General features: G+C 37.6%; 3 protein-coding genes across 3 annotated transcripts in view; all 3 read right to left on the bottom strand.

The window, feature by feature from the left end:
- Positions 1-3,077: 3,077 nt before the first annotated feature.
- psmd4b (proteasome 26S subunit ubiquitin receptor, non-ATPase 4b) lies at positions 3,078-11,573 on the bottom strand. The gene is made up of 10 exons (XM_073846787.1): positions 11,507-11,573; positions 10,835-10,975; positions 10,614-10,728; positions 8,283-8,369; positions 8,090-8,158; positions 7,754-7,969; positions 7,562-7,670; positions 7,194-7,307; positions 7,028-7,092; positions 3,078-3,752 (listed from the first exon to the last, which is right to left on the bottom strand). Exons 1-10 carry the CDS (start codon positions 11,530-11,532, stop codon positions 3,579-3,581), a joined length of 1,116 nt encoding a protein of 371 aa, XP_073702888.1. The 5' UTR covers positions 11,533-11,573; the 3' UTR covers positions 3,078-3,578.
- A 1,873-nt stretch (positions 11,574-13,446) lies between these two features.
- Positions 13,447-51,195, bottom strand: pip5k1ab (phosphatidylinositol-4-phosphate 5-kinase, type I, alpha, b). Its single transcript, XM_073846845.1, has 16 exons — positions 51,075-51,195; positions 37,554-37,588; positions 35,224-35,304; positions 32,073-32,203; positions 31,667-31,784; positions 29,297-29,449; positions 28,868-29,167; positions 23,896-24,119; positions 22,863-22,946; positions 22,728-22,776; positions 22,537-22,618; positions 21,335-21,496; positions 20,909-21,044; positions 20,712-20,774; positions 17,908-17,995; positions 13,447-17,812 (listed from the first exon to the last, which is right to left on the bottom strand). Exons 1-16 carry the CDS (start codon positions 51,118-51,120, stop codon positions 17,810-17,812), a joined length of 1,755 nt encoding a protein of 584 aa, XP_073702946.1. The 5' UTR covers positions 51,121-51,195; the 3' UTR covers positions 13,447-17,809.
- A 3,025-nt stretch (positions 51,196-54,220) lies between these two features.
- Positions 54,221-72,089, bottom strand: part of ecm1b (extracellular matrix protein 1b) — a 20,204-nt gene continuing 2,335 nt past the window's right edge. The window contains exons 6-11 of the mRNA XM_073847277.1: positions 71,738-72,006; positions 69,395-69,603; positions 66,237-66,498; positions 56,209-56,426; positions 55,472-55,559; positions 54,221-55,375 (exon numbers count right to left, since the gene is read on the bottom strand). Of these exons, the coding sequence (XP_073703378.1) occupies positions 55,208-55,375; positions 55,472-55,559; positions 56,209-56,426; positions 66,237-66,498; positions 69,395-69,603; positions 71,738-72,006 (1,214 nt within the window). The 3' untranslated portion in view covers positions 54,221-55,207. The remainder of the gene's footprint in view (positions 55,376-55,471; positions 55,560-56,208; positions 56,427-66,236; positions 66,499-69,394; positions 69,604-71,737; positions 72,007-72,089) is intronic.

Here is a 72,089-nt window from a genome sequence, read left to right on the forward strand (position 1 = left end):
AGTACAGAATTCTGCATTAACGCACTAACTGCTGTATTATAAATACAAATGGTGCATAAAAATGTATAACATGACTAGTTAGCTACAGATAAAATGAAGAACCAACTCTTGTTTTTACACAAAATGGGAAAAAAGGCAGAACAAGATCACTCTCCATTTAACTATGTTTTAGTCAAATCGATTAATCGCGATTAATCACATTCAAAATTAAAGTTTGTTTACATAATGTGTGTACTGTGTATATTTATTTGTAACTTTTAATTTAGGATCCAGTTAATCACGATTAATTGATTTGACAGCACTACATAATATGCTATCTGAGAATCGTGATTTAATTATTTCATTTCATAAAAAAATGAAAATATAGAAGGTCTGTCGCACAGCTTTAGTGATGTTTAAGCCTCATTACCTCCTGGAACAGATATACAGTGGTGGCCAAAATTATTAGAACACTAGTATTTTCACCAGGTTAAAATGGTTATTTCAGTTATTTCTACCTTTTGCTGTAGTATGTCAGTAGGAAATCAGTTTACTTTCCAAACATTAATTTTGCCATTAACTGTGATAATCCAGTGAGATTTTTGTTTGCACAAGGAGGCGTATTTTCAATTAGCGCAATTTAAAGGGTAATGGAAACACAGCTACTGATCAGATAAAATGCAGAACCAAATCTTGTTTTTACACAAAATGGGAATAAAGCCAGACCAAGATCACTCTCCATTTAACCATGTTTTAATCTAGACTACTAGCGCTCACAAATTGATTATTCGCATAAAATAACATCAAAAAAACATCAAAAAAGTTTGTTTACACATATGTATGTGAACTGTGTATATTTATATGTAACTTTTATTTAGGAACCGATTAATCACGATTAATTGATTTGACAGCACTACATAATATGTAATCTGAGAATTGTGATTTAATTACTTCATTTCATTATAAAAAAAGAAAGAAAGAAAGGTCAGTCGCACAGCTTTAGTGATATTTAAGCCTCATAACATCCTGGAACAGATATACAGAGGTGGCCAAAATTATTAGAACAGTATTTTCACCAGGTTAAAATGGTTATTTCAGTTATTTCTACCTTTTGCTGTAGTGTGTCAGTTGGAAATCAGTTTACATTTCCAAACATTTATTTTGCCATTAACTGTGATAATCCAGTGAGATTTTTGTTTGCACAAGGAGGCGTATTTTCAATTAGCGCAATTTAAAGGGTAATGGAAACGCAGCTACTGATCAGTTAGCTACAGATAAAATGCAGAACCAAATCTTGTTTTCACACGAAATGGAAATAAAGCCAGACCAAGATCACTCTCTATTTAACCATGTTTTAATCTAGACTACTAGTGCTGTAAAATCGATTAATTGCTTTAAAAAACAAAAACAAAAAAAAGTTGAAGAAACAGAACAAACTGAGAGAGAATAAATCCAGAAGAACTGTGGTAACATCTCCAAGATGCTTCATTCCAGTAGGGAGAAGTACCAAAATGAAAACTCTCGGCCGAAGCCGAACAAAATTAAACACTGGGCCGAGGGCAAATTACCGAACACGGGTTTCCGTGTTTTTTAAATTTATTTTGCCAATTTTTTTCACCATTGCATAAATTATATATCCAAAATGTGCTTTTTGCCATTTTGTCTTGCTTTTCAAAAAAGAAAAATCAATTACAAAACAACAATTTAAAAATATTTACTTAACGCTGAACTTTTTTAACATTCTAGCAGACATTATAGCCTATCAACAAAGCACAATTTAACTTAAAATTATAAGTTAGTAAAATAATATTCTTTGGCCATTTTTAAGACCCCCTTCTTGTTTTTTAATGTACAAATAAATGCAGCTTTGCTGAGCCTAAGAGAATGTTATAATAAATGTATTAATAGAGCTGTGGTAATGATTATCATTATTTTTGTCTAACTTTTTTATTTTATTTTACAGAACAACAGTAAAATTACAATGCTAACATTTATAAATGTTGACTCTTATTTTGGCGGTAACCCACAAGAAGACCTGAGTACAACTTTTTGCTGACAGCAGCAGATTTATGAATGATTCTCATTAAGCTGTTTCAGCACAGATTTACTAAGCTAACAAGCTTGTGCAGCGCTGTCAGAATAAATGCAATTTGTGCGTGTATTAGACAACATAATGTTCTGTAGTTTATTTACTAATGGTTTAAGGCCATTTCGCGATTAAGTCATCAAACAGTAAAAACCACCCCTTGTTCTCATAGAAGACATGCAATGTGGCTCTAAACAGTCTTGTACTATCAGTGCTTGTAATGATTTGTGTGTCTTTCTCGGACAGTTTTAAATGCTTGCATACTGCCAACATGTTTGCTGCATTAGCGTGCGCCTCTATTTGATCGCGTCACGTCATTGTTCGGTATAATTTATTTGGCCTTTTCGCTTATTCGGCCGCACACTGAAACCTTTTTTTATGCTATTTTCGGCTGAATAATTTGGGTTGCCAAACATTCGGTGCATCCCTACATTTTAGACAGACTGGATGATGATGAGATCAGATCTCTGTGTGGAGCACTGGCTGTTGTGCAAACAAAAATCTCTCTGGATTATTACAATTAATGGCAAAATTAATGTTTGGCAATGTAAACTGATATTTCCTACTACAGCAAAAGATAGGAATAACTGACTTAAAACCATTTGTACTATCATACAACCATTTGAAAAATAAAAATGTTTTGGACTCAAGTACCATTAGATGTCAAAAATATTTTTTGTTAAATTACCTAGAAAGTTAAACTAGTGACAAATGTAAATATATTTGCCATTTTCTCTTCATCTAACTCTTGGGACTGAAATTTGCTGATTTTGTTTTTTTAATTTTTTTTTCATCTGAAAGTAAACGTTTATGTAAGCAAAAATAATTTATTTTGTTTAAAAACTTTTCATAGTAGTAGTTACTAATAAATATGCAGGTCTAAAACGTTTTTTGTGCACTGATGAGTTATAGTCAAAGGAATTTAATAGTTTAATTATTAATTTTCTCAATTTTTTCATCAAATAGGGCGTAAATGCAATAAAAACATGGTAATAACATGCTACACTTCAGATTCCCTTAACCATAACAAAGCCCTTTATTACAAAAGGAACTGAAAATAGTGATACAAAATCGACAAAGAAACCTTTACAAGTTCTCCAAAAACCACAAGGAAAATTATAGTTGGGTGGCATGAGATAACTAGCAAATAAACACTAAAGTGAGCACTACTATTTGAAGTAGCGTTGTCTAAAATTGTTTCAGCCTCACCAAATATGTTACAGATCAGATGTTACTTAGATGGTACTTAAAAGCAACCAATGAAGATGCTCATTCACCGTTACATGTAAGAAGTATTTTTTGGATATTCTTTTCTATCAGTAAAGTTTGTTGTTAGTCTGTTCTGTTGTTCCTTTCTCTAACATTTGTTAAAAAATCTCCATGAATCATTTTTCTTTTTTTTGTTTTGTTTAAATCATATATGAATTTTGTGTTCTATCCATAATCCAGTTGGAAACCTTTCATCTGTTTTATTAGCCTTCGTTCTCTGTCAGTCCAGACGGGTCTTATTCCTCTACTTCTTCTCATCTTCTTTCTTGCCCTCAGGTGGTTTTGTTCTGTTCTGGGATGCCAGAGAGCCCATAGCATTACGGATGGCTTCATTGTTGGGATCAACACCTGGAAGATTCTCCAGGACACTCTGCAAAAACTCTGGATCCTGCATCACATCATAATCCTCTTCATCCTCCTACAAAACAAAAACAGAGTTTAAATAGGCACTTTTATGCTCTTATCCTGATCATTTACTCACCCCAATGTCATCCAAAATGTTCATGTCTTTCTTTTTGAGCAAAACATTGGTCACTTTCCAAAAAAAAAATGTAAACGTAAATACTTTTTCTTAGTGTACTTCGGTTCAAAAATGGGTAAGGTTCCTCCAACTTCAAAATCGTCAGATGTTTTACCTTTTTTGTAAATGGTGTTTGACTTTCTTTGCATGTTTACCTTGCTTTAGTACTTCTACCTACATCAAACATGTGTGGTTATGTATTGCGTGAGGTCCAGCTAGTGCAAGACGAGCATTTGTGGTATATATATATATATATATATTTATTAAGGCCGGGACTCGATTAAAAATTTTAATCTAATTAATTAGAGGCTTTGTAATTAATTAATCGAAATGAATCGCATTTTAATCGCATGTAAATATTTGACCTGAGAACAGTGAGAATTAAGATTTTTACATGGATTTTTAGTATACCATTGAATAATGACTGAATACATAAGCTTAAGCAACAAAATATTGTTTTTTTTTTGTTCAACCAAGTCCAACAGACCAGTGCAATATTGCCATTAAGTGTAGCAAGAGGCACGTTCTTTAACGAGTCTTTCATTCCGAGAACTCTGCTCTTGTGTTTGCTTAATTATGCATTTAAACGTTAATGACCAAACCTATCATTATAAATGTTGCTGCACATGGAATATAACGCGGATAACATTTAAAAAATAGTTTTTATCAGGTTACACACTGATTATTTATCACTCAAACCCCTTTCTCTACCTGTCCGTTGGTCGCGCATATCCTCCATGTTTGTAGTTATTTAACACTTTTTATGCGTGTTTGTAGTTCTAATCGAATCCTCGTTCACGGCGCAGTGTGTTGCGGGCAATATTAGCAGTTAAGAGTGTGCATTGATCGTTAAGTAGTAGACCATCCGGGAATCTTTTGAATACTTTTTAAACATACTACGATTTGGGACATACAATACTATTTAGGACGGACGCAGCTTCTTTGGTATAAGTTCTTTGGCTTGTCTGAACGCTAGTTTGTGCTCCAGTATAATCGGTCCGCCGAATCTCATCCAGTGAGAAACGTTCCGCGGTGCAAAACTTAAGTGCGATTAAAATGCGTTAAAAAATTTTAACGCGTTATTTTTGTGTAATTAATTAATCTAAATTAACGCGTTAAAGTCCCGGCCCTAATATATATATATATATATATATATATATATATATATATACCACAAATGCTCGTCTTGCACTAGCTGTATGTATATATATATATATGACCATTTCGCTAGATAAGACTCTTGGCTTGGATCAGGTTGAGCCCTTGGAAGCTGCACTGAAACTGCAGTTTGGACCTTCAACAAGTTGATCCCCATTGAAGTCCACCATGTTTTCCTCAAAAACCTTAATTTCTTTTCGACTGAAGAAAGAAAGACATGAACATCTTGGATGACATCGGGGTAAGTAAATTATCAGGAAATTTTTATTCTGGAAGTAACTAATCTACTAATAAATGTAATTACGGTAATGAAATGGAAGGAATTTAGCAGCTCAGTATAGATTATCTGCTTCCTCAGATTCATTTTTAGCAGTTATCTTAAGCTTCATGAACACTTCACAGTAGGTCTGTCTTTAATGGTTTATAAGTTATTGTTAAAATTCATTTAGAGAAAAGGAATTCGATTTTTATCCAGTAAAACTTGTGCATTTATAGTATGGCAAGAGCAAAGTGGCTCTCAAAGCATTTAATTTAGACAGAAACAAATACTAAAACCTAACTTCCTTGCAATCACTGATATTTCCTTCAATACATGCAGATCTGCTTACACTTACTGTTCTAGCGTTTCTGTTTTGGCTGGCTGTATCATGTTTTGCAATGGCTTCTGAATAATACAGTTGAGGTCAAAAGTTTACACACCCCTTTCAGAATCCGCAACATGTAAATTATTTTACCAAAATAAGAGGAATCATACAGAATGCACGTTATTGTTTATTTAGTACTGACCTGAATAATATATTTCACATAAAAGACATACATATACATATAATTTACATATAGTCCACAAGAGAAAATAAAAGTTGAAATTGTACAAATAAACTGGTTCAAAAGTTTACATACACTTGATTTTCTTTTACATGAATGATCCACACCTGTTTCTTTGTTTGGTGATAGTTGTAGTGATAGTGATAGTGTCCCATGTTCGTCCTAAACACTTAAACTGCCTGCTATTCTTCAGAAAAATCCTTCAGGTCCCACAAATTCTTTGGTTTTTCAGCATTTTTGTGTATTTCAACACTTTCCAACAATGACTGTATGATTTTGAGATCCACCTTTTCACACTGAGGGACTTATATGCAACTATTACGGAAGGTTCAAACACTCACTGATGCTTCAGAAGGAAACACGATGCATTAAGAGCTGGGGGTTGAAAACTTTTAAACAGAATGGAGATGTGTACATTTTTGTTATTTTGCCTAAATATCATATTTTTTCATTTAGTTCTGCCCTTCAGAGGGCACATGTTTACCAGAAGACAAAATAAGTAACACTTACCCCGATATTCAAATTTAAAAGGTTTTTACTTTCTGGCTCTTAATGCATTGTTTTTCCTTTCTGAAGCATCAGTGAGTGCTTGAACCTTCAGTAATAGTTGCATATGAGTCCCTCAGTTGTCCTTAGTGTGAAAAGATGGATCTCAAAATCATACAGTCATAGTTGAAAAGGGTTCAAATACACAAAAATGCTGAAAAACCAAAGAATTTGTGGGACCTGAAGGATTTTTCTGAAGAACAGCAGGCAGTTTAACTGTTCAGGACAAACTCATGAACAACTATCACTAAACAAACAAGCAAACAACAAAAAAAAAAAAAAACAGCTGTGGATCATTCAGGTAACAACACAGTATTAAGAACCGATCGAGGGAGATGTAAACTTAAAAAGGGTCATTTTTATAAATTCAAAATTATTTTCTCTTGTGGACTATATGTAAACATCTTTTATGTGAAATTATCTTTTTCAGGTCAGTACTAAACAAACAATAACATGCATTTTGTACGATCCCTTATATTTTTGTAAAATAATTAACATTTTGCAGATTCTGAAAGAGGAATGTAAACTTTTGCAACTGCTTTTGATGATTCCCACAAATCACAAAAGACTGTGTCTTAAATTGTGGTGATCTCTCTAAAAAGCCAAGCAGACATTGTTTGAGGAAGAGAGGTGGACAAACACACCTTAGGAGCTTCACTGTCTGCTGCTGCACCTGCGTCCACATCCATGGCCTCTGAACCGCCAAACTCTGTGCACAGACAAACATTTGTTTGTATGGATAAGTCACAAGGGAAGAAAAATAATTAAGGAAATGAAGAATAAGAATTAATGAAGTGTAAAGAGACGGACCTCCTCCTTGCATGGACATCTGTAGGGCGTATGCGATCTGTTCATCCTCCGTCATGCGGCTGAAATCAGGCAGAGCAGGAGCCGTCGACATCTTCAGGAGAGCATTTTCAGACTCTTAACAAAAACACAAAAGACATCAGGTCACATTAAACATATACTTCCCATGAAATGTTTTTTGAGCAAATCAACATATTATAATGATTTCTATAGGACCATGTGACACTGAAGACTAAAGTCATGGCTGCTGAAAATTCAGCTTTGCATCACAAGAATAATTTACATTTTAAAATATATTAAATAGTTATTTTAAATGTTAATAGGGCGTCCAGAAACCCCATCTTGTCTTCAATCATCATCTAAACTCTCACCATCTGCAGTGGGTGATGAGACTCCAGCCTCTGCGGCTGAAGCCACTGCTGCCCGGCGAGCTTCCTCCTCCTGCCTCTGTCTCTGCTCCTCCATCGACACACGCAGAGCCTATAGAGACGAATCGAAAAAACAGAGACATAATGTGGAACATACCTAAGAAGTTTATCCCACTAAACCTTTGCGCTACTCACCAGAGCGAGTTCAGGATCTGCGCTGGGATCCACACCGAACTCAAAGTCGCTGGCACCCAGGCCCATAATGGTGCCACCCTCACCAGCCATGATCGGAGAGGACAGAAGAGCATCTGCCAGGCTTGGGCCAGGAGGCACCGTTACCAGGTGAGAGCCTACACCCTCTTTTCCATTTAGGGTGTTCACAAACACGGTCAGCTTATCCGTGTTGACTTCCTACAATGCAAAAGGGAAAAAACTAAATGGTGCAGATAACAAAATGACATGAAAGATGAGAAGTACAATTGGAAAGGAGTGTGATAAATTATATTCTCCAGAACATGTATGCACGTTTACCTCTTCTCCAAAGTTAATGATGTCAACACTGACTTTTTCCTTCTTCAAACGTTTTGCCATTTTCACCAACTGAGTAATACAATTTGGAGGCACAAATGAGCAGGTGAATAACATACTGTATTAACCTTTCGTAAATGTAGACCGATATGGTGCAACTTTTACACCACGATACATTAAGACAAAAATAATTTACATCTTTCTCCTGGTCCTCCACAGGGCTTCCCACAAAGGCAATGATCCTCATCTTATGGTTCTTTCCCTGTCTGTGTTTCAGTGCCAGCTGTGAAACAAAAGGAGTAGGAAAAACAGAAGCATAACTAAATATTATACAATTATATACATTTTGTAATTAAAAAAAAAGTGGTAAACTAATATTCAAATATGTTGTGATTTTTAAAAAGTAAGAAATTAATACTTTTATTTAGCAAGGACATGTTCAATTAATCAAAAGTGGTGAAGACGGATGAAAAAAATTGTGTGTGTGTGTGTGTGTGTGTATACAGTCAAACCAAAGATTTTTCAGACACCAGATGTAATTTTTTTATATTTTTTACTAGTAGGTGCAGGACTCTACATCTTATTCTTTTTAATCCTTTGAAATAAAACAGTAAAATACTGTATGTACAGTGAGGGAAAAGTTATTTGATCCCCTGTTGATTTTGTATGTTTGCCCACTGACAAAGAAATGATCAGTCTACAATTTTATTTTTTTATTTAAACAGTAAGAGACAGAGTAAGAACAACAACAACAAAAATACAGAAAAACACATTTCAAAAAAAAGTTACAAATTGATTTGCATTTTAATGAGTGAAATAAGTATTTGACCCCTTCGCAAAACACGACTTAGTACTTGGTGCCAAAACCCTTGTTGGCAATTACAGAGGTCAGATGTTTCTTGTAGTTGGCCACCAGGTTTGCACACAACTCAGGAGGGATTTTGTCCCACTCTTTGCAGATCCTCTCCAAGTCATTAAGGTTTCGAGGTTGATGTTTGACAACTCAAACCTTTAGTCACAGATTTTCTATGGGATTAAGGTCTGGAGACTGGCTAGGCCACACTAGGACTTTAATGTGCTTCTTCTTGAGCCACTTCTTTGTTGCCTTGGCCGTGTGTTTTGGGTCACTGTCAAGCTTTGCCATCCACAATCTATTTTCAATGCCCTGACTGAGGGAAGGAGGTTGTCACCCAAGAGTTGACCGTACATGGCCCTGTCCATCATCCCTTTGATGCGCTGCAGTTGTCCTGTCCCCTTAGAAGAAAAACACCCCCTAAGTATAATGTTCCCACCTCCATGTTTGACGGTGGGGATGGTGTTCTTGGGGTCATAGGCAGCATTCCTCCTCCAAACACGGCCAGTTGAGCTGATGCCAAAGAGCTTAATTTTGGTCTCATCTGACCACAACACTTTCACCCAGTTCTCTTCCAAATAATTCAGATGTTCATTGGCAAACTTAAGACGGGCCTGTGCATGTGCTTTCTTGAGCAGGGGGAACTTGCAGGTGCTGCAGGATTTCAGTCCTTCACGGCGTAGTGTGTTACCAGTTGTTTTCTTGGTGACTATGGCCCCAGCTGCCTTGAGATCAGTGACAAGATCCTCCCGTGTAGTTCTGGGCTGATTCCTCACCGTTCTCATGATCATTGAAACTCCACGAGGTGAGATCTTGCATGGAGCCCCAGACCGAGGGAGATTGACAGTTATTTTGTTTTTCTTCCATTTGCGAATAATCGCACCATCTGTTGTCACCTTCTCACCAAGCTGCTTGGCGATGGTCTTGTTGCCCAGTCCAGCCTTGTGTAGGTCTACAATCTTGTCCCTGACATCCTTGGAAAGCTCTTTTGTCTTGGCCATGGTGGAGAGTTTGGAATCAGATTTTTTGCTTCTGTGGACAGGTGTCTTTTATACAGTTAACAATCTGAGATTAGGAGCACTCCCTTTAAGAGAGTGCTCCTAATCTTAGCTCCTTACCTGTATAAAAGACAACTGGGAGCCAGAAATCTTGTTAATTGATAGGGGATCAAATACATATTTCACTCATTAAAATGCAAATTATTTTATTACATTTTTTAAAATGCATTTTTCTGCATTTTTTGTTGTTATTCTGTCTCTCACTGTTAAAATAAACCTACCATTAAAATTATAGACTGATCATTTCTTTGTCAGTGGGCAAACGTACAAAATCAGCAGCTGATCAAATAATTTTTCCCCCTCACTGTAAATATACTGTAATATTTTTCAGTTCCAAATTTCTGTAATCTTTCTGAGGTTTGACTTTATTACCATTTCACATTCAAAAAGTTCTTAACAAAACATGTCCAGATGATATAAGTCTGTTATAGTTATAGTAGCAAAAATCAAAACATAAGGCTTACATCTCAGAGGACGTAAAATTATTTACGTAAACATTAAATTATGTGTACTTTACAGAAAATATATAGATGATAAAATGTATAAATTCTAAAATAAGTAAAAAAAAAAAAATAATAATAATAATGATAAATAAATTATGATCCATCCCACTCACATGTGCTACTCTGATTCCAGTACAGAAGCTGATGACTCCTCTGGGCTGAACAGCATGAAGTTTGGACAGAATCCTGCCTGTGTCAGGGGTCAGTGTGGTCAGGACTTCACAGTTACTAAAACACACACAAACACAATTAATCTCCCATATCGATTTTGTTGGACAAGATATCCCAAAGTTTACCCTTTAATAAAACAAATAAAATAAAACCTTCATCTTACTTAGCCATAGTGATTAGCCCCACATTGTTTTCTGGGTTACTTCGAGTTTTTGAATGACAGATGATGTTGACAGCGTCTTGCTGGGCCTGAAGTCTGGTAGGCAAGAAGTCTCCATTGCGCATATATTCACTGTTGTCCACACTAGAAAAAATAAACACACACTGTGATGTCCATTCAACATTCCTGCCAAATAAGACCCTGCATATACGAAGCCTAATTCTGCACGTAAGGGTTCTATTTAATATTTAAATATAACATGTAGTCCAAAGCAAGCGTTTCAGTACACAAACTGCAGGTAACGTTACAAAGAAGGATTTAAATTCTTAACATTTATTTATACGAAAACCTAACGTCAGATTATTACAGACGAATCAAAACAACCAACCCATTTATGATTTAAACAGAAACTGATTTCATAAAATGAACTTGATAATCTCTACCATAAGCTTTCTAACTTGTTCTCTCATAACATGTAAACACAAAGGCGCTGTTTATCAGCCTGAATGTTCCATCATGACTAAGGAAAAATGCACCACTGTCCTTTTGCTCAACGCAAACGTTCTCTCACCTCCAATACTCAACATTTCCAACACAATTGCGTAATAATTAAAAACAAATCACGTTTGTCAAACTATATCTGATGGTTGAAAAATATAAAGTATTTTTTCTTACCAGACCATAGTACTTTCAAGCACCATCTTGAAAATTTTCTGTCGCTCTGCGTGACGTAAGCACGTAAGTGAACGATCATTGGATAAAGTAGCGCGGAGCTATAGGAATTGTGGGAAATGTCGTTTATGTATAGTTCAAAACGAACCATTTCCATGTGTGACCCTGGACCACAAAACCAGTCATAATTAATTTATCGAAATTAAGATTTATATATAATGGGAAAATATGAACGCTGAATAAATAAGCTTTCCATTGACGTATGGTTTGTTAAGAATCAACTATTTGAAAATTTAGAATCTGAGGGTGCAAAAAAAAAAAAAAAATCTGAGAAAATCGCCTTTAAAGTTGTCTAAATGAAGTTCTTAGTTACTTATCAATATATCTTCTTGGAACTTGATCTTTACTTAATATCCTAATGATTTTTGGCATAAAAGAACAATCGATAATTTTGAGGCATACAATGTATTGTTGGCTATTGCTACAAATAAACCCATGCTACTTAAGACTGGTTTTGTGTCACATTTGATTCTAATAAACTAATTTTTGCACTTATACAGTGCCCTCCAGTAATATTAGCACCCTTAGTAAATTTGAGCAAAGGCGACTGTGAAAATAAATCTGCATTGTTTATCCTTTAGATCTTTAATTCGAAAAATTCACAAAATTCTAACCTTTCATTGAAGTAAAACGATGGAAAAATGGGTGGGAATCTCATTATGAAATAAATGTTTTTCTCCAGTTCATGTTGTAAAATTGTCCAGCCATGACTTTCTGTTCCACAGGATTATAAATATGAGAAACACAAAAGCCAAATTCCCTTAATCATCCATCACAAGAAGTAAAACCAAAGAATGTAGTTCTGATGTGCAGAACAAGTTTGTTGAGCTCCACAAAATAGAAAGTGGCTGTAAGAAAAGAGCTAAAGCATTGAAAATCCCCATTCCCACCATCAGGGCAATAATTAAGAAGTTCCAATCAACTAAAGATGTTACAAATCTGCCTAGAAGAGGATGTGTGTCTATATCATCCTAATGCACGATAAGGAGGAGAGTTTGAGTGGCCAAAGACTCTCCAAGGAACACAGCTGGAGAACTGCAGAGAATTGTTGAGTCTTGGGGTCAGAAAGCCTAAAATAAAATAATCAAACAGCCCCCTATGGTCAGATGAAACTAAAAATGAGCTTTTTGGCAGCTAACTCTTCAGATGGTTTGGTGAAGACAGGGATAAAAAAAAAAAAAAAAGTACCCCATGCCCACGGTTAAAAATACTGCAAGGGACCTATTTTTCTGCCGAAGGTCCTGGACATCTTGTTTAGGTACATGGCTTCATGGATTCTATCAAATACCAGCAGATAAAAAATCAAAACCTGACTGCCTCTGTTAGAAATCTTATAATGGGCCATGGTTGCATCTTCTAGCAGGATGATGATCGAAAACAAACATCAAAATCAACACAAAATTGTGTTACTGAGCACAGAATGAAGCTTCTACCATGGCCATCCCAGTTCCCTGACCTGAACCCTGTATAGAAACTGAAGAGAAGCAGCACCAACAGGAAGCTGGGAAGAGAGAGATTCTGTTTGAAGGAATGGCCTCTGATCTCTTGTCAGGTGTTCTCCAAACTCATTAGACATTGTTGGAGAAAACTCAGAACTGTTATCTTGGGAAAAGGATGTTGCAATAATTGGGTGCCAATAATAGTGGCCAACGAGAACTAGAGAAAAACATTTCATAATGAGATTTCACCCCTAGGTTCTATTGTTTTACTTCAATGACAGGTTAGAATTTTGTGACTTTTTTGAATAAAAGATCAAAAGGATAAATTATGCAGATTTATTTTCACATCCACCTTTGCTCATATTTACCAAGGGTACCAATATTAGTGGAGGGCACTGTATATGTGTTTGGTATAAAAAAAAAAAAAACACATATAGCAAAAAATAATGGTTTGGAAAATATTTTATTCTTTTCAAATCAAAGACAATGTGAAAAAACAGCATCACCACATCACTGAAAGATGGTAGGAGAAACAGGCTGCAAACACCGCACAAGAAAAAGGCATTTCCGTGACTTGCTTATATACACAATTATATACACGTTTTATACAGGCCCGGTAAAAATATAGTCCTCAAAGCACTTACGGTTGTCAGTCATTGTTCCTGACACCGCCAGACATTCACAAGTAGAAAAGCTGAGGAAGAGCTTTCACAGATTTATAATGAATAGGAATATTTACTATGGACATACCCTAAACACATAAAATACAAAAATGGTTTATATTGTCAACAACTTCCCTCCGACCCAAAACAAAATACATACTTAGATCACAGAAACTGCTTTCTGCCAGATTACATAATACATACAATCATCTACGGTACATTAAGAATTCAAGAGCCATACAGGTCCACAACGTAAAAAAGAAGAGAAGAAAAACAAGAAGACATTTCTTAATAAATACAATCACTGAAATATATTGGCAGAAACGTTCATATTGCAGTTTGTTGGTTGTCTGTTTAGTGTCTAAATTGCCAGCATGTAATCCGGTGTGCACTGTGCACGACTGATGTGTCTGTTGTGCAAATATCTGTTTTCACTGTATTAATACAAACACTGAACAAAGCGTATGAAAAATAGCTGTCTCTGCTTGACTTTGCATTTACAATTTTACTTTCATTTTCATTGCATTTCATTTCATCTGTATTATTTCCAGACCAAAAGATTCACTTTTGGGATATTAAAATCATGTTAAGATGTCTTAGTGTGGTTTGGAGGAGCGTAACATCATTCTAACCCATATTCAACTACTAATAATCAGTACTGAGTGTTGGTCAGACAAAGGCAGTGATTGTTGTGTCATGAGACCATGAACACAGATTTATAAATAATAAACCCCCACACAGAGGCAGAAATAAGAGTGAGGCCTAAATTGTGAAGACTAAAAATAATATGAACCGAATTTATACCGTGTGCTTAGATTTCTGATCTTCCAGAAAACTACCCCGCAAGCCAACTGTGAAATTAAGCCACTGCGAGCTGATCAAAGATCAGTTTTGAGTTATGAATTTTAGGATGTCAAATCTAAAAAGATCTATAAAAAGAAGCATTACAAAGAGCAGATAAAAACACCACACTGGAAAGTGAAATGAATACGAACATTGTGTGCAAGGTTTTAAACAAGTAACTTACAGACCCAATATCTTGAAACAGAGAGGGGATAAAAATTGACTATAAAATGTAGAAATGTTAATCAGGGCATTGCTAATCTTACTATACTGTAGATTTTCGGAGTTAAATGTTTTTATAGGTAACTTCCTACCATCGCGAATCACCACACATTATTAAAGTTTAGAAATAGTGTCAAAAACCTGAAGTGTGACAAAAAAGAAAATATGCCAGTAAAAAGCACATTGCATATCTTTGTGAACTTTCAGAGGACAAACTGTGAGTTTAGATCTAGTTTTTAGAGATAGCTTGTTGCTAGATTAAAATGGTTTTGTGCAGCATTAAGGTGCATTATCAAAATGTACTGTAACATGATTTAATGTGTAACATTTGACAAAGACTTGAAAAAGTCACTGAAATGATTCAAACCATATAAGCCAGGCAAAAATAAAACAACTTCAACACTTATTGACCCAAACCCTATCAGTTTTACCAAATCGGCTTTGAACAAACATGAAAAAATATTGAAAACTTGAATATGCATATATACTGCATCCGCTGTGAAGCTTTATAGAAAATTACTTCAGGACAGTCTTGTGAAAGACTGTCAGTGTACTTCCTGTGCATATTCAGGTCTGCAAAAGCAAATCCTTGGCAAAAGATCACTTCGGTCCCAAACCGACATGATTTTAGAAGCTGCGGTATTTGGGACACAATACTGTTCAAGACTACAGTCAGCCCTTCTTCAGAATACTTCAAAACTGCAATGTGAGTCTCAGATCTGTCCGTGACTATTGTTTGAGTTACAGAGAAACGCCTCTCGAATGACAGAACGATTAAAAACCATTTCCTCTGTTAAACGTTATGATCCAAATGGAAGCAATGATAGAAAGGCAGATTGAGAGCTTTTTCCTTCGGTTTTCTTTCCAGCTCCTCTATAAACTAGTGTTTACATGTGCCCTGGTAAAGTCCATTAGTATCTATTTCTTTCTCTTTTTCTTCATTTGGATTATTTAATCTCAAGGTGAGTCTAAAAATATAAAAAAAAATTACATCTTGTCAATTGGAACTCAACTATGAATGATCTTAAAGGAGTAGTTCACTTTCAGAAGAAAAATTTACAGATAATGTACTCACCCCCTTGTCATCAAAGATGTTCATGTCTTTCTTTCTTCAGTCGTAAAGAAATTGTTTTTTTTAAGGGAAACATTTCAGGATTTCTCTCCATATAGTGGACTTCTATGGTGCCCCCGAGTTTGAATTTCCAAAATACTGCCTCAAATAGCTCAAAACACAGCCATTTGATCACAGCCGAGGAAGAATCTCATCTATGGAAACGATCAGTTATTTTCTAAAAACATTTACAATCTATATACTTTGTAACTGCAAAACTGCACTTTTGGAAGTTCAAACTCAGGGCATAGAAGTCCATTATATGGAGAGAAATCCTGAAATGTTTTCCTCAAAAAACAATTTCCTTACGACTGAAGAAAGAAAGACATGAACATCTTGGATGACAAGGGGGTGGGTACATTATCTGTAAATTTTTGTTCTGAAAGTGAACTACTCCTTTAATATTCCCCATCTATCGTTTCAGTCTCGTCTACACACTATATAATTGTGTATGATGTTAGAAAATGCTTAGGTTTGTATAAAAGAGCCAGTATAAAGAAAAACAAAACATGTATTGTGTAAGAAAATCAGGTAACAGGTAGATCTGAAATGATTTTTCATGAGCATTTCCATGTTGGTCTAAGCGTTTGGAGGGCATGTAACTTCTGTATCCAGCAGAAATGAGTGTTTTTATACCAACGCGTCGCTTTAATAGCTGCATTAAGGCAGATGATTGGAAGACGTCATGGCACATCGATCAATCAGCCAGTCTACTTATTAATGTTAGTTAAAAGACAATAGCTGCTGTGCTAGAAGAGCACATTAGTAGCGTTTTATAACATACACAAACACAGAATGAATATTTACAGAACTATATACAAAAACATAGCACACAAATATTAGGGGGCCCTTGGCATGGCAGCAATATGTGCATTAGAAAGAGAGAATATGGCATGCAAGCAGGTCCGTCCATTTCTCAACCTTGACAGTTGATTGGTCCAGTATGGAGGAGTATAGTTACAACGGGCAAGGAAGGGAAAAACTAAATGCAGAAGAGAGATGCATAGAGATTCAAAGGCAAACCAAGCATCTGAGTTAAGTTATTAAAAAAAATCTAAATCTACTTTTAGAGAAGGCAATCGTAAAACAACTAAGCCTGAATGTGGGATACTTCGAAGATGCAAAGCTATTTTATCTGTAACATTCAAATGCATTACTTTTTAACAAAGTGGGAATCATTTTTGGTCTTTTCCCCATATTTTTGTCGCTCTTAGGGCACATGCTGTCTCTACGCAGAAAGAGCTGGAAAAACCCACCAATGAGATGCTCTCATCAGATTTACTCAAAGTCGTAACAAAATTAACCTTCATATATGTATATACAGAAGCCACTGAGAAATAGAACTTGCTTATCTCTGACACACACTCGGTCAAAGCATAATGCCTTCTGAGATAAGTATACTGGAGCGCTAGCAGCCATCAGTCCGAGTCACACCAGTTCAGAGAGAATCAAAAGGTTTCAAGACCTACTGTATATAAATAAAGATCTATGCTAATAAAGATTTATGCAACATAGCCTCCAACACTATAAAGTGGTGCCAACTGTGTAACGTGTTTTTTTCTCCCAGCTCTAGCTAGGTTTAGAAAACTAAATATAGTTTGTGCATCCTGCTTGCTCTGTTTTAAGCGTTTAAGAGAGAACAAAGGCAGTAAAGAGAGTGACTGAGATACTAACATCACTTTTCCAATAGTTTTGTGGTTAAAATTGGTTTTAGCAGCATTTCCTGTGCAAGAGAAAGAGAAAAAGCCAATAAAACTGTACGCTTAATGGCTTTCCTTCATTCTCTGTCTCTTGCTCACTTTTAAAACTTGTTTCATTGTGCTGAGGACCTGGAGTTTTTTTCTGAAACTCCCATTGAGAGAAAAACGCCATCATACCAGCGCTCAGAAGCGCACCTCATCTCTTTTGAGGTTCTGTGTCCATCTCTTTATTAAATGCTCTACTCCTGTCGTCAGTCATCGCTCTGCTCTTACTGGAAAAAAACAGAAAGCATTTGGGCGTTAATAAAAGGAAATTTTGGGATCAGAATGAAAATGTTTTAGATACATATGCACATTTAGAACTTACAAAACAAATGTCAGTTTCTGGGATGATGTCTTTGAGTGAAATGGCATCTTCGTTGCTTAACTGCTCATCTAAGCATTCGGCTCCAGTGCTGAAGAAGAGAGCGAAAGATCAAGGTCACTGCTTAGTCCTATTTTAAGTTATCCTAATAGGAGTAGTTTAAGCATATTTCATAATTGTACTCTGAAGCACAGTATAAAAAACTTGAGATATTTGAAAAAGAACTGATCAAAATTAGAGAACACTTACAGATACCTACAAGTTTACTGGTGTTAATCTGACACATTTTCTTAATTAAATGACAACCCCTATTTAACTGGCAGCATTCCTCCGATTTTCACTGAGATTGCCAGATGGTGGGCCACTCTAAGGTGACTAAAACTGCCACAGAAGGATGTCCAGTTGAAGGCCAAAGTTTCAGCCACTACAAGAGAAGTTGGTCTTTCCAAATCTGTGATTTCTTAAATAGTGCAGCTTTGCAATAAAACAAATTATTAAGTCCCCCAAAAAGGCTGGTCGTCCATCTAAGACATGAATTAGAAGAAAGAATAATACAGAGACTCTCAATGGGGAATCGGTTCAGCACTGCAGCTGGAATTGCTTGCCGGTTCAGCGCTGAACAGTGTAAGAATCTGTCTCGGCATGTTTAAGAGAAGTCGGACTGAAAGTGTACTCTGCAGGGACCAAACCTCTCATCAGCAGAGAGAAACTGGTCCAAAGTTCACTTAAGTGATAAGAGCAAGTTTAAATTATTTGGGTTCAATTTGAAACATTTTGCTCAGTGTCAAACTGGGGAAAGACTGAAGCCCAAGTGCGTAAAGAAGTCAGTGAAAGGTGGAGAAGGAAGTTTCATGGTTTCGGGGAGGTTTTCTGCAGCAGGAGTTGTCCCTCTTATACAGATACATGGCAGGTGAATGTAAACGTTTATCAAAATCTCCTTCAGCAACATGCAGTTCCTTCCCTACAAGCATCTCCCAATCAGTCTACAATTTTCATGCAAGACAATGCTCCCATCACACTGCGAAATGGGTAAGCAGTTCTCTGAATCTAAGAACACTGAAATAGCCAGGCCAGAGTCCTGATCTAAACCTGACTGAAAATCTCTGGAAAATCCTTGGTGGCTAAAAAACCTTATGTAAGCACAATTACTGAATTATGGAAGAGAGTGGAAGAAGAGTGAACCAAGATCACACTAGCAGTGTGAGAAGCTAGTCCTGTGGCCACAGATGCCCTGAAGTCATTCAAAGCAAGGGGCTGTACACTTTCTACTAATTTCTGAGAGCTGTAACCCTCCAAAATGTTAGTTGTAATCTTCTTTCGTCCTACAGTGGATTCTGTTCTCTAATTTTGATCAGTGTTTTGCACAAATTAAAGGTTTTGCTGAAATACCTAGGTTATTATGTCAAACATGTTTGTATACATACAGCTGATATTCTTTAAAATTTTGAGTGATGAAGATCAACAATATTTCAGAAAAAATCTAGTATTCATAGACAGTTCTCTAAAGCCCCGTTTCCACTGCAGGAACTTTCCCCAGGAACTAGGGACTTTGGGGCAGTACTCGGATCTAAAAGTTCCAGGTAGAAATTTGCCCCTGGTCGTGAGGTAGCACTTTTTTCAAAGGTCTGAAACGTTCGGGGGTGGGACTTGGGCGCTGAACAGCTGACTGGTCGAGTTCACCCAGCTATGTATTTCAACCACCATTTATTTGAATAATTTTCTAAATATTACTGTTATTGTGTCATGAAATGTAGTTTTATAAGTATTTCAGGTGAGAATGTAGTGTATTACTCAAATTTGCAGTTTATTTACAAAGACAGGGCATATTTAAAAAATGTGCTTCGCTGATTTTGGAGATGTGAGCTCCAGGCGATCACCAGGCGCTCAGTATCTCACTGAGGGCCTTTCGCCTAGGTTAGTCCTTCTGACATTTGCCGCTGACTCTGATGTCTCTGTAGTGTTTCATTAATTTTGGGTAAATCTAAAGGGGAATCTTTGGTGTCATGAATCTATTATTTGTTCCAAGTCATATAGTTTTGGCTGGCTTCCATAACTTTATACATACACATTTATATATCTTTATAATTTTATTAAAATGAAAATGAAAACAGGAAATCCTGTTCGATTTTTGATATTTTGTTTTATTGTAATATGCTCACTGAACTACATTTCTGTAGCTTATACGTTTAAATGACAATGATAAGAGGCAGTGGTGTTTGAAATAATTTTGTTTTATTGTAATGAGTGTACACATTGCATGAACCACATTTTTGTGGCTATTAATATGTTTAAATAAAGTTTGGGGTTGGTAAGATTTTCATGTTTTTGAAAGCAGTCTCCTATGTTCACAAAGCTCCATTTATTTGATCAAAAACAAAGTAAAACCTTAAAATTGCTAAATATTATTGCGAATTAAAAAAAAAATGTTTTCTATTTTAATATATTTTATAATGTAATTTATTCCTGTGATGACAAAGCAACATTTTCAGCACTACTCCAGTCTTCAGTGTCACATGATTCAGAAATCATTCTAATATGCTAAATTTGCTTTTAAAAAATTATTCTTATAATTATCAATGTTGAAAACACTTGTGCTGCTAATTATTTTGTGGAAACTGCATTTTTTTCAGGAATCATATACAGAAAGTTTAAAATAAATGCATTTTTTAACAAAGTGAAAGTTTTTACTGTCAGTTCAGATCATTTTAATGCATCCTTGGTGAATAAAAGTATTAATATTAAAAATAAACTCCCTCGAACAGTTTAATCATTAGGTGGTGAGATGAGAAGTGTGTGCTTAGTTTTACCTGTGAGGGGCGCTGTTGTCAGGCTCAATGAAGGCAGATTTGTGCACCTCCACCCCTACTGACCTGTTAATGAGCCACCATAATTATACACGAGAAGGTGAAGCCGTGCCATAGAAACAGTTCAACTTAATGAAATATAACTGGCAAAAAAAGAGAAACAAAATTAAGCAAAAAATAAATGATAAGAGAGGAGGTACCTTTGACGTGGTGAAGATAACGTCATTCCTGTGCTCCCAGGTGAGGAGTTGGACAGATGTGTTGCTGCAAACTCACTGGAGCTTCCAGCCAAAGGATCAGTTTGTGGGAGCAGGTCTGGTCTGCCCGAGTGCACACCTGAGAACAACAATCACACATTGAGTTATGATTTGATTTATGCTCTAAAGAAAGTATGCTATTAAAGCCCATTCACATCACATCTGATTCACATACGCAAAAAATATTGAAAACAATGAATCTCTATCAACTCACCCAGTCAATTCACAATGTTTTTTTAACAGTGACATCTGTTGTTTAAAATTTTATATAAGGTTAGGATGATTCATTGCGGTATCCTGACTGTTGTTTAAAGAATGACGAAAATTCAAAACAGTGATGATGTAACTAGTTTTGGTTGCGTGACTCACCACTCTCTCCTTCTGTATCAACCTGGTTAAGGTGAGTACGGTACACCAGTCTGGCGTCAGCGACTGTCTGTCCACCGGGTGCAGAAGCAGTGCTTCCCATTGGAAGCCGTCTCACAACACTCGAACAGCCACTTCGACTCTTTTTTGAGGGGGAAGATTTTACTGGAAATGGAGAGAGGGATAGGATGATGACATCACAAAAATATGACAAAAAAAATTGTCATTTACTCACCCTCATGTCATTCCAAATACAAATAAATGTATCTTTAAAGTAACCTGAGAGATCTCTGTCCTTCCACTAAAACTTTTAAAGGATTAGTTCACTTCCAGAACAAAAATTTACAGATAATGTACTCACCCCCTTGTCATCCAAGATGCTCAAGCTTTTCTTTCTTCAGTCGTAAAGAAATTGTTTTTTGAGGAAAACATTTTAGGATTTCTCTTTATATAATGGATATGTATGGTGCCCCCAAGTTTGAACTTCCAAAATGCAGTTTCAATGCGGCTTCAAAGGGCTCCAAGGGTCTTATCTAGTGAAACGATTGGTTATTTTTAAAACAAATCGACAATTTACATACTTTTTAACCTCAAATGCTCATCTTGTCTCGTGTCTGTGATGTGCATGCGTAGTCTGTGTGATCCGGGTCAATACAGTAAGGGTATGTCAAAAACTCCCATCTCGTTCTCTTCCCCAATTTCAAAATCGTCAAAATCCTGAAATGTTTCCCTCAAAAAACTATTTCTTTACGACTGAAGAAAGAAAGACATGAACATCTTGGATGACAAGGGGGTGAGTACATTATCTGTATATTGTTGTATTGAAAGTGAACTAATCCTTTAAGCTTTAAAATGTAAAAAAAAAAAAAAAAACATAAAAACAAGTCTTCTCAAGTAACAATCGTTATATACATGATGTACAATTTATGTACAATTTGGGGCTCTTGAAGTGCTCTTTGAATGTGTATCGATTCATGTTTATATCAATGTATATAGCTTGAAAGTTTCTTATGGAATTCTCTTATGGAAGTCTCTTTTTCAATATAGAAATCTCAGAAATATTTTGGGTTTCAAAAATATCTTAATTTGTGTTTGGAAGATGAATGAATGTCTTTGGATCAACATGAGGGTGTGTAAGTGCTAGTGAATTTCCATTTTAGGGTGAACTATTCCTTGCTGGAAAAGCTGATGATTTTTTAACTTACGCATTTTTTTAAATACTGTGTTGCACATGAAACGCTGGAATCGCTCAGCGTAGAATCCAGGCCGATGTACAGAGACCGTGTCCTACAACATAAATAGGATTAATGCTTTTTTATCTTACATGATAGCAAATAAGTATGTGCAAAATAACTAATGTTTGCTTTAAAATAACTTGCAGGAACTAATTACTTACCCCATCGTGAACCAAGGCCTTCCAGGAATGCTCTATTTTTTTTATAAATCTGAAGGCAGAACAAAGGAGAGATATTAATGATGGTCACATAAAACATTTAACATGTACACTCAACTGTTGTCTGTGAGTAGTCACCTGTATGACTGTAATATGTCAATGATCCCAACATAAATCAATATTCTCTCTCCTTTACTGTTGCGTGCAGGGATTCCTCCCCATCTACGGACAAAACAAGACATTGGATGGGTTAAACATGACTACCATACACTGCAGCCAATCAAGTCTAATGAAGAAACCATATAAGGGAATCTAGTGTAAGAGAAAGATAAAACAGAGTTGAAGCGGACAGAATAGACCAATTACAGCTTTGTAAACATTCAGGATGCATGTGCATCAAGGTTGCAGAACACCTGAGAGAGGTTTACAGCTAGAGAATTACAAGGATATAGTACAAAATAGTTAGATTTAAAAAAAGATTATAGATTATATTGATTAGATGTCCTTTTCAAAATGTTCTCTGTTTATTACAAGAGCTTGTCAATCAGCGATAAGCACTATTGTACAACGAAATTAACATTAGATAGTGGGGATGATGTTTTTTATGGGCAGACCTATCTGGTGGCATAAAACTCACTATTTTTTAGTTAAATCGAATTATAAAGTCAGAATTAGAATATATAAACTTGCATTTTGCGAGAAAAAAGTAAAATACAATAAATGTTATGTAAAAATGTTAAAAGTAATCGGTTTAAATAATATTTAATGCTGTAACTGTAGGGCTAATACAATATGAACAGCATGCGAAAACTTATGCAAATTTATGCTTTAAAAGCAGTTTTTATCCATAGTATGTCCGATTACACATCTGCGTTTAGCAAATGGCGTCTTTGACGAAAGTATTCTACAAAAATTTGCATTCCAATTTTCACATCAAAAAACAAAACAAAAAATTCTCATATTCCATGGATTTTACCCACTTGTTACCAGTGTTTTTCTGCAACCACCAGCTGCAAGTGACGTAACTGTGTCATCTACTCTAAAATGGTCTATAGGAAGACACAGAAATGCATCGAAATCTGGTGTACATGTACAAAAAACTGCATGGTTCCATTAAAATCAAAAAAAAAAAAAAAAAAAAAGTGAGTGCAATAATAAGATGTTGACTAACTGGTCCTCTGTTTCCAGGGTTCCTTTGCCTTTGGCCTCTCCCTGTATGGACTCCATAGCAGTGCTGTAGAGAGCTTTCTGAATCTGCGGCCTCCTGTGGTCTGGTGTCACAGCTCCCTCTGACCCCCCGGTCTCTGCTGCTCCTGTTCGCTCACGAGATGCCAGATCTGAGTTATGGATCCCCACCAACAGACTGTAGTCCATAATCTTAAAGCTTTGAAGCAGCTGTCAAATACAGAGATATATACAGATATCAATATGGGCAGAAAAATATTGCATTTGACAATATTCAATGCGTGTACTTACATATTTACTCTAAAATGGGTTAAGGGGTGATTGATGGATTGATTATTATGTTTGTTTGCCGAAGGAACCATCTTTTATTCCAGCCAAATTAGATTCAAAATGTTTAATGAAAAAAAAAAAAGTAGTACAAAATCAAGTTAAACATTAATAACTATTTAGCATTTACAATATTGCAAAGATTTGTCTTTCAAAAAAATATATTTTTTAAACAGGATCCTGAAAAAAATGCACCTTAATTTCCACAAAAATAATAAAAAATGTTAGCATATTAGAAGAATTATTTCTGAAGAAGCATCCAACAATGAAGGCTAGAATAAATGCTGCTAAAATGCATCTTGCATCACAGGAATAAATTATTTATTTATTATTATAAATTATTTATATTTTATACTACAGGGCCATTGAATGCTTGAATCTGATTGGCTGGCGAACGTTCTAGAGGTGTGCATTATTTTCAGGGAAACGCACGGCGAACGTAGTTCCAGGCAGCTTTTGACTGCATGACATGTCTATATCACTTCACCAAACGATTTCAGTTATTTCAAAGGTCCTTTCAGCCCAAAACAGCAAAATAACCAAAACCCACAATGACACTGGCCAAACTAATAAATGCGGTAAACAACAGGATAAAAACGACAGATTATGTCCATGATTTTTCCACAATATTACGTTTTATTATGTACGGAAAGCACAAACTCTATTTCTCGCTCTCTCTCCCTCACAGACGCACACATACAGTTAGCACTCACGTTAGCATACACGCTTATGTTGTTAGCGCTGCTCTGACGATTAACAACTTAAAAACGACATGACAGTTCTCACAAGCGAGGTAACAACGGCGTGGTCTTGAAGAAAATGAACTTAAAGTTGAACTGTTAGTAGAGACGATGCTGCTAGTCACCTTTGAGAGACACACAGACTTGAAAGAGGTAATTCATGCACTTATTCTCTCTCCCTCACTTAGAGCTGCACAATTAATCGTTAAAAGATCGCGATCTCGATTCGACCCCCCTCACGATCTTAATCCAGCATTTATACGATTCAGCCAATTATATTTTATTTATATATTACAAAACTTTTGCTAGCCTAATTACTGCACAGACTGCTGTGAGCTGATGCAGTGACAGGTTCGCCGTTCTCTCCAACATTACATAACCATTTAAACTTCATCTTCTGCGCACATTCTGTCAGATGCAATTCATGGCGCCTCTGTCTCAATATACTGTACAATTCACATAAAATGATAACTCAGCGGCAGAGTTCCACTCACGTAGCGGCGTAATGTCCACTGGGGACACGCTTTTCAAAATCCCGTTGGTGTCCACCCTGGTTTTGTTAAAGTAATTTCTTGTATTGTAGAATGCACGCTCAGCGCTGCCGAGAGTTTCGCGGGATTGTTAAAACGAAAGTAAAACCCGGACGCGCTTTCAGAAGCAATTTTAATACCCTGCGTTTAGAGAGCGACTCCCTAATGCGCTCAAATTAAGCTACATAAAATATCTAGGCTGTTATTAGTATGTGGGCTATAAGTTGTATAGTTGTGTAGATAGCTCTGTATCATGCTTGGAAAATTCGGTCTCTATTAGCACTTTGAATATTGAAAGAGTAGTACTTTGATCGTGCCAGATTTATGGACCGGCAGAGCAATGGAACAATATATGAGCATGACGATCCATTAACCCCTTAACTGTTACTCCCATTTTTGAACAGAGACGTGAAAATGAAGAATTGAATCTTAAATCTTTATAATTCATAGACAAGAAAATTTAGTAATATGAATTTGATGTACATTTTCCATGTTAATTCAATGTCTGATTTTAAAATGGCGTTCCAAAGGATGCATTTTGAAATTTTAAGTTTTCATCTGATATATCATTTCTTATTATTTCTAATGTGTAATAGGGAAAAAAGGCAACAAGAAAGTCTGTCTGAGTAAAAGGTCAGAACTCCTGTTATGAAGTAGATTTTTGAGGTGCACTCTTGTCATAAATGAATCTATGAAACTCTTGTCATAAATTATTTTCCTACATAATTTGTAACACACAAAAATGTCAAATATCTATTTAGGAGCCTTAGACCTTTCCAACGATATATAGTTTGTCATGATTAGATTAGGATTTATTTGTAAAATGGTGAAGTAAACTTGGGCATTCCACAGAGTGGACGTTGACAGCTATGAAAAAATGGTTGACACAAAAATAGGCTAGTGTTTCTAGCTAAGAATCTTTAAATCGCTTTACTCTGACATAATACCTTTGTATGTTTATTTTTTAATTAGGGCCGGGACTCGATTAAAAAAATTAATCTAATTAATTAGAGGCTTTGTAATTAATTAATCGAAATTAATCGCATTTTAATCGCATATAAATATTTGACCTGAGAACAGTGAGAAGTAAGTTTTTACATATGGATTTTTAGTATACCAATGAATAATGACTGAATACATAAGCTTAAGCAACAAAATATTGTTTATTTTTGTTCAACCAAGTCCAACAGACCAGTGCAATATTGCCATTAAGTGTAGCAATAGGATACAGTGTTTCCCCTAGGTTTCCATACTTTTTTTCCCCGGTACTTTACCCTACTTTGTGTAATAACGAAAACATTTATTTCAGTGAAAAAATAAGTCCAAAACTCTCTATTTTAACATTTTGAACAATAGGGCTTTACAATCTTTTGCTATTTTTTTTTTTTTTTTAAAGAAATTCTTGTGTATTTTAATTTTTCTCATAATCAAATGAAAGCATAAACATTTATTTATTTTTAATCAAATGAAAATCTTTAATTTTTGGCAAACAAACAGAGGTTTGCTGTTAAAATCAATAAATAATAATAATTTAACATTTAAATAATAATTGTAGTATTTTTTTCTACAATTAAGTGGTTAATCTTGTTGTTATATTTATTTTTTATCATATATATTGTTTTTTGTCAATTATTTAAATAGGAATATTGTTCATGAACTTCGTACTTTTATTTTGACAGGTTGCCGTGAAGTTTCTGTGTGTAAAGTATGATATGATGCTAGTTTTCTCAAATGAAACGGTAAAAGTGACACTGACAGCAGCTTTGGAGACAAAAAGTAGCGGGAGCATCACGCGTGCGTCAGGATGCGTGTAGTAAAAAAAAAATCGCGTCTCCACCATTCATACATACAGATACAAACGGAACATGCAGGATTCGTATTAAAACGGTCTTTTTGCATTTCAGTCTTTACAGACACTAGTCCATATCGCGATTTGAATTAAGTGACAGACCAACTTTTGATTTATCAATCCAAAAATCGACGAATTTACGTGGCATTCCGCGCTATAGTAAATTCGGTTTTTATGAATGGAGTCCGCGATCCAGTCCGTGTTTTCTTGGAGGAGACATTGTAAACGCGCCCCCCTAAGATAATGGTAGGGGAAACACTGGGATATTTAGAAATATACTAACCTACATCTCAGAAATTCAGGTACCCTATAGGTAGGTAGACCTTCTGTAAAAGCATTGAGGTGATACTTGAGGCTCGATGTGCTGCGGTGGTGCTCCAGTATAATCGGTCCGCCGAAACTCATCCAGTGAGAAACATTCCGCGGTGCAAAATTAAGTGCGATTAAAATGCGTTAAAAAAATTTAACGCGTTATTTTTGTGTAATTAATTAATCTAAATTAACGCGTTAAAGTCCCGGCCCTATTTTTAATGTTTAATTTTTTTGTTTACATTATTACATTATTTTTCATTACATTTCTTTAAATTTAAAGCAAAGTTTATTTTGTCTTATTTCACTGCTATTTTACTGTTGTTTGTAAACTAATGTTCAGGGGTAAATCTTTAAAATAAAAAAAGTTCTCCAGAATCGTGAGAGAATCGTGATCTTTTTCTGAGCAAAAAAATCGTGATTCTCATTTTATTCAGAATCGTGCAGCTCTACCCTCACTCTTTCTGTCCGTCTGCTTGCCTGTCAGTTTGTCTAAAATGACGTTGTATTATGAGCTGTGTAAGAAATTAATCGACGAATGTCTTCAAATATATAATTTAATCGATGTCTTCAAGTGTGGTAACTGTAGTATAAGCGGAATAATTGACTTCGGGCCGTAGAAATCTTAGAAAATAATGCAAACCTCGGGTGTGCATTATTTTCGTAGAATTCTACAGCCCGAAGTCAATTATTCCTTACTTAAATTGTACTTATATTTTGTTTAAAAAACATTTGAATGCTTGTATATACTGTTAATACTCATTATACATGGCCCTTACTAACATCATTACCATAATATTGGATTCTACATTTCAAGGGACAGTTCACCCCAAAATTAAAATTTGGTCATTAATTACTCACCATCATGTCATTCCAAACCTGTAAGACTTTCGTTCATCTTCAGAACCCAAATTAAGATATTTTTTCAAATCTGAGAGCTTTCTGACCCTCCACAGACAGCATGGGTACTACTACGGTCAAAGCACGATCATGGACCATTTTAACAATGTCCTTACTACATTTCTGTGCCTTGACCGTGGTAGTATCCTTGCTGTCTATGGTCTTACCATCTTAATTTGTGTCCCCAAACATGAAAGAAGATCTTACTGGTTTGGAACGAGTAATCAATGTCAGAATTTTCATTTCTTTTCATCTCTTTAAATTCACATGTAAAAATGGCCAAACACAAGCATGCATGCTCACCAGGCAGTCCCGCTGGATGGTTTTGCTGAGGGCGTTATAGTTGTCTGGTTCTAGCTGGATCCCGTCGGGCATATCCTGGATGAAATCCAGATCTTTGTAAGTGGGAACGCCCTTCTCTCTCTCTTTAGGGGAGGCACGCCGCTTGTAAGTGGAGCCCTTCAGGTCATATTTGAGGTGCATAGGCACACTGCGGGGCAACAGGTTATTCATTACACAGATGCGGATGTTCTTTCCACCCGACTGCACGCAATATAAGCCGTAAAACTTTGGGAGCAGCGTTCTTTTGTTCTGATTCAGATTCTAAGGAGAGAAGAAGAGGATAGAAAAAAAAATAACAATTTAGATCTAGATGAATGCTAAAAATTTATTTAAATGTATTATATTTCTCAAAGGTATCTGAAGTATATCACACAAATGAGTAACACTCACCATAAAGTACCCGGGCAGTAGCTTCTGCAGGAACTCTGCCTCTTTGTGCTGCACTGTTTTAATAATGAACTCATCATCACTTGTCACATAAAATATCGATCCACTCGCTCCAGGGTTGGACAATTCGATCAAAGGATCATTACACAGAGAGTACTGCAGACAGAAAGCAACCACAAAAGCACATCAGGGATGTCTCTTATGAGATTGAACAAATAAAATTATATGTTAAATGGGTCAATCACTTTTTGCACCTTTCTCCAGTCTTCAGTGTCACATGATCCAAGCATTTCTTATTATTATCACAGTTGAAAATGGCTGTGCTGCTATTTTTTTGCAGAACAGCCCTTTTTGGTAACATTATAAATGTCTTTACTACCACTTTTGATGAATTTAATGTGTTTTTGTTGAATAAAAGTATTATTTATTTATTTATAAGTATTATTTCTTAAAAAATATATATCCTACTGACCCACTTTTGAACACACATAGATATAGACAGATATATATAGAGAGAGATTTTATTCATCATCATTTTCTGAGTTCAATAATAAGTATTTAAAGGATTACTCCACTTCCAAAATAAAAAAAAAATCCTGATAATTTACTCACTCCCCCATGTCATCCAAGATGTTCATGTCTGTTTTTCTTCAGTCGAAAAGAAATTATGTTTTTTGAGGAATACATTCCAGGATTTCTCTCCATATAGCGGACTTCAATGGTGCTTACCATATTGAAGGTTAAAAATGCAGTTTCAGCACAGCTTTAAAGGGATCTACACGATCATAGCCGAGGAATAAGGGTCAGAATAAGGGTCAAAATAAGGGTAAAATTTCTACTTTTTAACCTCAAATGCTCGACTTGTCTAGCTCTGCGATGCGCATGCATTCTCTGTGCACTAAAGTTTGTGTATGTCAAAAAACTCCCATCTCATTTTCTCATCCAACTTCAAAATTATCCTACATCGCTGCAGAAGGAGGTAAAACACCCATTACAAGAAAGGTAAAACAGCAATGTATGATGATTTTAAAGGTGGAGGAAAAAATGAAATGGTAAATCACAATGAAAAAGTTTTTCGACATACCCGACGTACACAGTACGTATGCACATGGCAGAGCTAGACAAGACGAGCATTTGTGGTTAACTCTCTATAGTACCATGTTGCCTCCAGGCAACATAGCCTTTATTAATTTTTTTTTTTTTTATAAAATGAGACACACATTAAATAGATAAATGCTATCTCAGGGTGAAAATGCAAAAAAGTGGTCACATGACCCACAGGGGTATATTTTGTCTCAACTTTCAGGACATGTGCACTTGTCACATGACTCAATTTCTCCAATGAAAAGTGCATTTATTATCAATTTTCGTCAATATAATATGCCTATAAAAAATCTGGGCCACCTTCATTGGTAAGTAAAGAAGTATATTCTTTAAAGAATATATCATCAAATGTATAATAGGAAATTACAAAAAATTTAACTTTTCATTAAATATGAGATGTGTAATACATAAAAAAACTAGTTGAACTAGTTGTTCAAGTGTTTGTTTAAAGAAATCGATGTTTTCAATTAATAAATGTTTAATTAATAAATAATAAAAATAATAATGAATAAATAATAAATAGTAAAATAAAAAAAATAAAAAAAATATCTATTGATATTATTATAGTGTCCAGTTTTAAGCAGTTTTAATGCAGGCTGCATTTTAAACCTTCACTCCATTGAGCACCATTGAAGTCCACTATATGGAGATAAATCTTGGAATGTTTTCCTCAAAAAACTCAATTTCTTTGCGACTAAAGAAAGAAAGACATGAATATCTTTTAATCTGAAAGTGGAGTAATCCTTTAAGGGTTAGTTCACCCAAAAATGACGCATGTGTCGTGGTACTCTCTCTGACTGACACAGAAGAGAAAAATTGTTGAAGTCATTATTTTTGGTTTTCTTTGCACACAAAAAGTATTCTCGCAGCTTTATAAAATTGTAGTTGAACCACTTATGATACATGGACTATTTTAACAATGTCCTTACTACCTTTCTGGGCCTTGAAGGTGTCAGTTGTGTTGCGGTCTATGCAGGGTCAGAAAGCTCTCGGATTTTATAAAAAATTATCTTAATTTGCGTTACAAAGATGAAGGTCTTACAACACATGTGGAACGACATGAATCAATGACAGAGCTTTCATTATTTGGTGAACTCTCTATTATTTAATCATATCTTTTTACTAATCTTTATATAAAGATTTGTTTAATTTTTATATAAACTTGGGTCACAAAATGGGTCAATAAACCTATTTTAGTTTAATCTCAAACCACCAGTTGACTGTACATATGAGAGCTCAAGGTGTGAGTGTGTTTGTGGTTCAGCTAACCAGATAATCATCAGGTCGAATGCCAAAGAGTTCTCTAAAGTAACGGAAGGCGATGGGGGCGTAGGTCTTAAACCTGAAGTCACCGTGGTGATGTGCTGGAGTCAAATTACTTCCTTCACTGCAGGAGGAAGACATGGAGAGAAAACAGAGACAGGGGTATGAGTTTCTGTTTTATTACATGTAAAACCTGGCAAGCTGCCCATTGTTCAATTTGAAGGTTTGAAGATGCCTGAAATGGCCAAACACTTTGGTATGGTTGGCATCTCTCTTGGTTTATAGACACACAGACTTAACAACAGTCTGCACAATGATTTAAATCCATTTAAATATCCATAAATATTCAAACATATCTACAGAACATGGCTGAGTATTTCTGGGAAACATATACACAGGTGGGAACACACACCTTGGGAAGAAGATGCTCTCTACTACGTAGAAGTCCTGCATGAGAACGTCTCTCTCAGCTTTCTGACTGAGGCTGCCCACCGTGTGTGCGATACCCAGCTGGATGGCACCTTTGAGGGCAGAGGATGTTGTCTACAGATAAAAAAAAAATAAGTGCACGTGTAAGAATGCGTGAGAAAGAAGTGCAAACAGAGACGACAGACGGGAAACACTAGATAAATATCACAATGATTCTTTTAAATAACCTACTAATGAGCTGTTGTGTAGGTGATGTGGGAACATAATGCAATTATAAACAAAACAGTAATTTCCAGTAAAACAAATGCTGGAATGTGTCATTATTAGTGAGTGGGCGACAGTTAAAAAAAAAGTCCTCTTGACAATATTCTATATTTAAAATATTAAGCCTAATATTAAACCTACTAAATTCCAATTAAAAAGGAATAAAAGCATTTTTATAGACTAAATCAACAAAAGAAAAAAAAAAATGCACAAAATCATTTAAAATGGACTTTTTCTAATGTTCAAGAAATCCCAATAAAAAAGGCATAATTATATAACCTGTTTTTTAAAAAAATATGAAATGGTTTGAATCTGTTTTGCTATTTTTTCAAGTCAATTGCCTGATAAACCATGTTACTTTCATCCAGTAAACCACATCCAGTCCTAGTAAATAAAAGCCATGTTTTTCCAACAGTTTATCACAAAAACACAGTGAATAAAAATAATATTTAATATTTTTATTTCTGTGCACCAATTTAATACTACATAGTAAGAAACAGCATCATCATCATCTTAAAGGGGTCCTATTATGCTCTTTTACAGTCTTTATTTTGTGCTGGGGGTGCACTAGAACATGCTCTCATGCTTGGTGGTTCGAAAATTGCATTATTTTTCACATAATTTACATTATTACAATAGCTTTTTCCCCAGCCTGGCACAAATGGCTTGATTAGTTTCGGGTTTGATGAAGGTCCGCCTTCCAAAAAACTAAGTGTGTTGTGATTGGTTAGCAGTCCCAATGCGTTGCGATTGGCAAACAGCTTAGATGGCGTTTCAGTCCTGCCACACCCCTTCCCAAAGCAGCAAGTTCCATTAGTGATGGGAAGTTCGGTTCTTTTCCGCGAACCGGTTCTTTCGGACAGTTCGTTTCAAAGAACCGGTTCAAAAAACCGGTTCACCAGTTCTTTTACACTATGACGTAATGACGTCATTAACGTAATTACTATCGTCCGGCCTGCACCCATATACAGTTACATGCAGTGATAATATGAGTAAGTTTTACAAGTCTTGATTTAATAAATTATGAGATAAATTAATTCTCATCAGAAACACGATCAGCTTACTATGCACATGCACAATCCATAAAGATTTATTTGTTATAAACATACGTTTCACCAGATCCCCTCATTCAAGCCCTCAGTTAACCGCGCTCATAGCATTAGCACAGAGACAGTGGTAAAAAAAGAACTAGTTCGGTTCAGATGGAGTCAGTCATTGCAGGAGCTTGTTTATGTTTGGCTGCTGCACGAGTCACGCATGCGCACATTATCAGCTCATCGATTCTCGAATCGGACGCGTCCGAAAGAAACCGGTTCTCGTTCAGTGTACTGGTGATCCGACAACCGCTGCAACCGATTCATGACTCGAGAACGACAACCTCTCTGGCAGCTGCTCTGCTCATGCGCATCATCAGCTCTCTTTTCACAGCCGTTCAAACACTGTTTGAGTAACTGAATAACTCTGGAAATTTATTTATTTTGAATCAGAGGGAGTGTCGGGCACGTTAAAAAGTAATTTAAGTAATTTTACCTTTAAGTAATTTGTGGATTAGTGCTTACTAGAGACGCGAACCGTTTCAAACGATTCAGTTCGATTTGGTGAACTGGTTCAACCGGTTCACTAAGAAGATCCGGTTAAATAGAACGATTCGTTCGCGAACCGGACATCACTAAGTTTCATGTACAACTTTGAAAGCTAGATTAAAGTGATTCTTACGTTTTAAATATGGATATTTTTCTTACAAAAACATTGAATCGCTAAAGGAGTGTGAGGCAATTTTTTATTATGGATTGACTTGTTTTGGACTGATGGAGAGAAACACCAGTCTATGCCGTTCTAAAGCTTGGGAGTTCCAGGATTATTTTTAATATAACTCTGATTGCATTTGTCTGAAAGAAGGAAGTCATATACACCAAAGAGGCATGGAGGGTGAGTTAATAATATGCTACAGTAGTGTTGGTCCTATCGTCAACATCCAAGATCGCCGATACGTGATATTATCATCATTGTGCTAATTTATTTAATTATTTACATGCCCGAAACCAGCTCCAGCATAAGGCTAGGGAACTTTGTGGACTTTGAGATTTGTAACTTTGTAGATGTTTTTTATGCCCAAACATACACACCACACACTGGCTAAAATTCAAAAAGTGAAAAGGCATAATAGGACCCCTTCAATAATTTCCACAAATCATAAAATAGACATATAAAGCAAAATGGATCACTGAATAATAGTTTTGTAGTGATATAAATGGATCATTTCATAGGCTCACGAAAATGAATTCAACTTTTTAACTCTAAAACAGTTTTTGCTACTGAAGTTTAAATAAGAGTTAGTAGCAGATCTAGTGCTTTTATGTGACCCTGGACCAGTCATAAGTAGCATGGATATATCTGTAGCAATAGCCAAGCCAACAATACACTGTATGAGTCAAAATGATCTATTTTTCTTTTTAATGCCAATAATCATTAGGATATTAAGTAAATATCATGTTCTATTAAATTATTTTGTTGATTTCTTTCTGTAAATATATAAAAACTTAATTTTTGATTAGAAAGGCGATTTTCTCAATATTTAGATTTTTTTGAACCCTCAGATTTCATATTTTTCTTGGCATATTATAATTATGCATCATAAAACTAGTCTATAAAAAACACGTCTAGGAAACGTAATGGGCAAATAGTAAGCACCTTTTAATCACCATGACATTCACAATGTTGCTTGATCATCATCAACGTTTCAGAATGTGTAATAATAATAATCTCTGTTCACTTTCCAACTCCACCCTTTGATCTATTCCTCTTTTATAGCCCAGTTTCCCTCTCTTGCCCTTCCTGTTACCAGATGACACATCTCACTGCAAACTGACCTTTTTGTAAGTTGTTTCTCCTGTGGGATCAACTCCTCGGTGACCGATAGTCTTCTTCATACTCTGAGATGATCCCGGCCCCTATTTACAGAGACAGAGACACAAAAGTGACAGTGAAAAAAAGGGAATAGAAAAAGCATCTGGTTTCATGTCAGAGGGGATTCAAGAGGCCTCAACTCTGTCCAGGTTCGACTTCCTGTTTGTCAGGTGTTTCCTAGAGTCAAACACAGTCACACACATTCCTGTCCGTCTGTTCATCCTCTCACTGCCAGGATACATGTGAATCTTCAGTTCACAATGAGAGCAGTGTGTTTGTGTATGTAACTGTGTCAATATTTGCCCAGTTCAAGATCCTTCTCACATGACTGTTTGATCAACACACAGTAACAGTAAGTCAAGCTTACTTCAGCCTGGAGGACTAGTCCAGCAACTAAAATACACTGAAACTGATGAAACTGTGGACACTGGGCTGAGATTTTACAAGATGAGAAAACAAGGGAAGGTGAAATGTTTGCACTAAGCACTGAAGCCCAGAGCGCAGAAACCAGCAAGAATCTGACATCTATTTAGCGACAAAGCAAGAGGCTGTGCTATCACGACTAAAGCGCAATGTTAACATTTAGAGATCACTATATTTATTAAACAGCATGGCATCAAATGCCTTTTTACTTATAAAATGGTCACTAAACTGGCTAAATGAATGCCAATAATAGGTTAACATGAAATTGATGCTGATGCTGAACAACGTCAATGAAATTAATGAGGGCTTGAAATGAAAATGAACAAAAACTGCACAGCAAAAGTGGTGAAGAAATGGTTAGCAGACAAAAACATTAACGTTTTGCAGTGGCCCAGCCAGAGTCCTGACTTAAATCCAATTGAGAATCTGTGGAGGGAGCTAAAGATCAGGGGGATGGCAAGGAGACCCTCCAACCTGAAAGAGTTGGAGCTCATCGCTAAAGATGAATGGGCAAAAATACCAGTGGAGACATGCAAACAGCTGGTCAGCAATTATAGGAAGCGTTTAATTGCTGTAATAGCCAATAAAGGCTTTTCTATTGATTACTGAGAAGGGTATGAATAATTTTGGACATGCCACTTTTTGTTCAAATGTAAATAAAAGCTGAGAAATATTTTTTCCACAATGATGCCTCTTGTACATCGTCTTATTATCTTCTGGGAGACGTCTGTGTCATTTCTAATAAAAAAAACTTGCTGGTTGAATAAAAGTAACTTTAAGTCAGAATTTGCCAGGGGTGTGAATAATTTCAGGCTTGACTGTATATATATATATATATATATATTTATATGTATATCTATATATCTATATCTATATCTATATATCTATATATATATATAAACTCAATATTTTAACTAATTGCAAAAGTCTATTGATTAATCAGTGAAATAATCGACTACTAGTCAATGAATCATTCTAATAATCGTTAGATTAATCGATTATTAAAATAATCGTTTGATACAGCCCTAATTTCGTAGTTTTAGTGATTATAATGGGAGTTTCTGCATAACTTGTGCTAACGTCATGGACTGACATGTTCGTCTATGAATCCAGAATGTGACGTGCCCAAAACAACACAAAAACATTGTATATTGTTTTCTACATCGATATTAGGAATCATTATTACAATGTAAAGAGCAATAATCCATAGTAATGATTTTTGCCATAATATTGCAGCTATTGAGCTCCTGTTTTTACATGTATAATTTAGATATACAATTTTACATATACAATTCTATGTTATTGAAAACAGTTTAAATTATTAATTCAAGTAATTGGGTACATTTAAGTATTTCACATAAAAGACTGCATATGCTTTTATAATCAGGTGATTATACAAATTTCCCTCACAAATTTAAAAAAATGCCCCTGGAAATCAATTCCAGAAGGCAAATATTGCCCCTTAAATGGAAAAGTTCATTTCTGACCCTGGTTAAGAGCTGATTTAAATTATTATTATTATTTTTTAATCGTGCTATTGAGTTGTCGCTGACTGTATATAAAAACAAAGGAACAGCACAAGCAGTGAATAATTGGTTATAATTTAAGAACTGATATATTATGACTAAGTTGTTTTAATTACTCACTTAGTGAAAAACAAGTCAGTATAGTCATCATCTTTCATTTAGGTCTTCCTAGAGATGAATTTAAAACTATTAGGATCTAACTAAGCTAGGTCATTCTGACACAAACAGATTAATGCAAGCAACTCTAGAAAGAACAGTGATTTGATGGAGAAAAAAAAATGCAGTGGTGAAATCATAAACGAAATTGCTATTAAGAAATAAGTTCAACATGAGACCAGTCTTACCTCCGTAAGGGTCATCTTTCGAACTCCGCTGGACCCTTTAAATGTTGGAGGGAGGGAGAGAGAAAGAAAAACAAAAACAATATGCATTAAAGGTGAGGACACAAAAATACAATATTAACTTCATAATTCCTGCTGTTTTGCTCCTACCTGAAGCCAGCCTAATTTTACTAGACAATTCAAGACTTAATAGCCAACTTTTCATTTAGGTAGCCCATCGACTAGTCATTTTTAATTATACACTATAGTTCAAAAGTTTGAAATCATGAGTAAGAATCATGAATCACAAACTGTTTTCAATATAATACTAAGAAAGCTTCCTTGAGTCCCAAATCAGCATATTAGAATGTTTCTGAAGGGTCATGTGACACTGAAGACTTAAATAATGCCTGCTGTAAATGTATTTTAAATTGTTAGAATTTTTCACAACATTACTGTTTTTTACAGTATTATTTTATTAAACAATTGCAGCCTTGGAAAATACCGGTAGTGCTTTTAAATGACTAATCGCAATAAATTGCATCCAAAATAAGTTTTTGATTACATAATATTTGTGTACTGTGCATATTTATTATGCATATATAAACACACACACATACAGTATATATTTATATTATATACAGGTGCTGGTCATATAATCAGAATATCTTCAAAAAGTTGATTTATTTCACTAATTCCATTCAAGAAGCGAAACTAGTATAATGAATACAATCATTCCACACAGACTGATATATATTTCAAGTGTTTATTTCTTTTAATTTTGATGATTATAACTGACAACTAATGAAAACCCCAATTCAGTTTCTCAGAAAATTTGAATATTGTGAAAAGGTTCAGTGTTGAAGACACCTGGTGCCACACTCTAATCAGCTAAAAACACCTGCAAAGGCCTTTAAATGGTGTCTCAGTCTAGTTCTGTAGGCTACACAATCATGGGGAAGACTGCTGATTTGACAGTTGTCCAAAAGACGACCACTGACACCTTGCACAAGGAGGGCAAGACACAAAAGGTCATTGAAAAAGAGGCTGGATGTTCACAGAGCTCTGTGTCCAAGCACATTAACAGAGAGGCAAAAGGAAGGAAAAGATGTTGTAGAAAAAAAAAGAAAGTGCACAAGCAATAGGGATAACCACACCCTGGAGAGAATTGTGAAACAAAACCCATTCAAAAAGTGTCAAAGCTACTGGAACCTGGTTTAAGGACCATGGTATCCCTGTTCTTAATTGCAAACTCACCTGACCTTAAAAAAAATAGAAAATCTATGGGGTATTGTGAAGAGGAAGATGCAATATGCCAGACCCAACAATGCAGAAGAGCTGAAGGCCACTATCAGAGCAACCTGGGCTCTCATAACAACTGAGCAGTGCCAAAAAACTCCATGCCACGCCGCATTGTTTCTAAAAATCCTTTCTTTGTATTGGTCTTAAGTAATATTCTAATTTTCTGAGATACTGAATTTCTGGTTTTCATTAGTTGTCAGTTATAATCATCAAAATTAAAAGAAATAAACACTTAAAATATATCAGTCTGTGTGGAATGAATGTATACATTATACAAGTTTCAGGAATTAGTGAAATAAATCAACTTTTTGAAGATATTCTAATTATATGACCAGCACCTGTATATATACACATATATATTTTTTGGTGTGTGTATGTATACACATACATGTGTATTTCTATACACATAATAAATACACACATATATTATGTAAACAAAAACTTTTATTTTCATGTGATTACTTGTTTGACAGAACTAGTAGTTTTGTATATCCTTTAATATTGAAAGTTTGAAACCTAGAAAATGTTTCAGTTCTCACATTCAGAATTTGCCTGTCATCTCTAGGGCTGCTCGATTTTGGCAAAAATCAGAATCACTATTATTTTGGTCAATATTGTAATCACGACACGACTATTTAAACGATTATTACGGGCCAAAACTCTATATAGTGATTAATTTAAAGGTAGCAATACAGGGAGAAAAAATATTGCTTTAAAAAAAATACTGAATATTTGTATGCAAATCTAAGTAGTCTAAAAATACTACAGAAATTGTATGTAATTATTTGAATGTAAATAAATCTGTAATAGTTAAACATGCTTTGTTTCTTATTAAAACTACAAACGTCCTTCATTCAAGAGCAGTGAGTGAATTTTCTCTTTTTATTTTTACGTTTTATTCATATTAGGGATGGGGCCGATCCGATCCAGTATCGGTATCGGGTTCCGATACCAGCTTAATTAATGGATCGGAAATTTCCGATCCAACCTAGAGAAATTTCCGATCCAGAGTTATGTCTACGTACAGTGCTGTCTGCTGAAATGACTTCACAAGTGATCCCGGGCTAGGTGACGTGTCTGTGCTCCAATGAGACACTGAGAGAGATGACATGCCTCCTTTCAGGAAATCTTCAGTTTGCAGGTAGCAGTTTAGCATTGAGCGTCATACATGTCCGCTGTGTGGAAATACTTTACGGTCGGAAACGCCGCAAAGACAGCAACGTGCAATGTTTGCAAAGCCGTTGTTCCGAGAGGTGGCACCTCGTGGATTTATTTAGTAGATTAACTGTTAAATATTACCCATCATAGAGTAAAAGTTTATAATTTGTAGACTTCGTGCGTGTTATTTTCTGTTTTTAACGTTGCCGCACACACCTGAAGCGAGCACGCGCACAGAGAGAGAGAGAGAGAGAGAGAGAGAGACGTGATTCAAACTGCGCGATTCACAGACTGATTACTCTTTAACGTCTCTTGAACAGAAACATTCATACAAAGTTATGTTTAAATACCCGTTGTTTTATTCTGGTAACACCGTCGGTTATGTCTTCAGTGAACCGAAACAGCTGAGAAGGAGATTAGGCCTTAAAGAGACAGCATCCTATAAATACCTGCAGTGAGAAGCACTAGTTATTTATCAATGAATTATTAAATTTCTGCACCTGAATACTAGTATTATTGATTTTATTAGTAACTTTATGTTGTATTCATCTACACTTGTCATTTGTGTTAGTGTTCTTGTTTTGTTACTTATTATATTAGTTCAGCTAGTTTTTGCTGTGGATTAGAAGTACTTAAAGTAAGCATTCAGTAATTAATAAACAACAAACTTTTTTTGTTTTGTTTGTTTTTTGCTGATCCGAAAAGTGCACTTATTGCACTTTTATTCAAAATGTTTAACATTTGAAAACCTTATTTTGTTGCTGCTACACAAGCAAGAATTTACTGAATTTATGTTGATCAGATGCACATTGTTCTATTTATAGTGTGAATATTTATTTTTTATTTCAAATATTTGAAAACCTTTTTGTTTTATGCAACAAGAGTGTATATTGCACTAGTATCTAGTAACCCTGTCTTGAAATTTAAATAAATATCAATTTAAACCCTTAAAGTTGCATATTTGTTTTCAGGATGGGATTTCTGCCATTTTCTAACCTCATACTTACCTCAAGTTGCTTTTTGGGAGATACTTAGACTTGCTTGTAGAGAAGTTTGTTACAGCCTCATAAAATCAACAATAATGATAATAGTCATAGTGATATAAAAGCAAATAGAGCTCTGGTATCGGAATAGTATCGGTATCGGCAGATATCCAAATTCAGGTATCGGAATCGGATCGGAAGTGAAAAAATGTGGATCGGTGCATCCCTAATTCATATTAGGCACAGAGACGGCAGAAGGAATATTATGTGTTGCCGCTGTACCACACGGGTAGCCTGGAAAAATCCAGACCCTAATCTATTAAGATTAAGGGTCTGGGATCGAGCAATGAAAACTGCCTAACTCGAGGGGCGGCACCAAGCATGCATTTGAAACTCTAACTGCACGCAATTGGATAACGCCACGACCAATCACAACAATACACGCTTAGCTACCAGCAGAGCTAAATGATGTTTCATTAACAAAGTTCGGGAGAAGCGCGTCAGATGCTTAGCGTAAACATCACAAGTCAATCAGCGCCATAGGTTTAAATACAGCTGACTCACCTCAATTCACTCGATGGTTTATCAGTAAACCTCCACCACCCCATCTCATCACTCCGAGTTCTCGCTACTCCTATTGGGGGGTAACATACTCTGGGTTCGGGCCACTCCCGAGCTCGGAGCCCTTCACCGGACAGCACGCCAAACAAGCACTACTATTCTCCGGCTAATTATATGTAAGCGTGAACTCGTGAACTGATAGATTAAACTCTTGCCGTATCCAGTCGGCAAAACAGCAAAAACGTCCTTCTTGCAAAGGAACGATTCGAGTTTTCGGTTTTCTGTTCCTCTTTTATATGGAAAGCCAAGTCTAACTCGTTCATTGTAGCGGCCAAAGCCGTTTCAAACAACTTCTTGTTCATCTGTAGCGACAGCGATCTTTCAAAGTTTACTATATGATTCGGACGTCGCAGTGCTGTCATAATCAGCTTAGCTCGCCTCTGGCCCGCCTACATCAGATACACCGATTTGATTGGTTCCCACAATTGCTTACGTATTGCAGTAACCTGCATCATTGCTCGATGCCAGAGTGTCTTGCAGAGACAATTCAAATTGTGCTCTCGCGAGACCTCTGGATTTCCAGGGTACCACACGGGTCCAATATACTGTTGCACACATATTTTCATTCTCAACTGTTTATGGTCATTTAAGACATAACTCTTGTCAGTTTACATGAATATTCACCAAGCGCCTCATTTTGAAATGTTGCGTGTATTTGAACGTTTAGGCGCACCCTGAGCTAAAAGATACCTTTAAATGTCCGTGTTCTGCTCCGTCTAGGAGTGCATTCACAGAACAGCGCAAGTTTTCTTATGCGCTATTAAAAACACAACATGGAAAAAACATTAATAAATCAAGCACGTCCCGTTTTATGAAAGTAACGTTACATGATTTAGCTGATTTGCATGTGAAATTAGGCTTTTATGGAGGAGCGAAAGCGCACCAGTGGAAAGGGGGCGGAATGGGGCGCAATAATCGTCTCATTTCGATTACTGCATTTTCATGATCGTTTGAAGGAGAAATCGAAACCAAATTTCGATTAATTGTACAGCCCTAGTCATCTCTAGAAAAACAAGCTAAAGTTCTTACAACCTGACAATGTCACAAGGGGCAAAATCTGCCATGGCACCAGGGGTGCCAGACAATCAGCAGACTGTCACAGCAGATGCTTCACACATCACTCAATAAACAACACAGGACAGGATCACAGTCTAAAATGACTGGAAGCCGCAAATACATATTTTTATAATGGCAATGTGTGGCAAGAGATAGGTCTTGCTTTTTTGCATTGATTGAGAATGATCGCATGTCTTCAGGCGAGACAGTTATACAACAAAGCTTGTCTGCCTGTCGTCAAAACAAACAGACTGAGACGGACCAGCATATCGACTTCAACTCTGCCAAGAGGTTGATATTATTACACACAATCAAGATTAGACTCCAGCCTACAGAAATAGTAACTGTATTTTCTGTGAAGACACACTAGATCTGACATATCACATGAGGCAATGACATAAAAGTGGCTATGATAAAGAAAAACTGCGGTTGGAAAAAAATCTTTGTAGTATCTCAATAAGAAAAATATTGTGGTGTAGAAAGGTGATTTTTTTAATATTATGAAATATTCACTCCTAAATGTCATTTTCAGGGAGTCACATCACATGATATTTTACAAAATCAATAAGCCTTACCTTTTTTAGATTTCCCAAATATTAATAAGCAGTAAGTAGTTTTATTAAAAAATATATAGTTGTATCACCAAAATTATATGATCTTTTAGTAACTCACCTTAAATTAAAAGGACAAAAAATTGTCAAATTTAAGATTACAACAAAGGCTGCACCAGATTATAAAGTTATAAATTGTTTTATAATATCAGACAAACTCTTAAAGCACATGTTCTTTGCCTCATGAATGGGTGGAAAAACATTGCTGTGATATCATGATCATCTCTTTGGTACAGATGAGACATATTTGCCATTGCTGATAGGTTTACGTAACTACATAAAAAATGCATTGAAGGTAATTCACCCATTTTCTCATGCTTTCCCAGACGACCGCTGAAAATTCTTGCAGTAACCAATAGCAACAGCTATTTTAAGTTGGTGTTAGTGAGGACAGATAAAGGTTATTTCAATGGCCAGCAGATCAAGATATGTGAAAGGACTTGTGATGTTGTCACACAAGTTAAGTTTGAACAATATGAGAGATGTTTAAAAGAGACAGCATACCTTGCCATCTCACTATGACGCAGGCCTATATGCATAAATGTGTGTATGCAACAAAAGTTACTCTCGAAAACATGATGATTGACACCACTTTAAGAATAGCAACTTTTTGACGTCTCACGTGTTTGGTATCCTCTATTTTTCAGCAAAATAATATTACAGCGACCAAAGACTCGTTACGTTTGCCCATTTTAACTAAAGCACCATTTACAGTACTGTCATGTTTTATATGGATGTTTGCTTTACAGAATGTGTTCGAATGGTCCACTTATTATAAGCATCTTTAGACTGCAAGTGTATTATAGGCTTGCTATTATTTGCCATTTTTAAAAGCAAGATCTGGCAACACTACGTCAAGAAATACCTCCTTCCTTGTAATTTCTTAAATCACAACTCTTAAGCTTTTACGTCATTTACAACTACACTGTAAAAAATTTGCTGTAGTTCTGCAGCTGGTTGCCAGTAACTTACTGTAGATTTTTAATTTATGTTATTTACTGGCAACAGTTTGTTCAAAGTTAAATGAACATTAAACATTAACAAGTCTTTGTCTTTACAGAATAAAACTATAAAATAACAACCTACTGCAAAGCATTCTGGGAACCAGAAACCTTCATCAACCTTTTTCTGTTTTTTTCCTTCAGATTTTGGTTCCCAGAATGCTTTGCATGAGGCTGTTATTTTAGTTTTATTCTGTAAAGATAAAGACTTGTTAATGTTTAATGTTCAATTAACTTTGAACAAACTGTTGCCAGTAAATAGCATACATTTAAATCTACAGTAATTTACTGGCAACCAGCTGCCAGTAATACTGTAATTTCTACAGATTTTGTTTGAAAAATTTCCGCAAATGCGGTTGGCACTATCTGCACTTTCCGGGAGTCAATTCGGTTGTCTCCCACATGAATTACTGAACTGTGTGTGTACAGAACAGGATTAGGAGAAGGAGAAGGAGAAGTTCACCTCCAGAACAAAAAAAATTACACAATGTAACCCCCTTGTCATCCAAGATGTTCATGTCTTTCTTTCTTCAGTCATGAAGAAATTACGTTTTTGACGAAAACATTTCAGGAATTTTCTCCATGTAGTGGACTTCTATGGTGCCCCTGAGGTAGATCTTCCAAAATGCAGTTTTAACACTGCACAATGAGTACGAAATGATCGCACGTTAAAAAATAAATACAACCTCACGTTATGTCAATCGACTTTACACACTGCCTCCGAACTTTCGTCCGTCATAAAACATTTGGATCAGGTTCGATTTTCTGCGTTTTCGCATCCGTAACAAGCATTTTGATAGGAAAGGATGACGAATGTGAGAAAACCGAGAAAAAAAAAAAAAAACGCATGGAAAATTTCAGACTCAGTGTGCAATGACCTTAAAAGCAGCTTTAAGAGGGCTCTAAACGATCCCAGCCGAGGAAGAAGGGGCTTATCTAGCGAAACGATCAATCAATTTGGAAACAAACTGACAATATACTTTTTAACCTTAAATGCTTGTCTTGTCTATGTCTGCATTAACAGTTTTTTTCCGGTTCAAGGCTGTTAGGCTATGTCGAAAAGCTCAGTGTTTACAAAATGAACATGAAAGATCATCAAACGCCCTTTACAAAAAAGGATAAAAAAGCAATGTAGGATGATTTCGAAGTTGAAGAAGAAAACGAGATGGGAGTTAAAGAGACCAGACGAGCATTTGAGGTTATAAAGTACATAAATTGTCAATTTGTTTTGAAAATTACTGATCGTTTCACTAGGGATTGCTTAGAGCCATTTGAAGCTGCATTTAAACTGCATTTTGGAAGTTCAAACTTGGGGGCACCATTGAAGTCCACTACATGAGGAGAAATCCTGAAATGTTTTTTTCTTTATGACTGAAGAAAGAAAGACATGAACATCTTGGATGACAAGGGGGCGAGTACATTATCCGTAAATATTTGTTCTGGAAGTGAACTTCTCCTTTAAGCATAAAAAGGTGAACTGACAACCAAATTTAGATGTAGTGTGCTCATGGCCACTGCAGCTAAATTTGGTTATCATGGTGTCAGTTCTGTTCCGTACACACACAAAATGAGAAATTTGGGGATTCACTATCATATTTTAATTTGGTTGCCACTGCTAAAAGACATGTACTTGGCCTACACACTCTTATCCAGTGTTGCTATGTACAGGAACTGTGATATATTTACTTGTTCCCACAGATTGCTGGACCCTTTCATCATCAGTCTGAAATTTCTATTCCTATTTCCATCTGCCTTAATTACACAAACAGATGAGTCACAGTGCAGCTTTCACTTTCATTACTTTCCACCGATCCCCTAGTCATCAAGCTTAAATCGCCACAGCAAACGAGACCATGCAAGAGACAAGCCATTTTGGTTAATTGGCACTCAGAGTCTCTAAATCACACAGCACAACAGAGCCATGCATGTACCTCTCCGAGAGGCCAACAGCCTCCAAAACGGAGTCCTCAGATCTGTAGGGTAAAAGAGTTATTTTAATGAGACCAAACTGTCAGCACTAAGACCTGTGTGAGCCAAAATTACCTCTCTGAGTGGTTGAGAAACTGAATGGATGTTTATTTGGATAGGTGTTTGCTGATTCTTGTGGATGGGTGTGGGTTTGTTGTTTGTTTGGGTGTTGGTTTGAATGGAGTTTGTTTGTTTGTTTGTATATGTATGGGTGAGTATTTGACATTTGTTGTTTGTTTGAATGGGTATTTGTTTGGATGGGTGAGTGTTTGTTTGAATGTTTGAATTGGTGGGTGTTTGTTTGGATGTTGGTTTGTATGTATGGGTGAGTGTTTGATGTTTGGGTGTTTATTGTGTGTTTGAATAGGTGTTTGTTTGGATGGGTGGGTGTTTGTTTGTTTGGATGTTCATTTGTATGTATGGGTGAGTGTTTGATGTTTGTTTGGGTGTTTGCTTGGATGAGTGAGTGTTGGATGTTTGTTTGGATGTTCATTTGTATGTATGGTGAGTGTTTGATGTTTGTTTGGGTGTTTGTTTGAATGAGTGAGTGTTGGATGTTTGTTTGGGTGTTTGTTTGAATGAGTGAGTGTTTGATGTTTGTTTGGGTGTTTGTTTGAATGTTTGTTTGGATGGGTGGCTGTTTGATGTTTGGATGTTCATTTGTATGTATGGGTGAGTGTTTGAATGTTTGTTTGGATGGGTGGCTGTTTGATGTTTGGATGTTCATTTGTATGTATGGGTGAGTGTTTGATGTTTGTTTGGGTGTTTGCTTGGATGAGTGAGTGTTGGATGTTTGTTTGGATGTTCGTTTGTATGTATGGGTGAGTGTTTGATGTTTGTTTGGGTGTTTGTTTGAATAAGTGAGTGTTGGATGTTTGTTTGAATGAGTGAGTGTTTGATGTTTGTTTGGGTGTTTGTTTGAATGTTTGTTTGGATGGGTGGCTGTTTGATGTTTGGATGTTCATTTGTATGTATGGGTGAGTGTTTGATGTTTGTTTGGGTGTTTGCTTGGATGAGTGAGTGTTGGATGTTTGTTTGGATGTTCATTTGTATGTATGGGTGAGTGTTTGATGTTTGTTTGGGTGTTTGTTTGAATGAGTGAGTGTTGGATGTTTGTTTGAATGAGTGAGTGTTTGATGTTTGTTTGGGTGTTTGTTTGAATGTTTGTTTGGATGGGTGGCTGTTTGATGTTTGGATGTTCATTTGTATGTATGGGTGAATGTTTGATGTTTGTTTGGGTGTTTGCTTGGATGAGTGAGTGTTGGATGTTTGTTTGGATGTTCATTTGTATGTATGGGTGAGTGTTTGATGTTTGTTTGAATGAGTGAGTGTTGGATGTTTGTTTGAATGAGTGAGTGTTTGATGTTTGTTTGGGTGTTTGTTTGAATGAGTGAGTGTTTGATGTTTGTTTGGGTGTTTGTTTGAATGAGTGAGTGTTTGATGTTTGTTTGGGTGTTTGTTTGAATGTTTGTTTGGATGGGTGGCTGTTTGATGTTTGGGTGTTGTTTGTTTGGATAGGTGAGTGTATGATGTTTGAATGGGTGTATGGGTGGGTGGGTGTCTGTTTGGATGTTCAGTTGTATATGGGTGAGTGTTTGATGTTTGAATGGGTGTTTGGATGGGTGGGTGTTTGATGTTTGTTTGTTTGGATGGGTGGGTGTTTGTTTGGATGTTAATTTGTATGTATGGGTGAGTTATGTTTAAATGGGTGTTTGGAAGGGTGGGTGTTTGATGTTTGTTTGGATGGGTGGGTGGGTGTTTGTTTGTTTGGATGTTAATTTGTATGTATGGGTGAGTGTTTGATGTTTGAATGGGTGGGTGTTTGTTTAGATGTTCATTTGTATGTATGGATGAGTGATTGATTTTTGTTTGGGTGTTTGTTTGAATGTATGGATGGGTGGCTGTTTGATGTTTGTTTGGGTGTTTGTTTGAATGAGTGAGTGTTGGATGTTTGTTTGGGTGTTTGTTTGAATGTTTGTTTGGATGGGTGGCTGTTTGATGTTTGGGTGTTGTTTGTTTGGACAGGTGAGTGTTTGATGTTTGAATGGGTGGGTGTTTGTTTGGATGTTAAATTGTATGTATGGGTGAGTGATGTTTAAATGGATGTTTGGATGGGTGGGTGTTTGATGTTTGTTTGGATGGGTGGGTGAGTGTTTGTTTGTTTGGATGTTCATTTGTATGTATGGGTGAGTGTTTGATGTTTGAATGGGTGTTTGGATGGGTGGGTGTTTGTTTGGATGTTCATTTGTATGTATGGGTGAGTGTTTGATGTTTGTTTGGGTGTTTGTTTGAATGTATGGATGGGTGGCTGTTTGATGTTTGGGTGTTGTTTGTTCAAATTAGTGAGTGTTTGATTTTTGTTTGGATGGGTGGGTGTTTGTATGTATGTATGTATGTACGTACGTACGTACGTACGTACATATGAGTGTTGTTTGTTTGGGTCTTTATGATGTGGGAATTGGTTTGTTGGTTTGTTTGTGTGGGTCTTTATGACATGGAAATTGGTTTGTTTGTTTGATTGGATGGATGTTGGTTTGTCTCATTTGTCTGAGTGTTTGTTTGGACGTGTGGGTATTTGTCTGTTTGAATGGGTGGGTGTTGGTTTTTTGGTTTGTATTTGGATGGATGGATGGGATGGATGGGGACAATAAGGAAGAAGGGGAAAATGGACAGATGGATGAGTGTGTAGTGGAAGAATGGAATGATGGACAGGTGGGTGGATGGATACACAGATTGATGAATGGGTAGGCTACATGGCTAGGTGAATAGGCAGTTGAGTACAAGGATGAATGAATGAGTTGATAAACAAAGGGACAGATGAATGGTTTAGATTGAAATTTAGATTGTCTCATAGTAATGACACATTTAACAGATTACAGAGAACTGTTAAACAGCATAACCTAAAATTAAAGCATAATTATAAATGTATCATTTACCTCATCAAAACACAGTTTTAACAAAGTCTGGCTTTGTTTGGCATTACATCCTTAAACCACAAAGCAAGTGAAATGACCAGTAAGAGAGAACACATGGCTCATCTTTTGAGCTAGTCTAGCTTAATAGATTCATTTTCTCTCAAGAGTGGTAGGGAGCAAATCTTGTACCTCAAGCACATGGAAACAAACATAGATTTGAGGTCATGAATTGTGGTGTGGATGTGCTGTCTGTGAGATGGGTTTTGAGGTTTAGATGTTCACCAGTCTGTCCCATTTCATCTGGCTGAGCGAGCGGGTTTCTGTCCCATTTTCACATTTATATTTAGAGCACAAAAACAGCCTAGGCCATCATCAAGACTGTGTGCGTGTCTCTGAGAGCACTAAAAATACTTCCAATAGAGTGCTAACTATGTCCTAATGTGGGTTACCCACACAAAATGCCATGATATTCTGAGCCAACAGACAAAACCACCCAAATAATGACCACCTAATTGACTTCAGCACCTCAGACTGCTCAAGTAAATCTCCACTTCATTTCCCAAGGGATGCTATTTTTACTTAGTGGTCAATGAAGACAGACAGAGAGTCGAAGAGAATAACCACTCGCAGGACAAACACTGTTAATACCATTTACATCCCAATAGCCAATTAGCTAATGCACAAAGAGAAAGAGTTTGAAGTGTCAGAGGGGTGAATACATTATGACTTTGTCATGCGTTTTGTTACAAACAGTTGAAATAGATTATAGCATTCTCATACACTGTCAGTGTAATAAATATTTAGAATACATGTTTGCTGTGGCTTAATCAGAAAACTGTTAACTGTTAACTTAAAAACCTGTTTACATACATTCCTGCAAACCTTCACGAAGCACAAACATGCCAAATGAAACATTTTCTCACACAACTGAGGAAACTCCTTAGCTCTTGGTCAAAGTTAAATTGCTGTTTACTGTCACAGTTACATAACCCCAATTCATACAAACGTAATTTGGCTTATATGTATACCACAAATTATATCATTAAATGAGAAAACTAATTTAATTTTTTTAATTTTTAATTTGATTAAATAACATGGGTGCGCCTGTGGAAAGTACTAGAATACAGGGGCAAACATAGTGTAAACCTGACCTGGTTAGTTTTAAATTTTAACATGCTAAATGTTAAAGTCGCTTTTATCGCTGTCTTATTAAACAATGTGTTAACATTATATATATCATGTCATTTCTCATGACATTTACAATAAATTATTAAAGACTGAACGTTACAAAATAAAGAACTACTCAAAAACTGAAGATCTCTGGCCAGTTTCGATACATTTGATTAAACGCTAACATCTCTTATTTAAAAACAAATATGTAATTTTCTAAACAAACAAAAAAATATAAATAAAGTGAGAAATTAGCGTGCTGAGCTGTTGTTAAAACTCAACATTTATAGAGAAAAAAAAAAAGCAGTAAGTCCAAAACAAACTAATTTAATAGAAAAACAAGCAAACGAATTCTTACCTGAACTACATTTGTTAATTAATATAAGTTAAAGTTACTTAATATTAGCTCTGTTGTTTGATATGGATGGGCTAATTAGCTTATAGCATGTTAGCCACTAATCCACATCATCGATCTGGATTATTTCAGGAAAACCTTACCATTATATATCAACTAAATTCAATAAAATTCACATACACATATCTAATACGTTACATATGTATTATATTTACTAACTATCAGCTTTAATGGATGAAATGTATTTTGTTGTTATTGAACAAAAGGCTTGACTCAAGCCAGTAAACACATTGAATCAATCCAGCGCTAGGAAAAACAGTGGATCCATGGCAACAGATCAACATTAAAACACCTAAAACACACATGACTCAATATCACTATAAAAAACATAATGGTTTAATTTACCTGGAGGGGCGGATAAGCCCGTGTCGGGTGGACCGGCGGACGCCATTTTGATTCGGGTTTACTGGACCCGATCCCTGACCGGAACCAGACAGACAGACTAGTGTCCGGTTCCGCCTGGACTGACTCTCTGGCACTCTTTACTGTCACCGACCTATCCCGAGATTATGAGAACTAATCATTTAATAATACAAAAAGCGTTTCTAACAACTGTCTACACAAACTATTATTAGATATTACGAAGATCAAATTATTTATAATCCAAATAACATATAATATCCACAGTTTATATGTGCATATATTGGCTACTGACAACAGTCTTGCCTTGTCAACGTCCCATTCGTTTGTGAAACAAACTGGCCAAGCCTTTATGTACAGTGCTAAAAATAACAAAACTGTTCACTGAACAGATAACATCTTGGACAGGTTGAGCATGCACGACATTTTAAGTCATTGCACAATGAGGCAAAAATATGGTTTTAATTTAAAATAATATATAAAAATACATGTTATTTAAAAGTAAAAAGAGACAACTCCCTGCTGAAAAAAAAACAAACAAACAAAAAAACACGATGGTTGGCTGGTCTTAGCTGGTTTAAACTGATCAAGCTGGTCTCCCAAATCTTTTTATGTCAAGCTGTTTATGCCTGAACGCGCGAAATGGAAGAAAAACATAATTTTTTTTATTATAGTTTATTATAGTTGACTCTTGTCTGAATGTATGTTTTTATGTGTTCACTATGTATGTATGTATGTATGTATGTATGTATGTATGTATGTATGTATCTATGTATGTATCTATCTATCTATCTATCTATCTATCTATCTATCTATCTATCTATCTATCTATCTATCTATCTATCTATCTATCTATCTATCTATCTATCTATCGTGTATTATTTGTGCTTGAGCACATAAATGATGTTGCCTGAGGACAACTTAGAATCACACAAGACTTTTTGTTTATTATATTTTTGTTTATATATCTTATTATTTAATATCATTTGTTAGATTTGTGGAAACAGAGAGGAAACAGTGTAAAAACATTTTGAACTGTCCAAGTAGTTCTTCTTTTATGTAATCTTATTAATCTGTAAGACATCTGGCAAGAAAACTGCATAAAAGACATACAGTTGAGGTCAAAATTTACATCCCCCTTTCAGAATCTGCAAAATGTTCATTATTTTACCAAAATAAGAAGGATATTTTCACATAAAAGATGTGGTGGATCAGAGGTAAATAATGATATAAATACTGTTCAGTTTTTTGCACAGACCAATCGTTTTGTACCTTAAGACATCAATGTGTCTTCACGAGCCGCAGGGTTTAATTTGGTTTTGTATGTGTATGTTTTTTTACTCTCAAAGATTTGGTTCCCATTGACTGCCATTATATTATTGACAGACTGCAAATCTTTGTTTGTGTTCTACTGAAGAAACAAAGTCACCTAAATCTTGGATGCCCTGGGGGTAAGCAGATAAACATCAAATTTTCATTTTTGGGTGAACCATCCATTTAATACTGTGTTGTTACCTGAATGATCCACAGCTCTCTCTCTGTGTGTGTGTGTGTGTGTGTGTGTGTGTGTGTGTGTGTGTGTGTGTGTGTGTGTGTGTGTGTGTGTGTGTGTGTGTGTGTGTATGTGTGTACCTGGTATTCATCACGTTGTGGGGACCAAATGTCCCCACAAGGATAGGAATACCAGTAGATTTTGACCTTGTGGGGACATTTCTCAGGTCCCCATGAGGAAACAGACTCATAAATCATGCACAATGAGTTTTTTTGATGAAGTAAAAGTGTGCACAATCTCCTGTGAGGGCTAGGTTTAGGTGTAGGGTAGGTGTAGGGCGATAGAAAGTACGGTTTGTACAGTATGAAAACCATTACGCCTATGGAATGTCCCCATAAAACATGTAAACCCAACATGTGTGTGTGTGTGTGTGTGTGTGTGTGTGTGTGTGTGTGTGTGTGTGTGTGTGTGTGTGTGTGTGTGTGTGTGTGTGTGTGTGTGTGTGTGTGTGTGTGTGTGTGTTTTAGTGATAGTTGTTCATGAGTCCTTTTTCAGAAAAATCCTTCAGGTCTCACAAATTATTTGGTTTTCCAGCATTTTTATGTATTTGAACCCTTTCCAACAATGACTGTATGATTTTGAGATCAATCTTTTCACACTGAGGACAACTGAGGGACTCATATGCAACTATGACAGAAGGTTCAAACGCTCAAAAATGCTCCAGAAGGAAAAACAATGCATTAAGAGCCGGGGGTCAAAACTTTTGCACAGAATGAAGATGTGTACATTTTTCTTATTTTGCCTAAATATCATATTTTTTCATTTAGTACTGCCCTTCAGAGGCTACAGAAGATATTTACATGTTTCCCAGAAGACAAAATAAGTTAAATTTACCCTGATCTTCAGATGTAAAAAGTTTTTACCCCCGGCTCTTAATGCTGAAAAAAAAAAATGCAAAGAATTTGTGGGACCTGAAGGATTTTTTTTTTTTTTGAAGAAAAGCGGTCAGTTTACTGATCAGAACAAACAAGGGACTCATGAACAACTATCTCTAAACAAAAAAAAGCTGTGGATTATTCAGGTAACAACACTGTATTAAGAATCAAGGGGATGTAAACATTTAAACAGGGTCATTTTTATAAATTCAACTATTATTTACTCTTGTGGACTATATGTTGAGCATGCATGACATTTTAAGTCATTGCACAATGGGGGGAAAATATGGTTTTAATTTAAAATAATATATAAAAATACATGTTATTTAAAAGTAAAAAGAGACAACTCCCTGCTGAAAAAAACACTGTACGATGGTTGGCTGGTCTTAGCTGGTTTAAGCTGATCAAGCTGGTCTCCCAAATCTGTTTATGTCAAGCTGTTTATGCCTGAATGCGCGAAATGGAAGAAAAACACAATTTTTTTTTATTATAGTTTATTATAGTTGACTCTTGTCTGAATGTATGTTTTTTATGTGTTCACTATCTATCTATCTATCTATCTATCTATCTATCTATCTATCTATCTATCTATCTATCTATCTATCTATCTATCTATCTATCTATCTATCTATCTATCTATCTATCGTGTATTATTTGTGCTTGTGCACGATGTTGCCTGAGGACAACTTGGAATCACACAAGACTTTTTGTTTATTATATTTTTGTTTATATATTTTATTATTCAATATAATTTGTAGATTTGTGGAAACAAAGAGAAAACATTTTGAACGGTGCAAGTAGTTCTTCTTTTATGAAATCTCAATAATCAGTAAGACATCTGGCAAGAAAACTGCATAAAAGACATACAGTTGAGGTCAAAAGTTGACATCCCCCTTTCAGAATCGGCAAAAAGTTCATTATTTTACCAAAATAAGAAGGATATTTTCACATAAAATATGTGGTGGATCAGAGGTAAATAGCTCAAAAATGCTCCAGAAGGAAAAACAATGCATTAACTTTTGCACAGAATGGAGATGTGTACATTTTTCTTATTTTGCCTAAATATCATATTTTTTCATTTAGTACTGCCCTTCAGAGGCTACAGAAGATATTTACATGTTTCACAGAAGACAAAATAAGTTAAATTTACCCTGATCTTCAAATTTAAAAAGTTTTCACCCCCGGCTCTTAATGCTGAAGGATTTTTCTGAAGAAAAGCAGTCAGTTTACTGATCAGAACAAACAAGGGACTCATGAACAACTATCACTAAACAAAAAAAACACAGCTGCGGATTATTCAGGTAACAACACTGTATTAAGAATCAAGGGGATGTAAACTTTTGAACAGGGTCATTTTTATAAAACTATTATTTGCTCTTGTGGACTTTATGTAAACATCTTTTATGTGAAATGTCTTATTCAGGTCAGTACTAAATAAAAAAAAATCTCTCCTCTTTTGTTAAAATATTTAGCATTTTGCAGATTCTGAAAGGGAATGTAAACTTTTGACCTCAACTGTAATATGCATTATACAAGTCATAAACAAAAAGTGGTACATATAATATGCATTTTAAAAGACATAAAAAGTGGTACAGGTTTGGTTCAAATCAAGTGTGCATATATTGAAATATGTGTGCTCTGTAAAAAAGTGATGCACATTCATAGTATCAGGAATTCTGTCAGACTTAGACCTACAGAAGCTGGGGGCAGTTCTTCCTCCTACTGTCATTATCCGCCTTGCCGATATAGCGCAGAAGCAGTTTTGTAGCACATTTGACACGGTTCTTGATTTTGGGTGCACAACAATGAGGCTTCACCTGCTCCTTTGCTTTACACATATCATTAACGTGCCTGCCAAGCTACAAGAAAATAATACAGTCAGTTTTAATGTAAAGCCAGTGATAAAATAACGCTTTCTTAAAAAGAGACAAATTAACCAACAAGCTTAGCCTTACCTCAGCCTCTATACAGGCAGGTCTCTGCTGTAACACCAGAGGGCAGCACCGTTTAACCATTTGCTCTACAGAAAAGGGAAAACCCTTCCTGTGGGGTGAAAAATTTGATATCAGTTAGTAATTCTTGAAATATTTTGTAAATAATTTTAATTTACCAGTGCCTACAGTTTGGTGCATGTTGGTACAACCATGAACTGTCTAAGAATAATAATAAAAAAAAGATTTAGTTGAATATATATTTGGTTTTCCATTGTCCTTGAACCAGTGTTTTGCCATGCAAAGGTATTTTTTAACTATCCTTGTTTTGACTGACTTTCATGGTCACTGATATCTGAAAGGAAACAGATAAACCTAAACATAGATAATAAAAGCACAAAAACAACAGCATGTCAGCTCATGGACATATTTTAAGAAAACAATGGCATGTGTTGCTCCAAATAACATAAAATCATATTATTCTAATAGCATAAAAGACGTGACTATTCCAGTATAAAAATATTTTTTATATATATTTTAAAAGAAACGTATAATTTAATTTGGCAAAAGTTATACACAAGTTACAAAACTAATCACGATTCTTGAAATTCTGTGCTTTTAAGCTTTGTATTCATCAGAGAACTCTGTATATTGTAGATTTGTACTGTATTTAAATACCCTGGCAAACAAATCATTTTTACTGACCACTTACTTGTAAGTTTATTTCTTAAACATGCAGTTTTGAATGAAAAGGATCTTACATGCTCTGGATGGCTGTATGTGTCTTGCACAATGTATCAAGGGTTGGAGGAGTAGAAGGAGTGCTGAATGCTCCATCAGTAGATCTGTATTCTGGATCTGGAGCAGAAGCTGCAAAACAGGAATACAGCTCTTCTCCCTTCTTCTTTCCACAACACTCAAACTGCTGTCCTTTGGCTTTCTTCTCATCTTTACAAAACTTATCAACCATCTTCTTCCACTGAAATAGACAAAAAGAGATACTCAAGAATATTAGTACTTATGAGTGACAAAAATCAACAGTTTTCAGCTTAAAGGAATGGTTATATTTACTGCTTAGTTCTGATATTCATATTTACATACAGCATTCTTTATATTTATTTTATTTACTGTCTATCCACCTTATTCTTTAGTGCAGAAGTAAGCCTATGGGCGAGACTTATGGTTAATTTGGCAGCTGTGGAGTGTTTTCACGAAGCATCATCAATCGGCCATATTGGCGGTATGAACGTAAACAATGCCACTGAACCGAACGCAACACACAAATTTTGATGATTATTGCTGCTAAAAATCATCAGTTATTGTCATGTTTTGGGCTGTACTAATTGGACAGACCGGTAAAAAAACATTTGGAGTACTACAGACTCACAAAAGTTATAACAAATCATGGAGAAGAGTGCAAAAAACTGAGGAACAAAAGGTGTTTGTGGTTGGCCAAACTGAACCAGAATTTCCAGGCCAAGAATCTTAAATTTATTTTTCCTTCAGCCTGAGGCTTTTGCTGTGAAAGGGCTTTTGAATTTGTCAAAAATATTACTTTTTATATTATAAAACAAACAAGCAAACACTGCCCAGATTAAAAAAGTAATGCAAAGGTTATGTAACACATTACTTTTTTCTATGAAAAGTAACTAAGTAACGTAAGTAGTTACTTTTTTAGGAGGTAACTCAATATTGTAATGCAATACTTTTAAAAGTAACTTTCCCCAACACTGTTCAATAGTACAAAAAGAGATACTCAAGAATATTAGCACTTATGAGTAGCAAAAATCAACAGTTTAGTAAGAAAACTGATGCTAGTTTTTTCCTTTTCAGCTTAAAGGAATGGATATATTTACTGCTTAGTTCTGATATTCATATTTACATACAGCATTCTTTATATTTATTTTATTTACCGTCTATCCACCTTATTTTTTAGCACAGAAGTAAGCCTATGGGCAAAACTTATGGTTAATTTGGCCACTATAGAGTGTTTTCACGAAACGTCATTAATTGGCCATATTGGCGGCACTGAACGTCAACAGCGCCACTGAATCGAACACAACACAAAAATTTTGATGGTTATTGCTGCTGAAAATTTTCTGTTATTTTCATGTTTTGGGCTGTACTAATCAGACGGACCGGAAATAACATTTCGAGTACTATCGACTCTCAAAACTTATAACAAATCATGAAGAAGAGTGCAAAAAACTAAAGAACAAAAGGTGTTTGTGATTGGCCAAACTGAACCAGGATTTCCAGGGCAAGAGTCTTGACAACATTCATGTTTGTTCTTATCATTTCCAGTCCGGTAGGTGAAATATTAGGCTAATATCTTAATTAATATTACTCGTAAGTATCTTTACCACCTATTAACTTTAGTTTGTCATAAAAATTGCGCCTTTTCCTGCTTACTAAGTCCTTCTCTATACGATTTAGCAGCTTCCACATGTTTTTTTCCGTGATTTAGAACAATTAGCGGAACAATGTATTCAGTAGCAGTGTTGGGGGTAAGTTACGTAATCAGATTCCATTTTTTAAGTAACTGGTAAAGTAACGCATTACTTTTTACAACACTGTTCAGTAGTATATTACAGTTTTTCTCAATTGCTAAAACACTATAACCAGTCTTTTGAACTAAAATTTCAAAACTATAACGCCATTTCTCAAAAAGCACACCCATTTCCCTAAACATTAAACACTATTCCCTGCTTTGACACATGAGTTATATTTGGTGAACTGTTACTGCAAAACTCTACACACAAATCCCTACATTTCTCAGTGCTTACACCATGTGGTCATTTAGAAAGCACAAGCATTCAATATTGTTCACTCAAGTCTGCGAAGTCTGAGCTCAATTAGCACACAATTACCCAAGTGGAAACACTAGGAGACAAAATTTAGCACACACCAATCAGAATCTTCAATGGAGATAAAAGAGCCAAAGTCAGCTTACAGTTTTTCTCAGTCACTTTGGTGCATTTCTCAGATCAGAAATGAAATTGCCAAAACTACTTGTTCAACATCCACATCATCTAGTCTCTTGTGCACATCATAAAAAGCTTCTCTTTCTTTTGATCAAGTTGTGATTGCTTTGGCACATTCATACAACTGATTATATACATTTGTCTGCGGTTTCCTACATTATCAATTGCTATTGTCATGTTGCTCAAAATGTATTATATAGTTCTCTGTGTAATAGTCTCACCCCTCAAAACATCAAGTCATTAGCCCATCGTATAAGTCATTACCTAAATGCAAAAATTTTTATCTAGTTGTCATAAACTGTCAATCATATATTCTACACATTTCTATTAGACTTTTTGTCAATTTGCCATGAATTATTCAAGTGAACGTCTAGGTTACGTAGGTAACCCTCGTTCCCTGAAGGAGGGAACGGAGACGTTACATGGGAACTCGCTTTGAGAGACCGATCATCTCTGAGCCTTATATAAAAAAGGCCAATTACAAATTGGCGAGTGGACGTGCGCGCCGGCCACGCCCCCGTACATACGGGTATATAAGATGGCCGCGCGCATCACTCATCAGGTTTTTGCTGAAGAGCCGAATGAGCCGGCGTCAGCGCGACGCCAGGGCCGTGGCAGGGGATGTAACGTCTCCGTTCCCTCCTTCAGGGAACGAGGGTTACCTACGTAACCTAGACGTTCCCCCTCAGTCGAGTCACTCCGACGTTACATGGGAACAGACCCTCTGGAACAGGCCACGGCCCTGACGCCGCGTTACGCACAGACCCACGTGCCAGCAGGCGAACGTGCCGGCAGGCAGATCCGTAACGTAACCTTCCCAACGCCCCGGGGGCCAAAGAAGTGGGCCCCTAGGGATGCCAGAAAACTGAAGCATGGGTTGGGGGGGCGGGGCACATGAACGGTTCTTACGCATGTGGAAATGAGAAAAATTCAATATATCCATAAGGCTAGGGATATACGAGGGAAACAGCGGATAAGCTGGAATAATAAAGGAAAGCCACGACCTGCGGGGCGAAGGAGACCCAGGCAGGAGCACAGTGAGGGCTACCCCGCATCTAGCCCTGACTGCGGGGCATGGAGGACCCAGGGTTCACCGAAGGGAACCTACTGGAAATGGCGCTCGGATCCGAATGGGAATGGCGCAGCAAGCCAACACCAGCCGCCCTCCCGCTCACCTGATGTCTATGTTAAGACACGGGAGGAGACGGCCTCTACGCGGAGGTTGTAGAACCTGGCGAAGGTATTGGGTGTCGCCCAGCCGGCAGCTCTACAGATGTCCGCTAGAGAGGCGCCGTGCGCTAAAGCATAGGAGGATGCAACACTCCGTGTGGAGTGGGCATGCACACCCAAGGGGCACGGCTGTCCCTGGTACAGATAGGACAGGGAGATGGCCTCTACCACCCAATGGGCCAACCTCTGTTTGGAGACAGCATTCCCTTTCTGCTGACCTCCAAAGCAGACAAAGAGCTGCTCGGTGCGTCTGAAGTGCCGAGTGCGGGCTACGTAGATGCGCAGGGCGCGAACTGGACACAGCAGCGCAGAAGCTGGGTCTGCCTCCTCCATAGGCAGAGCTTGCAGGTTCACCACCTGATCGCGAAAAGGCGTGGTGGGAACCTTGGGCACATAACCGGGCCGGGGTCTCAAGATAACGTGAGAATCGCCGGGCCCGAACTCAAGGCACGAATCGTCGACAGAAAAGGCTTGAAGGTCTCCTACCCTCTTAATGGAAGCCAAAGCTGTCAGGAGCGCTGTCTTAAGGGACAGAAATTTAAGCTCAACTGACTCAAGGGGCTCAAAGGGAGCTCCCCGCAGGCCCTGGAGGGCGACGGAGAGGTCCCAAGAGGGAACGAGGCGCGGTCTGGGAGGGTTAAGTCTCCTTGCGCCTCTGAGGAACCTAACGACCAGCGGGTGCTTCCCTAGGGATGATCCATCCACTGCGTCATGGTGAGCGGCAATAGCGGCCACATAGACTTTGAGAGTTGAAGGGGACAGCCTGCGCTCCAACTTCTCCTGCAGGAAGGAAAGCACGGCTGCAATCGAGCATTTCTGGGGGTCCTCACCTCGGGAGGAACACCAGTCGACGAACAGACCCCACCGCAGTGCGTACGCCTGCCTTGTAGAGGGGGCTCGGGACTGCGTGATTGTGTCTATCACGGCCTGGGGAAGGCCAGCGAGGTCTGACGCGTCCCGTCCAGGAGCCAGACATGCAGGTTCCAGAGGTCGGGACGTGGGTGCCAAATTGTGCCCATCCCCTGAGAAAGCAGGTCCTTCCTCAAGGGGATCTTCCAGGGAGGGGCTGCCGCGAGGGAAATAAGTTCTGGGAACCAGGTCCTGGCAGGCCAGTATGGGGCGACCAGGAGAACCTGCTCCTCGTCCTCCCTGATCTTGCACAGGGTCTGTGCAAGGAGGCTCACTGGGGGAAAGGCGTACTTGGGCCCCGGAGGCCAGCTGTGAGCCAGAGCATCTCTGCCGAGGGAAACCTCGCTGAGGGAGAAGAACTGCTGGCAATGGGAGGTCTCGGGGGAGGCAAACAGATCTATCTGGGCCTCCCCGAAGCGACTCCAAATCAGCTGGACTGACTCGGGGTGGAGTCGCCATTCTCCAGGGAGGGTGGACTGCCGTGAGAGCTGATCGGCTGCACGGTTGAGTTCCCCGGGAATGTGAATGGCACGTAGCGATTTCAGCCACGTTTGACTCCAGAGGAGCAGACGGCGGGCGAGTTGTGACATGCGAGGAGAGCGGAGGCCGCCCTGCCGGTTGATATACGCAACCGTCGCAACACTGTCGGTGCGAACAAGCACGTGCTTCTGACGCAACGTCGATCGAAAGCGACGTAGGGCCAGAAGGACTGCCAACAACTCGAGGCAATTGATATGCCACTGCAGACGAGGTCCTGTCCAGGAGCCCGAAACTGCTTGCCCGTTGCATACAGCACCCCAGCCCGTGGTGGAGGCATCTGTGTAAACCACAACGTGCCTGGAGACCTGCCCCAGGGGCACTCCGGCCCGGAGGAAGGTCAGATCTGACCACGGGCTGAATAGGCGGCGACACTGCGGGGAAACGCCAATCCGGAGTGTGCCACGGTGCCATGCCCGTCTCGGGACTCGGTCGTGTAACCAGTGCTGAAGCGGTCTCATATGAAGCAAGCCCAGCGGCGTGACCGCGGCTGCAGCTGCCATATGCCCCAGGAGCCTCTGAAAAGTTTTGAGAGGGACCGCTGTCTTGTCTTTGAACAACCTCAGACATTTCAGCACCGACTGCGCGCGCTCGTTGGAGAGGCGGGCTGTCATAGCGACCGAATCCAGCTCCACACCGAGAAAAGAGATCCTCTGCACTGGGGAGAGTTTGCTCTTCTCTCGGTTGACCTGAAGGCCCAGACGGCTGAGGTGCCGAAGCACCAGGTCCCTCTGCTCGCACAGGAGATCTCGAGAGTGAGCTATCAAAAGCCAGTCGTCGAGATAATTGAGAATCCGGATGCCCGTCTGCCAAAGAGGGGACAGGGCAGCCTCCGCGACCTTGGTAAAGACGCGGGGAGAGAGGGACAGGCCGAATGGGAGCACCTTGTACTGATACGCTCGACCCTCGAACGCAAACCGAAGAAAGGGCCTGTGGCGAGGTAAGATCGAGACGTGGAAGTAGGCGTCCTTCAGGTCGATGGCTGCAAACCAATCCTGGGGACGGATGCAGGTTAGCATGCGTCTCGTCGTCAGCATCTTGAACGGCAGCCTGAGAAGGGACCGATTCAGGACTCTGAGATCCAGGATGGGTCTTAACCCACCACTCTTTTTGGGCACGATGAAGTAGGGACTGTAAAACCCTGACCTCATCTCGGCTGGAGGGACAGGCTCGATCGCGCCCTTCGCCAGTAGGGCTGCGACCTCCGCGCGCAGGACAGCGGCATGCGTGTCCGAATGGACAGAAGTATAAAGGATGCCTCTGTACTTGGGCGGGCGCCTGGCGAACTGGATCGCATAGCCGAGACGTACCGTCCGAATCAACCACCGCGAGGGGTTGGGAAGCTGACGCCAGGTCCCCAACCGCTCTGCCAGGGGGATCAAGGGAACGTTGACCGTCGTGCCCAGGGTGGGGCAGCCTAAGGGAGGAACGGGAAGGGGACTGCGCCCAGAAGGAAGAACGTCCTGGGGGGGAGTCAGACTGCACGAGGCAGTGCTTACCTTCTTCCCTGGTTCCAGCGCTGGCGATAAACAGCTCCGGATCCGGCCTCGAGAGGGCAACCGTGTGCCGCTCGAAACGGGAAGGCGGGGCTGAAACCCCGGAGGTGAGAAAATTAGCTCTTTTTGTGAAAATTTGGGTACCGCCGACCCGTGGGCCGGCGGCAGCGTCAGGGTGCACAGCAACTCCCGGCCCTCCACCGGGAGCGGCGACGTAGATGTTGTCGTCGCCTGAAGAGCCATCTTCTCCACCTCCGGGTTGCCCGCGTCAGGGACGTTTCGCAGACCTCTTGCGTGTAGACGGTCCCTGAGAGGCGGGCGGCGCACCTCTTCCGCGGCCAGCTCGACGTCGCAACCTGGCCTCGTGTTGTTCGGCGGGGGACGGAGCTGGTTGGGGTTTCTCCTTCTCCTTGGAGGCCGCGGGGGGGCGCCCTCGGCGACGAGCAGGCGGAGGTTGGGCCACCGGCGGCGGGATGGTAGGCTCGCGGCGGGGCAGGATGTGTTTGATGGCCTCCGTCTGCTTCTGGACTGCCGAGAACTGCTGGGCAAAGTCCTCGACAGCGTCGCCGAAGAGGCCACTCTGGGAGATGGGAGCGTCAAGAAAGCGAGCCTTGTCGACGTCTGCCATCTGAGCCAGAGTAAGCCACAGGTGTCGCTCCTGGACCACAGCCGTGGACATCACCCGACCAAGGGAACGCGCCGTGACCTTCGTGGCCCGAAGGGCGAAGTCGGTGGCGGCGCGGAGTTCTTCCAAAACTCCCTGGTCAGGACCACCCTCGTGCAGTTGTTTTAACGCCTGGGCCTGATAGACCTGAAGAATGGCCATGGCGTGCAAGGCGGTAGCGGCCTGTCCAGCGGAGCTGTAAACGCGGCCCGCCAGGGCGGACGTGCGCTCACAAGCCCGGGAAGGGAGGTGCGGGCGATCCCGCCAGGAGGCAGCGCCACGCGGGCACAAGTGCACCGCCACAGCGCGCTCAACCTGGGGGATGGCCGCATACCCCCTGGCCGCTCCGCCATCGAGGGTGGCGAGGGGAGAGGAGCTGGGGCGGGACCGAGATGAATAAGGGGCCCGCCACGATCTAGACAGCTCCTCGTGCACCTCCGGGAAAAATGGAACTGGGGGGGACCGCGGCGGAGCCGCGGGAGCCCTCCCTAAAAACCAATCATCAAGCCTAGAGGAATCGGCCGGAGGTGCTGGAGGCACCTCAAGACCGATCCCCCTGGCGGCCCGGAGGAGCATAGCCGCGAGCTCGGCATCAGCGTCAGACGGAGCGACCACCTCAGGAGGGGGCCGCTCCGCCGAGGCGTCCGCCTCGCCCGCCGACTCTCCCTCTGATGCTGCGATGGACATCTCATCCTCTGCAGGAGCACCGAAGGAGACGCTCAGCCCGCTGGGCGGGGAAGCATACTGCTGCGGAAGCTCGACGGGGTCACGCTGAGTGAGAGAAGACCGCAGGGCTTTCTTAGCCGGCGGTGCATTCTTCACGGTGACTTTTAGGTCCCCCCCGCCCCGCGCCGCGGTGGCCGAAAAGCATTGACGGCTTAGCGACAGACCGCGGGAAGAGGGCGAGGGGAGCCGGCTCGCGAACGAGCGGCGGGACCTCAGCGTGGCCATGGTCATGCACTCGCAGTGCAGGCATGAACCATCCATGATCGCCGCTTCAGCGTGCTCGGGACCCAAACACGTGAGGCAGAGATCATGTCCGTCCGCAGAGGAGAGGAAACTACCGCACCCTGAAGCGCACGGCCGAAAAGGCATTCTGAAAAGAACGTCTGAATCGGCCGTGAGAAATTGACTCTTTTAGCTCCCGGTCTGCCCAGGGAGAAGCCGCGGGGCGGCTGTGCACTCGACGGGGCTTGCTCGCTGGAATGCAGGCGGCTTGTTGCCGTGAAAACGACAGCCCGCGGGAGGATCGCTGGTGCAAAATGAAATTGCTCTTTTAGGCACCAGCGGGGAAGAACTCTGGATGTTGAAGGCTTCTGTGAAGATTTCTTGATTCGAAGCAAACAGCGGCTCATACGAGAGGCTCTGAAAGCAAAGATCTGATGAGTGATGCGCGCGGCCATCTTATATACCCGTATGTACGGGGGCGTGGCCGGCGCGCACGTCCACTCGCCAATTTGTAATTGGCCTTTTTTATATAAGGCTCAGAGATGATCGGTCTCTCAAAGCGAGTTCCCATGTAACGTCGGAGTGACTCGACTGAGGGGGAATCTTGACTTTCACTAATGAAGATAATATAGATCAACCAATGATAAAGCAGTTCTCTGAAAAAGCTTAAAGGCACATCTCATGAACCTTCAATTGGAAAGCATATACAGACAGAGGACAACGCAGGAGTTACAAATTCTGACTGTGGGCTTTCTCATTTTTATTTTCACCTTTGTGCCCATATTTCTGTTTCTTTTCTGTTTCACAATGACGTTGTAATGCATTTTTTTTTGTTTTGTTTTTTTTGTCAGACCACTAGTACAAGTGTAACTGTGAATCCTATTCAGTCTTTTTTCAATCAATATCCCACCTATAGTAATGTGTAATTTTGAAGTGTAAGAGTAGGAGGTGAAAGAGGAAGAGGAGGAGAAGAAGGAGTAGGATGATGACGACAACGACAACATGGAAGAGACAGGAAGGGCAAGGGAAAGAAGACAAGCAGTCTCATATATTTTAGTTGATGGGTGCCAGGGTTGAATCAGGCATGCAAGAGGATTTGACCCCTGCTGCCTGGCCAGGACTAATTTAGCCTGTGATGCTGAAGAGGTTCTTTGGCCTGTCCCAGACCAAACACAGGATGTTGGGCAGAATAATTATTTTTGTTGTTGTTTGCTGTTTTGTTCTGTTTTCTACGGTACATTACTGTAAATTAAGAAAAAAAAAACACTTGCAAATGCATACATTTGTTGTGTTTATCATGTGAAAAGTTTTTTATTTTTATTGTTTTTGTAGTATTGTTTTGAATTTATCTCATCAGTGTGTAAAACTGTGTTGTAGTGTGTGTTTTTTTGATGATTTGTGTGTCATGTCTGAGAGAAAAGTTTGGTTTTTCAGCAAGATTGAGTTGTTTTGAGTGGAGAGCTTCATTTTGACCTCAATATAGGAAGTTTGGGGAATTGAGTTAGAAATTGTGGATTTGTGTTTAGAGTTTCGCAAATAAGAGGCACAATTTCAAGAAATGTGTTTAAGCAATTGAGAAAAACTGTAATGGTGTAATCACTGCTGTTGTTGACATCCGAGTATTTACAATATGACCACGCATCCAGGTAACTGACCAAACATGACGTAAATGCAAACCCTCTATACGGAAATAATGAGAAGAATAACAACATGCAGCAAATGGTAAAACTGTTTGCACTACAAACAAGTGTGTTCATAATTAAGATAATACATTAAAACAATATGGTAGCAGGACACACCAATTTGCAATATCACGCAGCAAAACACTAAACACTAACTGTTTTGTAAAGCTAAAAATAGTGGGACCTGGATCAGACAGGAAAGCAGACCCATAAAATGTACAAATGGCCTATATGGGAAAAATAAGGTGGATTGAAATCATTTATCTGGAAGTGTTTTCATGAGTTCAGAATAGTTCAAATATTTTGAATTAAACTGAATGATTTGCGATTTTTTTTCACCTTCTTTTCAGCACAGCGTTGTTCGCCCTTTTTGTCCTTACAGCACTGGTTATATTCTCTCTCCAGGACATTGATGGCCTTCGATTGACGGACCATCCAGCTGTGGCCAGTGCGAGGAAGACACTTGGGTGTGTATCGTGGTCGGATCTTGCGATGACCACAGATATGTCCTATGTTGGAGGAATCCGGACGTCCAGGTGGAAAACTGATGTATGGAACTTCGGTCTGCTTCATAAGTGCTTTCGGAGAAGCCACCAATAAACTGGATGATTAAAAAGAGTGGAAGTTAAGCAAGTTTAAGTATTCATACAGTCTCTCTATTCAGTTTTTCTTTTCCTCTGTCTCGTTTGCAATTCTGAATGTGCTCATTTTCACGGTGGGACGAATGAGTATTTGCTACATCCCAACCTACAATTAGAAAATGACCCAGTGTTGACGATGACTAATTTCTTCTTTTTGTGGGTTGAAATGATGACATACTTTCTTCGCTCCAGGAAAAATGACTCTCCTATTCATTTACCTACTTTCCGTTACAGTTTTGCTCATTTATTTAAGGATTTAATGTGTCAAAATATAATTTGGAACAATGACAGAGGTATGACTGGTACAGTATTTGACAAACCCATTAAAATGAATTCAAAGTTAATTATGTGCATAATAAAAACTGATTTTTGTATAAAGAACTCTGGATCTGGACCATATTAAGGATGATTGGAAACCTAGAAGGTTTATAAGACTTTTGTTAAACATGACCTCTTTTTTTTCGCCAAATGTATATTCCAAATCTGTTCATAAATGTGAGAGCGAATCTTGAAGAGAGGGAGTAATGTTTATTCCATTCAGGTCACTGATTATGTGCCTTTAAACCGTGGTCTAACCATTGGCCAAAATGTTTATCTCATACATTGGCAGTTATTATTGCATTAAGAAAATGTCATTAATATGGTAAAACAAGCTGTAATGTCATCTAAAAATGTACTTTATGAGTAAACATATAAACATCTGTTTTTAATTAAGCCAAAAATGTGTAATACTGTTGAATCTAACTGACTACATTGTGTTACATTAAAGGGATAGTTCATCCAAAAATTAAAATTCTTTTAGGGTTTACTTTTGTCGTTCCCAAACCTGTAAGAACTTTGTTCATTGTCAGAACACAAATTAAGATATCTTTTGATAAAATCTGATCCTGCATAGACAGCAATGTAACTCACACAGTTCAAGGCCCAGAGATAAAATAGTCAAAAAAAAATTAGTTTTCTTTGTGCACAAATAGTATATATAATAGTATAAATAGCTTATTAAAATGAAATGTGAACTATTGTCATATGGACTATGTTAATAATATACTTACTACCTTTCTGGGCCTTGAACATGTCAGTTGCATTGCTGTCTATGCAGGGTCAGAAAGCGTTCAGATTTCATTAAAAATATCTTAATTTGTGTTCCAAATATGAACAATAGTCTTACATGTTTGGAACTACATGAGGGTAATTATTGATTTTATAGATTTTCTTTTTTTGTTTGAACTATCCCTTTAATTAAAGTTTATGATTATTTTGATCTCATAGAAAAACAATCTGAAAGAAGAAATTATTGCTCATGTGCCTTTCTATTTCCAGTAGCAGCCGCATTAGTGTCTTTAATCTACTTATTTTCATCATTTTATCATTAAATCAAAAATTGACAGTGTGTGTTATTTTGTGTCATAGATGTCATGTAGAACAAGAATAGAAATATGCTACTTCATCAGTTACAAAAAAAAAAAAAAAAACACTTTCTCAATGTTGTATAAAATTTATTTAGCATTTTTTTTGTAGGTATTTTAACAGTCTTTTCATTATTTGAGACCGTTTATCATGTGGCATAACCAATGTTGGTGTCCAACAGGATTCGAAGAACAACTAGTCAGGAGCCACAGGTTCAAAATTGAGAGTATTTACACAGGATGGTAAAGCTCGATGAAGAGAAGAACACCTCCCTTTCCTTCACTAAGAGTGTGTCTCTACATATTCTATATTAGAGTGTGCTACCAGTAGCATATTTGTACTTCCCCAGTTGATATCTATAAAAAAGCTTGAACATTGCCAAATACTGTACATGCATTTTACAATTTACAAATACAGAATAAAACGGTACACAACACATCAACATTACAGTTATTAAGAAAAAAAAAAGAAAAAAAAGGCCTAATACATCATTAAAACAGTTTCGGCTTTTGACTTTGAGGCTTTAGATATGTAAAAAAAAAACAGTGGCAGCTATTATAAAACACAAATGATAAAGGTGAGACCATGACTTACAGAAATATATATCATAAAATAAATGATAAAATGTTTTCTTAACATCTTTCTGTAATACTGATATGTTGTTAAACCCTTAAGCATTGTAAAGATTCATTTTGATTTTGATTCATTCAATTAAACATTACCAACATTTGATTTTGGCAATTCGATTTGTAGAAGAAAATGCCCATTAAAAACCTCATTAAACCAAAAACATACTGCATGTTAGGGATGTAATGATGTACCCAGAGACAAAGAGATGAGTGGAGTCGGTTGAGATGTTAAACAAATCGTGATGCAATTCAATGTCTCTGTATAATGCTTTGTTTTCAGCAGTAACCAAGAAAAACTCTGCATTGCTGCTGCTCCTTTAGCGCCACCTGCTGTCAGAGAGCTGTCAATCAGCCTGTCAGCTGTTTTTGTTTCGTCCAGATGTGTTTTATTTAGTATAGTTATGTAGTATTGTCAGACCATTCTATTTTTGCAACAAATTTCAAAATTATACAATCTGACTTACATCAAAAACTGCTCATGCTGCATGTGAGTAGCACCTTTCTAATAAAAATACAGCAGTTGCCTCTAGTTTTAAATGAAAAGAGGATTTCTTTTATTTGATTAATTTGATTTATCAAATTTGGGATTGGTTTTAAAATTTATAATTAAGTTTTGTCTTTTGACATATTTTAATTTCACAAAGCAATGTGCAACATTTTGTCAGAGAAATGATAAAAGTACATGTTTTAATTTATAAATTGTCTTGAATCTCATTTTGAAAAAAAAATCGTATTATGAAATCAGTTTCATGATTTGTGTCACTGCGTGAGTTTAGCGAATCATTACATCCCTACTGAATATACTCCAGTAGAAACCTACCCTTTGCAAGCGCTGGCATTATATTTGAAGCCTCGAATCTTTTGTGGAGTGTCGCAATTTGAGACCTCGTCAGAGACTTCATATGAAGAATGTGAACCCTCCTTATCAAAACAGCTCCATCTGGCTTTGCCACTCGTCTTGCAGCAGTAGTAGTGACTGGTCTTAATAGAGAATTCCACAGCACAGAACGCAGACAGACTCTTCTTCCACTGAATGATTGGAAAGACAATAATCAGAAATAAATAAACCTGCACAATGAAACCAAGAAAAAGAGACCACAACAGTCATAAAAGAATTCCAAGTCAAAGCTGTTTACTTGGACACTGGCCCATTTCAGACTGGAAATATTTTAGATTCTTTCTCATCAAAGACTCAACAGTGAAAATGAAAACAAAGACAGATTTTGTCTAAAGCGGAGATATTTCCTCAGTGGTGCATAACATGTCCATATAAAGTCAAAGTAGACAACAGAACTGAGCTACATCAAAAAACATTAAAGTCAATGCAGATGCAGTAAATTACAAATTTACGGAAATCGTGGGAAAATAACTGTCTTTAACCGTCTAATATGATTTAGTAAGAAATGCACTTTCAGTAGAAATGTTAATCCTCCTAAATTTCCAGTGTCTGCTTTAGTCATGTGAGGAATCTAAAAGCAGTTAAAAACTGGATCATTTAAACCAGATGCGAGCATAAACAAACACTGTGACTCAGTGGTGCTAAAACACTAAGGTTTGTTTTGTTTGTTTGCGAAGGGCAACGCTGCCTCAAACAATGGCAAAGGTTTGGGTGCTGGATGGAAAAATCACAGGCATGTTTGGGAAACCTGTTTGGAAACAGGCAATAGAGTGCTTCAGGGACGACATGTTAGCACAAGCTAACACTTTAGCACTTATGGTTCTATAGTCCTGAAGTCAATGGGTTGAATTGAGGAAATTTTTTGGTATACATGTCATTTTTCCAGAATTTCTATATTGTTTAAAATATCCGGGTTTTGGCTTTGTTGTCATGTTTTCAAACTTGCGGAAGGTAAATGATAGAACAGTAGTTTGACTAATAACATGCGGGCATGTTACAAAATTGACCAATCGTGGCGCATGAGAAGGCAGGATTTATAGAGAACAGTCAAAGCGGTGCAAAAAGCCAAAACTTGGATATTTTAAGCAATAGAGAAATCCTGGTCAGGATGTGTCTGGGAAAAAATATGGCACGTATGGTCATCCTTTTTTACTTGTGTTGAAAAATGCAGTTGCAAACTAATTTCTAAATGGGGGTTTATTTTATTTGTATTTTTTTGCTTCTGTGATTGTACGCTACCAGTCAAAAGTTTTTGAACAGGAGATTTTTTATGTTTTTTAAAGAAGTCTCTCCTGCTCACCAAGCCTGCATTTATTTGACCCAAATTACATTAAAAAAAAACAGTAAAACTTAGATTTTTTTTTTTATTTAAAATATTTTTTTTCTATTTGAATATATTTTTAAAAGATTAAAAAAGACTGACTCCAAGTTTTAGAAAGGTATAGTGTATGATGTTACAAAAGCTTAAATGTTGATCTTTGATTCTTTCTATTAATCAAATAATCCTGAGAAAAAAAAAGTACTTAACTGTTTTAAATATTGATAATAATTCTAATAAAAATGTTTCTTGAACAGCAAATCAGCCTATTAGAATGATTTCTGAAGGATGTGACACTGAAGACTGGAGTAATGATGCTGAAAATGTAGCTTTGATCAGAGAAATAAATCACATTTTAAAATGTATTCTAATAGAAAGAAGTTATTTTTTTTAAAAAAATATATTTATTTTGGATCAAATAAATGCAGGCTTGGTGAGAAAAAGAGACTTTTTAAAGAAAAAAGCATTACAAATCTTACTGTTCAAAAACCTTTGACTGGTAGTGTATTCAGCATTAAATATAGTATAATCAATTAATCATAGAAGTTGTGTTCATTTGTAAAGATAATCATAATGAACAAAACATGTAAGTATTATATACTTTTGTTAGTCTCAGAACTGCAATAATTTAAAACCCAATGGAAAAAAAAAATCCCATTAGGTTTTGGGTTTAACTTCCAAGTTGGCCTACAAAAACCTGTCAACACTTTATTTCTTTTGTTGCTGTTTCCTTTTAGTTTGGTCATTCTCAACCAGTCTACAGGGCAAACTTCAGAGAGCACCAATAAATTATTTATATTAACAACTTTAATTAAAATGCTTAACAACATTTTTGAGTTTATATATTATTTCTACAACAACAGAAGTACCAGAGGCATTTCCTCCGAATATTGTCTTGTGAAAGCTATACCTGTCATTGGAAGGTATAATATTTTCAAGAATCTCACCGCTTGTTCAGCACAGCAGACTTGCTCTTCCTCTGTTCCATTAATGGCACAGCAGACACCGTACCAGGACTGGAGTTGATTGACAGCATCAGCCTGTCGATGCTCACTGCCATAGCCTGTCTGAGGAAATGTGTCCTTAGGGTACCGGACCGGAGCTTTGTGAAACCGACAGATATCTCGCAGGTTGCTTATAGTTGGAAAGGCTGGGGGGAAATGAACCTCTGGTGCCATCCTGGGTCCCATGGAGCGAGGGCTAAGACCTGGGCGACCTGATGAGGCAGATGAGAGATCTTTAATTTTTACAAACACCAATTCTAACTAAAAATGTGAACATTTCAATTTTAAAATCAAA

Source organism: Garra rufa, chromosome 9, assembly GCF_049309525.1.
Source record: "Garra rufa chromosome 9, GarRuf1.0, whole genome shotgun sequence".
NCBI lineage: Eukaryota > Metazoa > Chordata > Actinopteri > Cypriniformes > Cyprinidae > Garra > Garra rufa.

Excerpts from the sequence above, each read along its gene's own strand:
- psmd4b (XM_073846787.1), bottom strand. The coding sequence starts at position 11,532 with ATGGTGCTTGAAAGTACTATGGTCTG. Across the intron at positions 10,976-11,506 it reads CTTGAAAGTACTATGGTCTG|TGTGGACAACAGTGAATATA; the intron begins GTAAGAAAAAAT and ends TATTTTTTCTAG. Across the intron at positions 3,753-7,027 it reads CAGACAGTGAAGCTCCTAAG|GAGGATGAAGAGGATTATGA; the intron begins GTGTGTTTGTCC and ends TTTGTTTTGTAG.
- pip5k1ab (XM_073846845.1), bottom strand. The coding sequence starts at position 51,120 with ATGGCGTCCGCCGGTCCACCCGACACGGGCTTATCCGCCCCTCCAG. Across the intron at positions 37,589-51,074 it reads GGGCTTATCCGCCCCTCCAG|GGTCCAGCGGAGTTCGAAAG; the intron begins GTAAATTAAACC and ends CAACATTTAAAG. Across the intron at positions 24,120-28,867 it reads CCATCCAGCGGGACTGCCTG|CTGCTTCAAAGCTTTAAGAT; the intron begins GTGAGCATGCAT and ends TGTATTTGACAG.